Genomic DNA, 72,089 nt, shown 5'->3' with positions numbered 1-72,089 from the left:
TAACAATCAGATTTATTCTCTTTCCTTTGGAGTAGTTGGTAGAGAAACAAATGCCTCAATATAGTGATTCTTAGAGAAATGGAAAGGTGTACTAGGAGAGATGCCTAATCTAGGCTTCGCGATAGTTTGGAAAACATGCTTCTCCAAGGGTATTTCATCGATTTTTCCCTCCGCATTCCACGACCTTTGTGTCCAACATTTGACTCAAAATTTGAATGATAAATATAAGAATGGTAGGGTAACTACTTTGTTTTACAATGCATTAAATACATATTGTGAATAAACGCTCCTAGAAACGTGGAGAAGTATTCTTGCATTTTCTAATGCTTTAGAAAAATATTTAAAAGATATTGGAATAGCATGGTGGTCTCGTGTTCACTGCTCAAGAAGATGATATAACACGATGACAACAAATATAGTAGAGTCGATGAATTCTATACTGAAAGAACCTAGAGATTTGCCTATTGCTTCACTCTTTGAACATGTGAGAGCTTTGCTACAACGTTGGTTTTGGGAGCGTCAAGAAGAAGGCATTAAAGTGACGTCTACATTGACTAAATGAGTAAAAGTTCTATAAAAGAAACAAGAACGAGCTTTGACAATGAAGGTCAACCCAATTGACTGTAACCAATTCCATGTCAAAGAATTAGATAAGGAGGAGGTCGTAAATCTTCATACTTAAGAGTACACTTGCAACACGGTATCGCAATATAAATGTTTATAGTTTATGTGCTAATTATTACACTAATGAATGTTTGTTGGCAACATATGCAGAGGTCGTCTACCCAGTTAGAAATCAATTAGATTCGAAAACAAGTGAAGACTATGAGCATATGACTGTCTTACCTTCGAAAGTAGTTAAAAAAGGGTGTCGACCAAAGACAAAGAGCATTCTAAGTGTCAGTAAAGCTCCCGAATTGCGTAAGTGTGGTCAATTTAAAGAAATAAGTCACAACAGATTAACGTATACCAATCAAATTTCATACACCGAGAATTCGAGCATAAAAGATTAGTCACTAAATCAAGCCCTCCAAGTAGGAGAGAGTTCTTTTGTAGTTAGATTTATGGGTCCCTACGACCCTTTAGTTTTTTTTCGTTCTTGTTTTTCTTCCTTGGTGTGTAGTCACCAAATACAAGTGTGAAAGATTAATGAAACTTTTTCTGATATATTTGCACAAAGGGAGTTTTAGTTTCTTTGGTAAAATAAAAGTAAGATATAGATACACACACCACTTCAATACGTGACATTATTTTTTGTCTCATAGTTTGGAAAAATGTTTACCAAAGCCGTCGTAATCAGGAGGTGAAATGTCTTATTTTCCAATCCATCGTAATTAGGTTTGATCAAGTAAGTCAACTTTGGTTAATTGAAATATTTCGTTTTTCAGCATTATTAGTTAGCTTTGCATTGTATCATATATGTTATGTATTATACTATTAAATTCCTACCAATGTTCCAACAACAAACTTCCATCCATGTTCTTTACATGATCAAGGAGGCTATTCTCCTTATCATTAAGGAGAATTCTGAATGCTTCAATGAATAAAATCCTTATAGGTGTATGTAGTATTGACTGTTTCTTTTTAATAGTCCAGAGGGAATTGAAAATCTTTGTTCAGACATTGAAGTGGATCTCACTGATGTAAGGATCTCGATGCTTTCTTGGTAAGTTGTACTTGGAATTATTGAAAGCACTTCTTCTCCTTTTTTTATTTTGGTTTATATGACCTCATTATCTGGGAACTAATGGATTGCACATACCAGGAAAAGGAAATCTAAAAAACAAGGATACTTTAACTTGGTAAGAATATTTTGTCACACCCCCTCCCGGACTACCTGCTAGCTTAGACCGAAAGGCGGCGTGAAGTCGACCAACAACGCTTTTCTCTACCGATATCTGTCGACTCTACTGAATTCATTAACGTGATAAACTTGCTAATCTAGTATATAAACTATTATACATCCAACACAACACAGTGAAACCTAGACTAATCATATACATACATGAAGTGTAGCCCGAAAATAATTGATTTCGCAAGTAAACTTGGAGACACCTTAACCAAAACATAACCAACAAAAGTTTACACAACCGTAGCTCCTAAAGCTTATACAAACTGTAGAGTATCTATATCATACACATATATATACATCATAACACAACATACTCTATGCACAACTCTAACCACATATTAGCAATCGATATCGGAGCTCCAGCAGACTCAGACAGTCTAACAGGCACCGGAACTCGTTCTCTAACTGGAAAGTGGGTAAAACATTTTGGAAGGGTAAGCTATGAAGCCCAGTGAGTGACATACTTTAAAATTGTAATTTAGAACTCATGATAATCATTGAAAACTTATAAATCTAACAAACAAAGCATTAATTGTAAATATTTTTCAGAAAATGGCTCATTCAAACATTCAATACGTATATCTATAAAATCTAGCAAGACATTTCCTATTTATAAACTATTTAACTAACATGACTTCATTACGTCATGTAGGACACGCCCAGTACAACCAACGTTTACTAGTTCTACAATGTAGTGGGGTCTGTCCAGCACTCCTATCGTCTTTGTCGTAGTGGGACTCGCTCAGCACTCACGACAGCATCGTTGTCATGGATTACACTCAACGTCAACAATGAAACGTAACCTGTGTCCACACGGTATCCTCTAACCTCAAGCTTAAGATCTTAGTCATGTAGTCAATGGAAATATCATAAAGCACATGAAAACATTAAAACATGTATGCTTATCTTAACCTTGCATAAACTCAAACTTACTTAGCTGGTTCGTGGAAAAACCAAAAATCTTGAAATAATTCTTGCTTAAACTATGCTTTGCTTAAACAAATACCATTTCAACTACTTTTTAGAACTCATTAATTACGTGCTAACATGTTGATTCCATTATGAAATCTAAGCTCGAAACTCATATCCAAAAGCTAAACATAGAAATCATATATTATTTATAAATTCGTACTCAAGCACGTTAAACATTTAGTTATAAGAAACATTTTTTTTAAAAAAGAATCATTTTCAAAACTTGTTTTTGTCACTCACAATCTTAGACTAGTTTCCCGGTGTGTAAATCCGACCTATTTTCTCTTGACCTGTCAAACAACCAAAATCGAGTATTAGAAATCTAAATATTATGATGTTCAAATGTTATGCTTGATATGGCTCACTAAAGATGATGCTTATGAAGTCTAACTTTAACAAATAAAACCATATTCCACACATTTCTAAAAAATTTTCAGATTCGAAGCATGAAATTCAAATGCTCATAACTCTTCCAATACTTAACCAAAATGAGAGTTCTTTATGTCAAACTCTTCATTTTGAGGTTCTTTATAACTTACCTCAAGACATATAAATCTAATTCTCTGTGTATAATCTTAGACATCCCTCGAAACAGAACAACTCAAACAATTGCGTATACCATAACTCCTTTAACTTGTCCCTATAATTTAACTTATTTCCAGTCATTTTTGGTTCATGATTTCTTCATGAAAGTTGTAGTAAATTAAATAAGCTTTCTAACCATACTAAATAGAGATCCTAACCTCACCAGTACATCTTAAAATACCAAAAAAACCAAAGATCTCCTGATTTCACGTGAAAACAACCTGCCATGTCTTCTCTGTCAAAATTCACCCAATGAACATTAGAATTTGCTCAAGCTTTCTATATAAATTTGTTCAAAAATGAATTTGCTTTCAGTAAATTTAAACCTCACCTCTTAATTTCTTTTTATAGCTCGAAATCAATAAATAACCAGAGATATGCTTAATGAACTATAGAGAAGTTTGTCTTGCAAACTCCTTGTCTTCTTCGACATACATCTTTTGAACTTCTTCTTCTTCCTTTCTCAGCCTTCTACCCTTTGAAACCCCTCTAAAATTTGGTGAAAAAATGATGAAAAAAATGGTGAAGAAGGAAATGAGGGAAGCTTGGCGGTGGAGGAAAAGAGAAGAAGAAAAAGAAAAATGGAAATTTTCTTCCTTTATCTCCTTTCTTTTCTATTTTTTTTTATAAGAATCATTAAATATATAAAAAAGAATTATATACTTAATTTCCAATTTCATTTATTCCTCTAATATATAAAAAAAATCCAAATAAAATATCGAGTTTACATATTTACTCTATTGTGGACCTAGGATCATTGTAAATGATACAATGGATCTTCTTTCCAGTATTACTTGAACCTTTGTTGTCCCAAACAATTTTTTTTTGTTGATATTATGTCCTTTTATTTACCATAGTATGCATCACATCCTATAATACCTCTCTTTCATTTTCTAACTAGTATAGTAATCCATGAAGAGTATATTTTATCTTATCAAAGTGTTGAGTCTTTATTACCTCCTTTAGAGTGGGTTTCTAACCCCATTCTCGTGTAATTTTATAACATCATGCAAATTGTTTTTCATTAAAAAAAAAACATTGAATTTATTTGTGCTCAGCACCATCTTATGAGGAAAATCTTGTCATTTATATACTCAGCTTCAATTTAGAAATTTTGGTTGCTAAGAATATCTACGAATTGTTTATGTATTTTATGTTACTCATCTATTTTTCTCGTCTTTAATTTCTTCATGTCCACTTCCCATCTTATTACAAGATGAAGCATTTATTCCCTCCTTGGTAAATTCATTTGGTGGAACATTAACCTGGTACATATTTGATAGGATGAATGGCAAACAGGCCTCAAATACCTGAGGGGTGACATTGTTAGTAAATTAAAGAAGGCACTACTAGATCTTGAGAAAGAGGTATCATACTTGTCTTGTTGAAACTTTGAAAGTAAATTATTTAGTGTATTGCATAATTTTGTGCACAATGTTTTTAGTTATCAATTTCTAATATTTTGAGAAGGTAATAGGAGGACATCAAACTTTGCGGACTTCTACTCTTATGCATTCCGATATTGTTAACATGTAAATAAATAATGTTTAGTGTATTTTTTTTTTTTATCTTGAAACTTGCTTCATTTTCTAATACCCTATATTACAATTTGATCCTTGCGTTCTCTTTGTTCCGTTGATATTTTTTCTAGAGAAGCAAAAGAGTATTGACATGGAGAGTATATGCGAGTCACTTGATCTGGGGTCTCAGTTTCATTCCCAAGTCAATGCATTTGTTGAATACTTAAAGGTGAACACCACCTCATTTCTTTATCTTTTAGTTGCCACATTTATCCACGTACATGGTTTGTTTGACAATACCTAAACCGTTGTTAACTCCAGCACTGCTTAGCAGTACTTCTGGGTCTTCAATAGTAGCACTACCACTGCTTCAGCTGTTAACTCCTTTTTTTTAAGGATGATTTCTTTAATAGGAATTCAGATAGTTTTTATTTTGTATGCCAGTGAAAATTTAAATTTTCTGTAAAAAAAATGCCTTTTTGTGAGAAGAATATTTGAATTTAGATGAAGTTGGTAGAATGCAATGTGTCCACAAGTATCATGTAGCATCCATTCAACAATGGTTGAGGTTGAAGAACTAGTGTCCCATTTGTAAATCATCAGCAGTAGCTTCTCACTCTTTCAGATGATATAAAACCAAATCAAATTTTATTATCAAATAGTTTTCATTTTCTAAAGAATTAGGATTCAGTACAAATTAAATATGTTTACATCTCTCTATTCACCAACAAACGCAAGCAGCTGATCTCAACTCTCTTTATTGATTTGAATGAAAATTGTACATAAATTGTTTGAAAATCCATGATTTTATCATTTGTGTGAATTAATTCAATTAAAGTAGCCGATTAATAAATCATTGGAATCATAATAATAGACAAAAGTTCATAAACCAAACTGCAGAAAAAGAGTGCACCCACTACTACAAAACTAGGTTTACTTGACGCTTTTATAATTGATATACTTGACATTTTTAATTAAAACTGTCAAGTAACATAAAAAAGCGTCAAAAATAAGAAAAAGTGACAAAATCCATATATATATATTTTTTTATTTTAAATACTTGACAGATTAAAAGCGTCAAGATTTATTTTAATTACTTGACATTTAAAAAATGTCAAGTAATATATATTTTTCAAAAAGTTTTCCCTCTTTTAATTTAACTTTCCCAAAATTTTCCTCTTCCCCCAAATTTTTGTAAAAAAGCCCTAACTTTCCCCCGCCTCCCTTATTTCTCTTCACGAAGACAACAACAACCAATCACAAGCCAACGTTTCTCTCTTCCATCTGCTTGCAAGCCACTGTTCGTCTCTTTCGTTTGCTCGCAAGCCATCGCAGTTCACAAGTTCGTCGTGCACCGTTTCTACTCGCAATAAATTTGTCCGCTACTGTTCACAAGTTTGCCACAAGCTGCCGCCGCTCAAGCGAAGTTGCGTTCATCCGCCGCTTTCCAGTGAAGTTGTGCTCTTCTGCCGTTCAAGTCGTCATCGTCTGTTCGTCTGCTTGTAACGTTTTCCACCAGTTCAATTGACAGTCCAATCTGCCGTCGCCGTTTCTGCCCTTTTTCGTAATAGGTTTGGTGATGGTGCCACCGCAATACGCTGCCCCATCGCCAAAATGACAGTCAAGTTTCTTGGAGGGATGTATGCCAAAAAGCTTCTTCTTTCTCCCTCTTTAATTAATTGTTTTAGTTTTGCTTGCATATACCAAAACTAAAAGAAAAAACAAATCGAAGTGACGAGAATGCCTATGAAGTTTGAACTACATCTTTCATACTAATATAATTATATCTTAGAAACTTATCTCATTTTTTACTTGCTTTCTGTTGTCTGCGGGGTTTACTAAATTATCTTCACATCTTTCCAATTTTTAGATTGTGTATTTGATTCTATGGGCTTATGATGATATAGTACATACATGGAGTTGCTGCTCATGGAGTTAACTGCATAAATCGGCCAAGTCCAATTCTTCAGGACGTCGGTTTCTTCCTTCTCCTTGTCAGTATCAATCTTTCTCACCCTTACCTTTCCCATCTTTTATTTCATTATATTATTGTTGTTTAAGTTTGTGAATTTTAATGTGTAGGAGTTAGGTCCAAACAAAGCTTACTACAACGAGACTCTTTTCACATTCATATTTCTATTCTTTGTTGCGGTAAGTGATATCTTGATGGTGTCGTCTTTCAATTGTTATTCTAATTTTTTTCTACCATCCTGCATTTCATACGTTGCACAATCTAATGATAATGATTTATATGCACGTTATAGCGAGCATATATACGTATTTTCTTAATGAAGAGATAATATGCTTGAAGAACTAACTTCATACATTAAGATGACTTAATTCTTGATTTCTTGTGCAATCTAATGTTGAAACCCTTCCTCTTTTCTACGTGCAGGAAAACACTTATTAAGGGCATGTTATGAAAGAATCTAGAGCATAGACCAAACGTTAGCTTTTTCACATATTTACATTTTACAGGCTTTAAGATTTTTCATGTTAGGCATAGAGCTAGGTAAAACAATTTCTTCATATGGTAGAAGTTTAGACTATTGTAATTAAGTATGTAGTGACCCACTATATGTATGGTTTAATGATATATGCAATTTTTTAAAATATTAGTTCTTTGACGGAAAGTTTGTGTTGATTATATTATTCAGTTAATATGCATAGTTTAACGACTTTGTATAATCTCAAAGGCTCTACTTATATGTGTGCAAATGGACTTCAAAATAGGTGTGCAATATAATTATATGGATATTTTAAATTGTACTATTTTTCATTTGAAAGAAAAAAAAAGTCTTGACATAGAAAATATGTCAAGAATTGTTTATTCTCGACGCTTAAAAATTGTCAAAAGAAAAAACTTTGTTATTCTTGACACCAGATTACTTGACACATAAAAATTGTCAAGTATAATTATATACTTGATGCTTTGTACCTGTCAAGTATACTTATACTTGACGCATAAAAACTGTCAAGTAAACCTCTCTTATTCTTGACACTGGATTACTTGACACATTAAAAAGTGTCAAGTAAACCAATACTTGACAGATAAAAAGTGTCAAGTAAAGCCAGTTTTGTAGTAGTGACCCATCGGAACAAGCTCATTATATAGGGGCTCCTACCAATCAAATTCAAACATTATAATCTCCCAAATTAGGCACATTTTGGAATGAACGATCTCCATTTCCTAAATGGGCATTGATTGCAAAAACAGAACACTTGGAGCATGTACAAAGGCTACACAATTAGAAGCACATTAATATCCAAGACAATATTTTACGACCTGCATAGGTAGGCAAATATTGATATTAAAATTCCAATAAATTCTTAGATTCTAAACTGTAAAAACAGTAAAACTCCTATGTGTGAGATAAAACATAAGTCCATAAGAGGGTTACTAAACATGCATAAAAACACTCCAAACGACCTAGGAAGGATAACAATTTGATTTCGCAATGCATAGTGAAAGTTTGGAATGTGCGAGATGTGTGCTAGATAAAATATTAAGTGCAGAAGAGGATTACTACATGGATAAAGACACTCCAAATGACCTAAGAGGGGTAGCAATTTGGTTTTGAAATGAATAGTAAAAGTTTGGAATGTGCAAGATGGGTGCGAGATGAGTGCGAGATGTGTGTGAGATAAAACATAAGTGCATAAGAGTCTTACTAAACATGCATAAAAACGCTCCAAATGAATTAGGAGAGGTAGCAATTTGATTTCAAAACCCATAGTGAAAGTATGGAATGTGCGAGATGTGTGCGAGATAAAACATAAATGAATAAGAGACTTACTAAACATGCATAAAACTACTCCAAAGGACTTAAGAGGGGTAGAAATTTGATTTTGAAATGCATAGTGAAATTTTGTAATGTGTGAGATGTGTACGAGATAAAACATAAGTGCCAAAGAGACTTACTAAACATGCATAAAAACACCCCAAATGACCTATGAGGGGTAGCAATTTAATTTCATAATGCAAAGTGAAAGTTTCGAATGTGTAAGATGTGTGTGAGATAAAACATAAAGGCCTATGAGACTTACTAAATATGCATAAAACATGTGCAAAGCCTCCTAAAACACCTAAACTATTACATATTAAATCTACAACAATCCCACATTAATCTACAACAATTCCACGTTAACCTAGACAAAAATAACTAAACTGTTCCATATTCTAAGATAAGAATAAGTACACAACAACATAAATAATCTACACTTAATCCAAATAAGTAAACAAAGATATATATAATTGATTTCAACAAACAAAGAAAACTGACTTTTATGTTTTTTGTTATCTTTCTTAAACTTGTCAATTAGGATAAAAATTTCCACACTAACTAAGCTACACCAAATTGCTTGCACTCTTAGACAAATATTGTAACACCTTGAACAATTCCCAAGCATATATAAATGTTGCATTGTTCTTTAATGTATGTAATATTTTGAAGGAAATAGATGCTTTGAGGTTGTCCTTAAAAAGCATGTCAGAGAGTGCAGATTTCAAAGTTATTTTCTTCTGGAAATCTATATGAATGATCATATATCATCTTCAAATCTAATAATAACAGTGAACCGAAAAGAATCTTTCTCACTCGAGCAAATACTAAGAACTTGTAACAAAGCTTTTCTACTAATAGAGCTGCCTAACATCTCCTTAAGAAGCTTTAAAATAATAGAAGCTCTAAAATGATCCATAAGCTTATAGGATAAACTGGTAGTGAAATTTATAAGTAGTGTAAAACTACTGAAACATGATGCTGAGGCAGTTTAGGCAAATGTTGAATCACATATAATCTAAAGTACAACTTCACATCTTCCACCTTTACTAAAGAAATTGATCCTACTCAATGCTACCTAGATTCAATTTACAAAAGCTCGCTTTAACCCAACAGTAGAGCGTTTTCAAACAGGCTAAGAAACACCCAACAACTATTACAAATTTATATATACAATGGTAAAAAAAAGTACTTACAAGAGGAAATCACCTATCAAGATTTAGTGAAGAAAAAGTCGCGAGGAGAGGTTTTGACTACCACAAGAAAGCTCCAACGTCCCAACAAAAATTGAAAATGATGAATACGACATTGAAACTACAATGAATACGACACCAAAACTGCCATAAGATTGATTTTCGGTCCCAACAAAAATTGCAATGGAGAGGCGTCCATAGGAGGATGGAAACAGCACCAAAGTAGAGGAGAAGAAATCAAAGTGAAAGCGGAAAAGTTAAAAGAATTCACTTTGTGCAATGAGAAGAACAAAGGGAATGGGGGGGGGGGGGGTTAATGTTTTGTTTTGTTTTAGGTTAAAGAGAAGGAAAGGAAAGGAAAATTAATTAAGGGCAATTACATTTCACCCTCAATTTTTCCTAAAATTCAATCTTTTCAAATTTAATCCTAAAAATCTTTTATCCCTCCAAATTTGGCCTATTTTTGGCAATTTTCCAAGTTCTTTTTTCCAAGTTATTGTTTAAAGACATATTTTATGATAAATGTTCATTGAACTAATTTCTTGAACTATCCAATGTTTGTATTATTTATTGTCATGTTATGAAAGCAAAGAAAATGTTTCAATGTTTTTCAATATGTTTTATTTTAGCCCTAATATTCCATGAGATCTATTGTATACATGTGGTTAATTCCATACTGATGGTAGGGCTGACGAGCCTATAGTTTATAGGCCATCAGGAAGGGTATTATGCCTTAAAGGAAGAGGATTATAGTAAAAGTTGTTTCCTATTGACTGTTCAATCTTAGGACGAAGAGGTTTAATACTGCGTATGGCTACGGATCATTGTCTTCCAAAAGCTATGCAAAAGGTCAATGTTTCGAGTATCATGTTATGAAATGACTGTTTATTGATAAATGTTATTCAAGCTTCAGTTTATTTATGTTAAACTATTTATGAAAACATGTTTTATAAAATTGTTGCTCACTAAGTCTTTTGACCTACTCTTTCAAAATGTTTTTCCTCTTTCTAGGTACAGATGGTGAGTTTGCATGCTAAACATACTACTGCCAGGCCAACTAGTCTTCTGACATGAAAGAAAATGATTTGTTGGAAATGTTGATATGTTTTGTAAAAATATTTCTTACTTAACCTTTTATTTATAAACGTTATTTTCTTTTGGGTTACACTACCGTTTTAAAGATTTTATCAAGTGAAAGACTTCCACTGGCAAATGTTTTATGTTTTCATGTCAAGGGTCAGCTGAAATTGTTCCAAAGGTGGATGGTTTCAGTTGACGTCAAACCACTTTTTGGGTTGATGTAGGTGATCCGGGAGGGGGTGTGACATCTTCGACATGTTCTCAACTAGTTTCTTGCTCATGAAGGTTCTTCCACTTCACTAGGTACTTGGGATCCTTCTTGTGGGTCTTTAGTTCTTTCTCACTTGCTTGACCAAGATTTCTTCAACATCTTTATCTTCTTGCCGACTGAGGTCGATGTTTGGTCGAACTATGACATTGCACTACATGTTGTCACTACTAGAAAAAATGGTCTTTCTTGACGGTTGTATTTTTAATTTCTTGACGGTTTTTGAAAAAAACGTCAAGAAAGGGGTGATTTAAAAGAAAAACCGTCAATAAATTTTAAGAAAAGCAGAGGGTAGTCAATTTTCAGCTTTCTTGACAGTTTTGAAACGTCAAGTAATATGCAATTTTTTCTTGACGTTTTAAAACCGTCAAGTTTTATATTCTAAATTCTTGACGTTTTTAAAACGTCAAGAATTTTTATGAATTTGATATTCTTGACGTTTTTTTAAACGTCAAATAATATATACTTATCCTTGACGTTTTAAAACTGTCAAGAAATATCGATTAAATTCTTGACGTTTTAAAACGTCAAGAATTTTTATGAAAAAAGCAGAGGGGATTCATTTTCAAATTTCTTGATGTTTCTTGATGTTTTAAAAATGTCAAGAAGTACTAAATAATTAAAAAATCCTAATTTTTTTAAAAAATAAACCTAATTTTCCCCTTTTCTTTTTACTTTTTCCCTTTCCCTCCACACAACCCCAATTTTGCCCTTCCTCCCGACGACATCTTCTCGCAACTCATCCATCCCAAACGCCGCCGAATGCTGCGGTTGCTACCTGGTAAGTTTTATTCGAACGTCTGTCGAACGCATATCGAACGATTGTCAAACGCCTGCCGAATGCCACTGGTTTTGAATGTCGCTATTGCTACCATCTGAATGCCAAAGGCCGCTCCCCTACTCGTCGAACGCCGCTTCCCTGCTCGCTAAACGCTGCTCCCCTACTAGCTCCCTTGCTCGTCCAACGCCGAACAACGATTAGGTATTTTTTAATCATCTTTTCCGTGACAAATAAATGATATTTTGGCCTTAACTTCGATATTCATTGGTTGTGTTAATCTGAAGCATAATGAACATGACAAAATTGAGTGTTGGGTTCTGCTTTCAGTTTGTGGTTGATGATGGTTAGAGAATTCTTGCAGTAGTACACTATTGATATTTTCTCATGAATTGTGATATCAATTTTTCCATTTAAATTCATCTCTTGGTCTGAGGAAGAATGTCATATTCTTTGTAATAACCAAAACATTGTAGGTTGTTGTTAATGTTGATGTTCTCTGTATGCTCTTAACTGTTTGATGAAATGCCTGAAATAAAGTTAGAGTTGAAGTCTGACACATTTGTGTGAAGAGAGTCATTTTTTGTAGTAGTTGATCCTTATTTTCTTTATTTGTTTCGTTGGGGGGAAATTTGTGATGGGGACTTGAAGAAACCTAATGTTGTGTAGGAATTTATTTTCTTTATTTGGTTAGTTGGTGGAAATTTAGTCTTATTAAGCGAATGTTTGTTTAATCTCCATATTTTGTTTTCTCCTTTAATTATCTCAACAAGATTTTTTTAACTAATTTAATTTCCTTTATTTGTCAAAAGATTTACAATTATGGATAAATCATGGATGCACAAAAGTAGATTATCCAAAGAATATGAGTTGGGTATGGAAAATTTCATCAAATTTGGATTTTCGAATACAAGTACCTCCTACATTCGTTGTCCTTGTTTGAAATGTGGGAATTGTGAAAAGCATAGTAGAAAGAATGTTAGAGATCATTTATATGTTAATGGTATTGATGAAAGTTATAAAATTTGGTTTTGGCATGGTGAAGAACTTCCTAACTCATCTTTCTATGGAGAATCTTCAAAGTTTGACACACATACATGTGAAGAGAATGATGGTGGAAGTGTAAAAGAAATGATTGAAGTTGCTCACGAGGAGTATTCAAAAGACCCAAATGGATTTGAGAAGTTGCTTGTTAATGCTGAAAAACCATTGTACGAAGGATGTAAAAAGTACACCAAGTTGTCTACTCTAGTTAAATTGTATAATTTAAAAGTTAGATATAGATGGAATGATAACAGTTTTTCAGAATTACTTAAAACTTTGAAGGAAATTCTGCCAACTACCAATGAACTCCCAAATTCATTGTACGAAGCAAAGAAAACATTAGGTGCATTAGGAATAGAATATGAAAAGATTCATGCATGTCCTAATAATTGTTGTCTCTATAGGAAAGAATTTGCTAATGCAACTGAATGTCCTGAATGTGGTCAATCGAGGTGGAAAAACGTTAAGGATAGAAATGAAAAGAGAAAGAAAATTCCCTCAAAAGTGATATGGTACTTCTCACCCATTCCACGATTCAAAAGGCTATTTAGAAGTATTGAATGTGCTGAAAACCTGACTTGGCATGCTAGTGAAAGAATTGAGGATGGTAAGTTACTACATCCAACGGACTCTCCAGCATGGAAGTTAGTAGACTTTAAATGGCCAGACTTTGGTTATGAACATAGAAATCTTCGTTTAGCATTGTCAGCCGATGGAGTAAATCCTCATGGTGACATGAGTTCTAAATACAGTTGTTGGCCGATAATGATGGTTATTTATAATCTTCCACCATGGTTGTGTATGAAAAGAAAGTACATGATGCTATCAATGCTAATTTCAGGGCCAAAACAACCGGGGGATGATGTAGGCACATACTTAGCACCACTAATTGAAGACTTAAAACTTTTATGGGAAAATGGTGTTCAATGTTATGATGCTTATCGAGAAGAAGTATTCAACTTAAGGTCAGTTTTGTTGTGGACAATCAATGATTTTCCTGCATATGGTAACCTCAGTGGATGTTGTGTTAAAGGGTATAAGGCATGCCATTTGTGGAGATAATACAAATTCTATAAGGTTACGACATGGGAAGAAAATAGCATACCTACGACATCGAAGATTTCTAGCATGCGATCATCCGTACCGACGACAAAAAAAGTCATTCAACGGTAAAAAAGAACTTGGTACAATTCCAAAACCACTTTCTGGGGAGGATGTGTACTTAAAATTAAAAGATCTTGAATTTCCTAAAGAAAAGAAGATCCATAAGAACCTATAGATGAACAGAAGCGAAAAGATTTGTTGGAATAGGTTATCTTCCTTTTTTGAGTTGCCATACTGGAAAGATCTTCATGTTAGACATTGTTTAGATGTGATGCACATCGAAAAAAATGTTTGCATGATTATCTTAGGTACGCTTCTGGATATTCCTGGTAAAAGTAAGGATGGGTTGAATGCTAGACGTGATTTAGTTGATCTAAAACTTCGATCGGAGCTTACCCCTATTAGTAGTGAGAAGAAAATATCCATTCCTCTTGTGTGTTATACTCTTACAAATGAAGAAAAATGATGTGTTTTGAAGACTTTGTCAAGAATAAAGGTTTCAGAAGGTTACTCTTCCAATATTAGAAACCTTGTGTCAATGACAGATATAAAACTTAATAGTTTAAAATCTCATGATTGTCATGTGCTCATACAACAGTTGTTTCCCATTGCGATAAGATTGGTTCTACCAAAACATGTTCGTTATGCTATAACTAGGTTGTGCATCTTTATGAATTTTGTATGCAACAAGGCGTTAGATGCGCAACAATTAGACAAGTTGGAAGAAGATATTGTGGTAACATTGTGTTTATTTGAAAAGTATTTCCCCCTTTATTCTTCACAATCATGATTAATCTCACAGTACACATAATTAGGGAAGTCAAACTTTGTGGCCCAATATATCCTCGATGGATGTATCCCTTTGAAAGATTCATGAAAGTCATCAAAAACTCTGTGAGGAATAGATATCGTCCAGAAGGTTGTATTGCTGAAAGTTATTTAATAGAAGAAGCTATTAAATTTTTTTCTGATTTCTTATATGGAGTAGATCCCGTTGGGCTTGGGACTCGCAAGTCACATGTCACACCCCATTCTAAATTTTCCCTTCTAACCTAGATCGTGGTGTGAATCTACTCCTTAAATGCATTCCTTTCATATGTAGGATTAGTAAAACCTTTTTCAAGAAATTCAAAAAAAAAATTCGGCAGAGTCTCCCCTGTGAAACGGATTAACCACACCTGAAAAAATAGAAGAAAGACACACTTCTATGCTTTTCAAAAACTCAATATCATCGAGTGTGTCTCACCACACACTCATTCAGACAATTCCAGAATCTCGTTCAGAATTTATATTCAACTACGAACTAGTTACATAAGAATTACAATCTAATAAAAGACCTCTTAAACTCAAATTCTCATCGTGACTCTCGCTTCTTCTAATCACCCAATAATATAATACTACACATAAATATATACATACAACAAGAATGAGAAACTACAATCAATGACAGAAAAGCACAACCAATGCTTGGTCCTTGATCGTTACCTGGAGGGGAGAAAACATTGAAAACGTGAGTTGAAACTCAGTGAGTGGCAATTTTGTTTATTTTTCTTAAAAACTTATAAAACATATATGTAACGGTTTAGTTATAAAATCAACACCAAAATGATAATTTAAACATTAGAATCATATATTACCATAAACCATAAGTAATGCCAACAAACCTGTATCCAAACCAACCATGGCAAGACATCTAAATATACGGCCAAAGATAGCTCGTACATGACTAAAAAAAATCATGCGGCCAAAACTAGCTCACGCATATTTAGTACCTGCCATGATAACAACCTCCATCCAATCCGATCCAACCAATCCAACCCAACCATGATAGTATACTAAGCATACGGCCCAAGGATAGCTCACACGTGCTCCATATCCACAAAGAAACAAGCGGCCAAACGGAGCTCACGCATACTTAGCACCTACCACGGTAACAACATACCGCTCCTATGTGCACATAGAGCCACCGACCATGGGTTAAGCTAGGCCCGAAGCCATATCACAATTCTCCATCCATGTCCTCACCTAGGCTCAGGTTCTCGGATCTCTGGTCATGACGTCTTTCAGCCTCAGAATCCCCTGACAACCGTGGGTGGCGCTACGGAAACACATTCATAAAGACACATTTCATAAAGACATTTTAAGAATATCACATATTACATGTTTAATAACCAAACATGGTCAAGGACACATATTACATGTTTAATAACCAAACATGGTCAAGGACACATTTCATAAAGACATTTTAAATCCTTAGCGACTAAAACATGTTTTAAGAATAACCTTTCATTCAAAATATCCATGTTAATAACATAACAAGTATTCTTAAATCAGTTGCTGTATAAATTGTGATTAATAGGTTCGAGTTTAAACATGCTTTCTGAATATAAGAGTTCATAGAAAATAGAAAGATGTATTTGAAAACATTTCTAGCACATGGTTCATAAAGTAATTATATTCGAAGTTCTCACAATCCGGTCATATCATAGAACATATATAGATTTATAAGGAAATACTTGAAAATAAGCCACTCACTATCAATTACTCGATTCCTCGAAATTTTATGCTTTCCACACTTCAATTTAGCCCAAGTTGTACCAGAACGCCCAAATTTGAGCTTACGAACTGTTGGACAACGGTTTGAACTCCTTTAAAATCCAAATCCAAAAACTTAGATCCAACGATACGGAGTTGAAAAGAACGAAATTAGCAATGATGCAACTTGCCGAATGACAACGAACGATGGATAGGTACTGCACAACTCAGTTACAAAGAAACACAACGAGGACACTCGAATAGATTGTGTCAATTCGAACTAATTGCTTCAAAATGCCATGGTTTAAGGCGCGCGGCGTGGGTGGTCGTCTTCCGGCGGTTAGAGCGGCGCAACGATAGTGGCGTTGTGTCGGCATGGAGAAGCAAATGAAGGATGGGGCGGCGGAAGAGATTTCGAAAAGGAAGGGGGAAGCCGTTGGTCTCTCTCTCTTTCTAGAAGGATGAAGAAGACGAAGAAGAAGAAGGAGGAGGAGAAGAAGAAGAAAAAAATATCTCCTCTTTTCTTTTCTCTCTCTCTTTCTTTTTTTTCATAAAAGCTTAATAATAATAAGGGAATGACCAAAATGCCCATCTCTTCAAACTTAAACTTCCTTTTTACCCTCATTCGTTCTTTTCAACACCTATACAAAACAATTTAAGTTTTGAAACTCCATAAATGTAGCTTTAAAATTTCATTATCACACGAATAAATCTTAAGGAGATATTAAATAAATAGATAAAGTAGAAGAGAACGAAATGGGGCTTACATCACAAGACCATTTAGACACTTCAAACATTGGTAGATCGTTGTCCATGGGAGTTCCATTCAAACCTGAATAAGAACTTATACGTCAAGCTCATCGATATGTGTTGGAAAATACAATTGATGTTCAACCATATATGAAGTAAGTTTATTCATTGCTTTCTTCATTGTTTCATTGACTTTTATATAATTAATCTAACTATATTACAATGTTTAAATGATGACTACAAAGAAAACATATGAAGGCTTTACAACTATAATATCAGAATAAGTCTAAAAATCAGAAATTCCTTCAAGAGGAATATAATCGAACATTTATACATTGGCTACGAGAAGAGGTATAGTGTTGAATCTTGTAATTTAGTTATACATGTTATGTGTTGAACTTGAAATAAGAATTCTTGTGGTAGGTATCAACTGAGCTTGAAGTTGGAAATAGTGGAGTTTCAGATAACTTAAGGTGGATTGCTTATGGCCCTCATCCTTTTGTTATTACATATAGTGGTTATGCAGTAAATGGATGTCTCTACCACACAAAATCTTGTGAGAAGGATCGAAGTGTACAAAACAGTGGAGTTAGCCTAGTTGCAAAAACAATGCAAGTGTCTAGTTCTAAAGATAAAAATCCCGTCACTGGAGATATGTCATTCTAAGGAGTGATACAAGAGATATGGGAACTCAATTATAATACGTTTAATGTTCTGGTGTTTAAATGCGATTGGGTTCAAAATAGTGGTGGTGTTTGGATCGATGAACTTGGTTATATTTTAGTTGATTTAAATAGAGTAGTACACAAGTCAGACTCATTTATACTAGCAAGCCAAGTAAAGCAAGTGTTTTATGTTGAGGATCCAAGTGATGTTAGATGGTCAGTTGTACTCACTCCACCACAAAGAGACTTTGAAGATAGATATAATGACGACGAACTTGGTGATACAATACTTCGGTGTGAAGGAATACCCAATGATATGCCAGATGTCGATTTAAACAATGATTGGATGACAATATCTCAATGTACGTAAGATCAGATTATGAAGGCACATGGATACCTACATAATATTATAATGGTGTGTTGTCACAATTTCAAACAACTAGACCATAAGTTTATTATGTTCATTTATCTTATTTCATTATTTATTGTTTAAAATTTGTATATCATGCTAATTGTTTCTTCATTTTGATTGACAGCCTTCGCATAATATAACACAGACGATCTTAATGAAGAACTTGGCGTTGGTGAGTTGAATGCAACAGTTGAAGAGATTGATACTAGAAATGAAACCCTAAAAGAGTTGAAGCGACAACGAGAACCTACTATTATGTTTGATGTAACTCGCATTAGAAGTTTGGGAGACAAGAAGGTGGTGAGGTACAATGAAGACGAAACACGTATTTGTGAGAATGGAGCCAAGTTAAAGTCTTTCATAGGGTCTGCAACCCATTATCATGTCCCTGTCACATATACGTCTTGGAAAAGTGTGCCTATAGAACTGAAAGATAAGATATTCACTACAGTTGAGGTATATATAACTTTAATGTGCTTATTATATTGATAATTTTCTTGCTGTATGAACACTTGATTAAGTACTTTTAATTATTTAGGCTGCATTTGTCATTGATCCAAGATCTAGGAAAAACATTCTCCAAACTACAGGTATTTTGTTTGGTCAGTTTAAGAACTGGCTAACAACGAAATACATCATGCCACATAAAGATGAACCACAATTGCTTCAAGTTCAACCTGAAAAATATTCCTTCATTGAGCAAAATCACTGGGAAGAGTTTTTAAGGTCAAGGTTATCCTAGACCTTTCAGGTATGAATAACTTTTATACATGAAAATCATTCGGAAGAATATTTGCTACTTTCTCATTAACAAATACATTTGGATATAGGAAAAAAGACAATTACAACAAGATAGACGATCGAAGAACAAATACAATCATAGAATCTAAAGGAAACGGTATGCCAATCTTAAGGAGTAAATGGTAAGATGTTTAGATGTTTAAGGAGGAAACTCCCATTTTTGTAGTTTGTTCTTTCTTTGTTGCCGAAGAAACCTTATAGAATTTGTTTTAGACCATCTCATAAGGGATTAGATTTTTGGGATGTCTGTTTAATATTATTTTCTTCTTGTTTGGTTTGATATCTGGTGTAAGCTCCTATTTGCTTGCGTGGTGGGGGGGGGGGGTGGTTGTTTGTTTATTATAAGGCTTTGTCATTTGGGGGGGGTCTCGTAAGGCTTTGTATAGTTTATGGAGTTTCATAAAAAGTTGTAAGTTTGTTTCTTGTAAGGCTTTGTCATTTACGCGCGGGGGGGGGGGGGGGGGGGGAGGGTTGTTTGTTTCTTGTAAGGCTTTGTACAGTTTATGGACTTGCATAAAAAGTTGTAAGTTTGCTTTATACCTAAAATGGAATACAAGCTAATATGTTTACCACTTGAACTCCATGTTCTCGAATGAAGAAGGAGGGGTTCAAATGAAGTTTATGTTGATCGAGCTAAAATGTGGAAGAAAGCTCGAGTTAACAAATAAGGACAGTACGACAACGATGACATTCAGCAAGTCGTCCATAAAATAGTAAGTCGTTACATGTAAATCACAGTACATTTCAATTATCCATTACATAAGCAATCATTTCTATAACTTACATTAATTTTGCTATCTTTTTAGGATGAGATATCAATGAACACAGATTCATCGTCTGTGAATAGATACTATTCAACCCAAGCATTGGGTACAAAAGAGCATAATGGTCGTGTGCGTGGGGTTGGTGGATACGTTACTCCGACAGCGTACTTTCATTCAGTTAAGAAAACATCAAAAGATGAAGCGAACATTCTAGTTGAGAATGAAGAACTCCGTAGGCGAGTTAGTGAATTAGAGGCACAAATTCGCTCAAACTTGTCTACACCATTGTCTGCACATGGGAGTTGTTCAAGGCCAATAATGTTAGAGGGGATTGAAGAGAAGGGTAAGAGAATAGAAGTGGAATCGTTGGACAAACCAAAAGAGAATTAAAAGAAAGGGAAAGAGGTGATAAAGATGAATGAACCAGAGTTGGTCGTCTTGAAGGTATGTAATCCATTATTAAACTGGAATGTCTAATATTGTACGTCTTACTGAATGTGGATGTTCTTGAATTAGGAGAGGGACTTAATAAAAAGGCCTACAAAAAAAGTTGTATGTGAATCGACATCAACTTTGCCAATAGCGTTGAAGTCGATTCTCAGATATGCTAGAAGGTAATGGAGAAAAATTCCAGCATCACTTTTTCACTACCAGCTGATCTTTTTGGCATTAGTCGAAAGAGTTCTGTGCTTCGAGAGAATATCATTGATCTTTGTAACATGAACGAAGTCAAAACGTTTACATTGGTGGCCTATATGATGTAAGTCAATTTCATTCCTTTGCATCTAAATTTATGTATCTCCTTTACGAGTTTATATATTTTGTAGGTACTTGTATTCATCTGTTCTTGGTTCGAAAGAAAATGTGCAGTATGTCTTCGTAGATCTGTCTCTAATCTCTTCTGGAAACACACAAAAATCTCGAATTCGAAACTTGTTTAGTAGATTGATGGTGTCAAAAGCAAACCAAGTAGTTCTTGCTCCTTTTAATCTCGGGTAAGTTCAGTTAGGGTATCAGTTGCATTGACAATAAAATAGTACTTACATTTTTGTATATTAGCGGTCATTGGGCACTGCTTGCCATAAATGCGTATGAGGATACAATGTTTTACCTTGACTCGCTAAGGACGACATCAAAAGCAACTACAAGATATGTAACTGACATGTAAGTTTAATCTTCTATACCATGTAGTGCTGTTAATTCTAATGCATGTACAATATTTAAGATATGTGCAATCTTATCTTGGCAAAATAGAGCAATAGCGATATTTCACTTGCAAAATAACATTAATAAAAGCAGGAAACAAACTTTATGGCGAACAGTAAAGGTAAATATAAATATTTAAATTCATTGTATTTTATAGATTACTAGCAATTAAGATTAGTCTGTTATTCTAATTTGTTGTTTTTATAGTATCTACTACAAGTCGGGAGCACTGCGTGTGGATACTATGTCATGAAGTATATGAGAGAAATTGTAAATAGGGGAAGCATTGTCATCTCGGATTCGGTATGTTATATATCAATACTAATTCATTTATTTTCCATGTCTACAGATTGATACACAAAAACCATACTCACAGGCCGAGTTAGATGAGGTGCAGTTTGAGTTGGTTGAGTTTTTGGGTTCGTACATATGATCTAGGACTTATTTGTCATCTCTAAAACAGAAAACTTTATTTTTTGTTGCTGATTTTTTGAAATGTTCATACGGAGGGGGAGGGGGAGGGAGAGGAGAGGGGGTGTAACGACTTGAACTTTTAAATTAAGTTAAGGTCATTACTCAAAAGATAAACATCAAAAGACACTTTTTTGAAAAGAGGATAACTAAAATCTTTATAAAATTAATATCAAGACGTTCACAAAAAAACATAAGATTTTCAAAATTAACAAAAATAATTTGAAAACGTGACCCGCGGGTTCTAACAATTTTAAAGAACTAAAAACAAATAAATAGGATAAAATATTTAAGTAAAATTGTTAAAATTTAAAAATACTGAAAGACATATAAATGAGGGCGGAAGCTAAACTGTGTCCCTATATGGCATGCCACGGATCCCTCGCTGTCGCTCGCCAACTTCTTAAGTTCTTTACCTTAGCCTGAAATATTAAACATAGGAAAGAGTGGGTATATAAATATACTCAGTAAGGGACCCACTACTAGTCCCGCTAGGTGATCTGTTAACTTTCCGTTAGAAACATAATCATAACGTTGTGTGTCCAATGGAGCACACCTGAGTGAGTGAGACCGTACAAACACTTCTAAATCGTGCGAGTGATCCCGTAGGAATGCCCTTAGTCGTGCGAGTGATCGTAGATACACACTCCATAAACATATATGTTATAGGTACACCCCTAATCATGCGAGTGGTCCCATCGGAACACCCCTAGTCGTGCGAGTGATCTCGTATACATAATATAACTGTCCCTTAACTGTGCATGTAATTAATAGGTACACCCTAAATCGTGTGAGTGATCCGTAGGAACAGGCCTAGTCGTGCGAGTGACTCCATAGATATGACCACAATATATGTGGGGTAAAAAGCTTAATAGACAAAGTTAACAGACACACCACAATCCAAAGCATGTAACATCATCATAAACATCATAACATGACATGAATATTAATCATAACGTCCTTATTCATGTGATTAATATATCATGTATCATAAACATCATAAACATACCAGTCATCATTGTCAATCATAATATCAGTCATCATCGTCAATCATAATATCAATCATCATCTATAGCATCGCATTATGTATCTTAGCTACCATCAATTCATAATCGTAAACACGTGCAGTCTCTTAAATTCAGTTTGAAGGTCTTGTAGGAGAATCTCTTACCTGGAGATTAGCTAAAAATATTTCTTTGCTGATAGTAATTTCCCAATTAAAGCAGATTCTAAACAGTAAGGAAAAAATCAATAACTTAATTAATAAAATTTACAAATGGCTAGTATCTAAAATCTTCCAATTTAACTTATCCAAAATTTAAGGTTGAAGCCAATTCAACCTTGATTGGGAAAATCCAAGATTAAATCTAAAAATTTAACCAACTGAACCTTTAAAGAAACCTCAATAAGATCAAAAATTAAATTAACAATTTATTAATTTAATTACCTTGGCTTACCAAACTTAATCAAATGGAGGTTAAAAAATTGTCTAAACCTTGATGAGAAAATTCATCAATTCTTCAAGTTTTGCCAAAAGGACCAATCATAACTAAAATTTGTGAAGGAATGGCGGCAGAAGGTTATCTTAGTGAAGAAGAATAGGAACCTTTCTCTTTTTTCTTTTTCTTTTCAACTTAAGCATTCAAATGCTATTTATAAACCCATATAATAACAATAATATTTATTATTATTATTATTATTTCTTTTTCATTTTCGGATATATATATATATATATATATATATATATATATATATATATATATATATATATATATAATATAATATCAAAAATATACATATATCTTTATTCCCATTATCTTTTCCCAAAATAATTAATTATCTTCTACAATAATTAATGATTATTTATCTTCCTCTAAAATAATTAATTATTATTTATCTTCCTCGAAAATAAATATCTTTTATAAATAATTATATTTACCCAAAATATAATTATTTTCTTTTTTCTCCCTTAAAAATATATTTTCTCTAAAATCAAATTATCTTTTCCTTAAATAATTATATTTCAACAAATATAATTATCTTTTCCTTTCCCATAATAATTATATATATATTTCCAAATATACATATAATTATCAAATCTTCAACAAAATTTCCACTCTACAAATTAATTAAATAACATCCATAATTATTTAACTTAACTTCAACAACACTAAAAAATTCACAACTTTACTTAATCCTCTGAACCTACCATTTAAACAAAATTTCAACAAACAACACATGCCAAAACCTCTAAATTAATTAAATATTCATCCAACAAATATTTAATTAATTTCAATTCCCACAAAATCAAATACTTTTATTAAATGAATTAAAAATAACCCCCAATAAATTAAATCTAATTAAACAAAACTAAGATAATTAACTCCAAAATTATTTTATTTTTCAGGGCGTTACAGGGGCGTTGTTGATATACTTTTGAGACTTTGTTGAGGTTTAGAGTTTTGATGAATTGTTGATAGGTGAACTGTTCATATGTAAGGGGTTGCCATTATGAAACTTTATGTATTGGGGATGATATACTTTTGGGCTTGGTTAGTTAATTAGATGATGTTTAGTTGAATTCTTGGAAATCTGCTGAAATTGTTTATATATATATATTGGTTTTGTAAATGATATATGAATATGATGCAAAGTTTTGGAAATGATATGAAGGGATGATCTTTAGTTGTCATTTGATGTATATTTGTCGTTTATATGTAGTTGAATTCTTGGACCAATGGGAGCATAATACAGGAACAATAATATAATTAATAAATTACAATTAAAAAATGAAAAATTTCTTGATGATTCTGAAATGTCATGAACAATAAATTTCTTGACGGTTCGCAAATGTCATAAACAACAAAATTCTTGATGGTTCCAAAATGTCATTAAAAAGCATACTCTTTACGGTTCCCCAAATGTCATGAAAAAGAATACTCTTGACGGGTACAAAATGTCATAAACAATCACTTTCTTGACGGTTATTAAATGTCATGAAAAATGCACTCTTGACGGTTTTAAAATGTCATGAATATTCATATTGTTGACGATTTTTGTCATTCAGAGTCACATTCTTGATGGTTCTAAACTGTCATTAAAACTTATACTCTTGAAGGTTCTAAACTGTCATGAAAAATTGAATACTTGACGGTTATAAACTGTCAACGTTAACAATTCTTGACTTTTTTATAACTGTCAAGAAAATTGTCTTTCTTGACAATGGATTCAATGACAGTTTTAAAACCATCAAGAATAATCATTCTTGACAGTTTAAAACCGTCAAGAGAGTTAGTTTCTGTAGTAGTGTGTCGGGATCTTGATGGTAGGGATTTAAGTTTCTCTCATGAATTACTGGATGAATTTTCATCCATGTGGTTAACGTCACTCTATAAGATGTATTCCTCACCTTTTTGAGCACTTCCACTGGTTCCTCGTATTTTCTGACGAGTTGTTGGTCTTTGAGTCCTCGAAACCAAATCTGTTTTGGTCCCAACTTGATAAGGACCTAATCTCTCGCCCGAAACTGAAAGGGGGGCAGCACTTCTTATCTGCCCACTTCTTCATCTGCTTCGAGGCCTTCTCTAAGTAGGCCCAAGCGATGTCTGTTGTATGTTTCCATTACTTCTTCAAGTTGTGAGCATGGGGATTCTTCCCTACATAGGGATGATCAAAAAGGTGCGACAATACAGTTTGCTTGCCACAAAAAATCTCAAATAGGGTTCTCCCAGCTGATGAACTCATCAAGCATTGAAACAAAATTACGCCACATCTAGCAGCTAAACTATAAATTTGATATTTTCTTTGGATTCTTTGCTATTGTCATTTATTATAGGAAGTTGAATTTAAGTTTTTGAAGAAAAATGGCAAAGCTAGTTATGTGAATCATTTTGGAATTTATTATATAAATGAAAAACAAAAAGATAAGAAAGGAAAGGAAAAATGGAAATAATTATTATATTATTTTTATATATTTGTTAAGTAAATTAAAAAGGAAAGAAATGAAATAATGTTTGTTTCTTTTAAAGAGAATTAAGAAAGAGGAAGAGAAGGACAAAGGACTTTGAGTTCTTTCGGTGCAATTTTTTTTTTTGCCTTGATTCTTTTCCACCGCTTGTGCTTTTCTCCTTCCATTTTCCATCTCTTTGATTAACAAATTTAGAGCTGTGTTGAGGGAGGGTTTGAGCAGATTGGAAGCAGAGATTCTGCAGTTTGGACGTTGAAGAAGATAAAGAAACTACAAACTCATGTCTTTTCTCTTGACAAATTGAAATCACATAGTCATTTTCTAGTTTTTTAGTCGATTTGAACTACTCGGAAGGAATTAAAAGATGATTTTTTTTTAAGTTTAATAAATTTCTAACAAGTTTTGTGAAGGAAACTTGAGAAAATTATGATGTTAGATTAATGATTTGCGAGGAGGCAATCAAGTCAAAGTTTGGTGTGTGAATTTGTGAAGTCTCTAGTGTTTTTGGCTTTTTGAATTATACATAGTGAGTTAGAAGCTTTATTAGGTATGGTTGAGAATGTTATTAAATTTCCTACAAGTTTTATGAAGAACTCGTGAGCAAACAATGACTGAACGTAAGTTTAATTTCAGAAGCAAATCAGGGGTTATCAAAAGACTTTAATTTAGACTACTTGTGTTTTGGGTGAGTTCTATAATAATCCATTGGGAATCATGTTTTCTTTCCTTAAAGTAAGTTGTAGAAGATTTCAAAATGAGAGTTTGATATAAAGTAAATTAATTTTGGTCAAGTATTGAGGAAGTTATGATTGTTTGAAGTTAAGTTATTGAATTTTGAAAACTATGGGGAAAATTGTTAAGTTATTGAATTTTGAAAATTATAGGGAAAATTGTGTTCTTTTATGTCTAATGTTAAGAATTGATGATGTCATTTTTTGTGCGTCATCTTAAGTTTAGTATGAAAAGAAAAAACTATTTAAGATTTTGATGCTCGATTTTGGTTTGTTTGACAGGTGATAGTAGAAGTAGCCTTTTAGATAGAATAATGTGACCAAAATGCATAAGAAATGTGTCAAAACGCGTAGCTTATGTTTTAAATTCATAAATATTTGGAAATACACTTTACGTAAGCTTTCATACCTGTTTCACTCTATTTTTAGTGTCTAAACGCAGGATTAAGAACAAAAGAAGAAGCTAGCAAAGTGTAGAGGAACTCGCGCGAAGACTAGGCAAGAAGGCCATATTAGTAGGCAAGAAGCGATTCGCTAAAACACAAAAGTGCTAGATGAAGTTAATGTGACTTAATATAAAAATAGCTTTCGGCACTGACATGTTTAAAAGATTAGATTTTCCATCTAAATCTCCCTATATAAAGGACTCCATCACCTTCAAGAAAAGTGTTCGGGTCTGAATGGACCTAAGGGCTGGCTGTGTGGAAAGTCAAATATTTATTCGGTCTAATCAAGCCTAAATGAGCTAAACCCTAGAGAGTGGTGGGAAGGAGTAGCATTTCCACCATCTATAAAGTCTTTGTTTATCTTCTCTGGTTAGTCAACGAGTGAGAGCTTGAAGTTGAGTGAAGATCTCATTCCCATCTTCTTTTGAACTTGTATTATCATTTTTGTTGTTTTCATTTTTTTTATATTTCAGTGTAATGTATTCATTCATATTATATAGTGGCTGAAGGCCTTTATTCTTTAATACATTACTTATTTATACTCGTTTTAATCTTCCATCTCTTTACTGTTCATCCATCTTTGTGTAATTTGTAGTTTAAGTCTTATGATAAGCTCTTGATAAGAAGGTTAAGCTTATATTCCTTATTACGTTAGATGAGCTATTTTCATCACTTGGCCAGTATATATCGCTAACTACCCGAGAGGGCAAGTAGCAAGGATATGGGTAACGCATGTAAGAAGGAGTTTGAAGATAAACTCCACCTTGACGAGATGACTTCCATCATTTGTATCCTGAAAGGAGAACAAGTGTAGACATTACGTACCGAGAAGTTGTCACCCTTAAATGCAAAGCTCTACCAATCTTGTAAGTGAAGCGTTCTAGATATAACTTGCTTAATGCAACTTGGTCATTTGGATCCCAAGAGGTGACAATGTTGTTGGATTGTATGTCCTAAAACTTATAGTTTTGTAGTTTAAATTATATTCTATTCAATAAGATGGTTATTGAGGACTTTTTAGTGAAAACGAAATACTATAACCTTGAATCCAATAAACTAAGGTCATGAGGCTATCTAGTGCAGACTTGAACTTTATGTAGAGACATAGATTTGGATCAAGTTCTAGTATATAGCCTAAATAGTATATTGTATATGAATAATGTCGGGTGCCTTATTTTGAGGTCACTATGGTTACGGCCCGCTCTATAGTTAGTACAAATGATGTTGTCCTAAATCGTTCATGTAAAGACATGAGAGTGAAGACATCCTATTTAAAGAGTTTACATAAGTCTGGAACCATGAAGTAGTCACATTTAAGTTATGACATTGTTGACTATATAAAACTGACTATTTCAATTATGATTGCCTAGGTAACTTAATCTTAATCCTGAGCTAACTATGAACTTTTGTTCACACGGAATTATTCTTAGATCTGCATAGGTGAGGGAAGCTCAACAACACTGGTCCAATAAGCCTCTCATTTCAGGAGTAAGATCGGGTGGATGACTTGGGACATAGGGTGCAAGACGACATTCACTTCTACCCACTTTAGGGTTAGTAAATAGGTTGTTCCCTTAAGGATTGAATCCAAGTCATGAACAAGGAGCCCTACCCTCTCAAAGGCCTAAGAGGAATTCAGTTTATAGGTTGGACCTTAAACCAATTGTTCCATAGTGGATCAGTGAGACTTAAGGAACAAGATGTAATCTTGGTGGTAAAACGGTATTTTGACACCACCTAGATTACAACAACCCTGTGAAGGATGAACTTACCGATGATGGTTATATTAGATGGACAAAAATATATCTATAGTGAGGGGAGTGCAACTACGGGACTTTAGTGGAATGACCTATTAGTTAACCAATGTTGATTAGTTGGGTATAAAAGGGTTTAGCCAGTTAATCTTTAATCATTAGAGTCCATGATTTATAGGTCCATTACGTTCCCCTGCTAGCTTATGTGGAATTAACTTAGAGCAATATGATGAAATAATTCAAATTGTTCGAATTAGGTAAAGAGAGAAAAATCGACAAATATATGTGATATATCTGTTAGTTACCAATTTTAGATAGAGCCTTATGTTTAAATGATATTTAAATATTAGCAATATGAATACAGATTCATATTCAAAAGCTTAGAATTGATAAAAATGGTCAAACTTTGACCGACTTTATATTCAAATGTGATTTAAATTTCAGAAAAATGCATGCAAATTCATGCTCGGGAGGTCAGAATTAGTCAAGACAAACAAAACGGTAAAAAGTCAAAATGTTGACTTTGACTTGAATGGTCAAATTATCATATTGCCCTTGGACTAAAGTTAATGGAAAAATCTAACATTTTGTTGGATAATCCCACTAACACTTAGTGAGACAGGTGGCTACATGTGATGTAAACATCTAGCCACTAAGTTCTACAACACAATTCTAATAAACTAATTATATACATTTTTGCAAGTAATTAGTCTATTTAAATGGTATTTTTTATTATGAAGGAATTTTTTTACCAATTTGATAATTTTGAATTACAAAATTAAACCTAAAAAACTATATTTCTCTTTATCTCAACCCTTAAACTCTCCCTCAAATTTTTATCTTTTTTTCAAATTCCTTCACCTAATCGGGTCCCACAACACAGTTCTAAGTCTGGAGAATAGCGAGTTAACTTTAGTGGTAGTCCCTGTTCGAGTTTGTGAGGTGATTATCGAGGAATCAGAAAGCTACAAAGATATGTATTTTTCTTAACCCTAATTTGTTTTAATTAGGGTTTTTTAAGCATGTTAACTTCAAAATTAGTTTAGATACATTTAGAGTGAAATTGCACATGTATTGTTTTCCATCACATGGTATCAGAGTATGCATGGTTTTACTCAATTGCGCATATGGTGGGTGTTAATTTAGTAGATAAATTGTGTGGTTGAACTAAAATGGATTAGTGGTTTTAGCAAATAAATTAAGTTTTTTTCCCTTTTAATTATTGTAGTTTACCTGATGCCATCTGACTCGCGTGTGGTTGAAGCATTTTTGTATGGATTGGGTCAGTTCACTTGATTCTTGGGTCCGTTCAAGATGTTTTAAGCTGTTTCAAGTTGGTTGATGGGTTTTTGGCCGGTTTGAAGTGTTCGGGAGCTCTAATGTACACTACAAGAATTGGGGCCAATTTCGACGCACAAAAACATTGGAAGAAGTGTAAATCTTGTTGAAAATTAAGTTCTCGATGCTGAAGAAGACATTAGAAAGACAGTCAGAAGGAATGCCTTGGGAAGTAGATTCCCGATGTATCACCAACAAGACGTTGGGAGTAAACCATCCCTGACTTCAACATGTTCAACATCAGCTCTACGTCAGAAATTACTATCCACGACGTCCATATGTCAGACGTCAGCCATACTACCATCCCCAATGCAACGTTTACACCATATTCTCGACGTATGTGGTGCGTCGAGAAATATTTTAAATATATACATATTTTTTATTTTTTTCTAAAATGTTTTTTGTTCAATTATAATTTTTGTATTCGTTTTTTATTCAATTACACAAAATTCACAATAAATTGGTAAATTTTGAAATACAATATCAAATTGAACAAAAATTTAAACTGAATTATGTAATGGAAAATAGTAAATGTTCATAATACAAAAAAAGTTAATCTTTTTTAACAAAAGTTTATAATACAAATAAAAATTAGTAAACGTTCCAAAATAAAAATGCACAGAAATCCGTACAAAATAATACAAAAATTTGTACTAACTAAATCGTACGTCATTCTACACTACAAGGTGTACAATTATACAAAAGTGCCTAAGTTTAGTACATATTCATATCATTATGGAATAATGTCATTTCAAGAACTTAAGAATAATGGAAACATATGTACGTACCACAAAGCTAAGGATCATGTGGTGGTTCTTACTGTGCCTGAGTCCTATCTTATATGAGCTTCTGCATTCGTTCTACTTCTGAAGCTAATGCATCTTACTTTCTTATCTGTTCTTTAATTGCTCGCTTAGCTTCATCAAGCTCACCCCGTAATTGGATTTTGACCGTTGATTGCAAACACGAGGTCGTGGCACTGCTTGCACTGGCTGTCTTGCGGGCCTTAGACTTGGGTCCCCAACTAAGGCTTTTTTAGTAGCCTGATCGTCTATCCAACACCGTCTCGCAGATCTCATTCCCAAAGAGTGGCTTAGTACCCTTTAGGGTAGGCTAGGACTGGAGTTCCAGCATTTGATTATGCAATAAATTTAAAAACTAAGTTAGTAAGTCAAAAATATATTAAAGAGGACAAATAAGGGCATAAGTATTGCTTGGATAACTTACATGTGCATCGTCTACAGCCTGCGACATGAATGTCCCATCTCAAACGTGTTTTTGCCGAAACAAATCCACACGATCGACTGACTCCCCTTTTTGCTCAATGAGCTCATGCTATCGTTGTAGAAACGACTTTTCCCCTTTGCTGTGATTGTAAGGTTGCTTCTATCTAGCAGCTTTATTGGTTCGTGATTCCTCCTACATAAAAAAAATATATTGTTTATTTCTTATACATATTAAAAGTTGAAATCATAATTGACCATTACAAAACATTTAGTTGCTCACCTGGAATGCATGCCTTATGTAATGATCACAGAGATAGTGCCAATCCTTACTACGTCCCACCAATATGTGTGGTGGGTTGGCACGTGCCTCCTCAGGGTCTCTGTACTTTTTGAGGTGCTTGTGACTCTTTAAAGGTACTGAGCATTTGATGCTCAACGAATCTATTCATTCGTTGTCGCTTGTTCCGCTTTCATGTGACAATTGTTCATCCCTATCGTTTATGAAGTCGCCAGTGATATGATGCACAACCAGTCTTTCAACGATTGTGGGATCAACGTCAATCCTACATAGAGTGTCATCCTCCATGTGTTCATTCCACTTCGAGCAAGTTTCATATATGCTTGTTCTGGACCACTTGCACAACTTTCCAATTACTACAATTTTTTGGGTCATATAGGTAAAATACTTGTTGTGCCTGCATCACAAGAATTATCAGTTCCTCGACGAACAAAAAATGGGATGTGTTGATAGCTTTGTACCCTAATTCCACATGTGTTCTTTGACTTTTGTTGACATCTGTGTCATATCACCAACACTTAAGTAGTCAAACACTTCTTCCCATTGGATATAGAACGTATAACACTTCGTCCAAAATAACGTAGAAATTCTTGTCGTCACTTCAATTTACAACGCTTTCACCAATTACCATCACTCTACTATTTTGTGTAGTGCACTGAGAATCACGTTCTGATGTGTGAAATCTCAGCCCACCCATGATACATCCATTATAACAATGAACATCAAATGATGGTCCTATCGCAAGTGAGAAGAAATCATAAGATAGATTTTCAGACTCTCGCAATTCTATAACCTGAAATCAATTTGACAAATGATTATACACATTTACGTGCATAAATACATTAGTGCATACATTTCATACGTGAATGCTATATAGTTGTGCTCGAAACCATTCAGGGAATCCTCGTTGATGTCTTTTGTACAAATCGGTAGCATTTTGAACCTATCAACGTATTAGGCTCAAATGTTTCCTGACGGGGATGATTATGAATTTAATTTGTGTAACGACAATGTACAACAAATACTCAACAACTATATCTAAGAAATACCAAGATAAGAAATGCTTACTTCCGATACTCTGATGTTTCGTCTACATTATTGAGGATGTACTAATGGAAGAGGTGTTTCTCTTCCTGTGATAGAGTATAAAGACTTGACGCACCTAATGATCGTACTTTCTGCTTGAAATTTCAAACTCATCAATCACCTCGTCCTCTGGAATGGTATCATCATTTCGCTCATCTCTTGTGAATCGAGTTTCAATACCACTTAGGTAACACGAAGAAAAGGTGCTCGATTCATTCATCACATATGCTTCTGCAATATACCCCTTGGGACGTACTTTGTTCTGAACATATTGTTTCAAAGTGCATAGACTTCTTTCAATGGTTTACATCCAACTGTTAGAAACTGGACTAGTAACCTTGGTTATGGTAAGTGAATGGTAAGGTGTACAATAAGCTGAACAAGGCAGGTGGAAATATTATTTCCAACTTCTAAAGTATGATTAGGATGACTACTAGCAATTTGTCTAAATTACTTACTCTTATGGTTCTGACGCACAAGTCACGAAAACAATTACATTGTTCAATAATAGTAGTGTATACATTTTTCGAATACCAATAGGTAGCAGTCGATGTAATAAAACATGACAATCGTGCATTTTGAGACTTGATATTTTCCACTCTATTTCATTCACACATCGTGATATATTGAAAACAAATCCATTCAAAAACTTAACTGATTTTTAGAAACTTACAAAACTCAATTCGCTCGTTGCTAGCCAACGTGTAGCTCACATGTGGCTTGACCAATCAATTACCAACTTCTATAAGGTGTAAATCCTTTCTTCTCTTCAGATCTTGTAGGTCCAACCGAGCATTCATGGTATCCTTGGTTTTTCTTTCGGTATTCAATAACGTACCAACCAAATTGTCATAAATATTTTTCTATATGTGCATTACATCAAGTTTGTGATGTAATAGTAATCTTGATCAGTAAGGAAGTTCAAAAAAAAAATTTCTTTTTGTCTAATTAAGAGCTCTCTTTCTTTTCTTATCCTTTACTAAAGGATGTTTACCCATAACTGGAAATTCCAACTGATCTAGTTGTTCTAAGACTCCATGCCCATTCATCACCACTAGAAGAGAACTACGCTCTACCTTTCCATGGTGTAGCCTACTTCTACGCCACACGTGGATCTTTGGAAGATAGCGTCAATGTCCCATGAAGGATATTCTACCTTGTATCCCGAACGACGATTTATCATCCATGCAGATGGGACATGCTTGATACCTCTTTGTACTCCACCCTGATAGGTCACCATAAGCCAGGAAGTCATTAATCGTCCACAACAAGGCTGCATGTAAGTTTCAAGGTTAAGTTTTATAATGAAATTTATATACGAACACATTATTAACTTTCTGAAAAGTAGTTGAAACAATATCATTTTAAGTAAGTATTGTTTAAAGATTTTCAGTTTTCCACGAACAAGCTAAGTAAGCTTGAGTTTAATGAATGATAAAGATAAGCCGGCACGTTTTATTGTTTTCATATGACTTTATGAGATTTCTATTAACTACATGACTAAGATGTTGAGCATAAGGTTGTATGGTACTATGTGCACACAGGTTATATTTCGTTGTTGATGTTGAGTGTCCTCTATGACAATAATGTTGTCGTGAACGCTGGCCAATTCTCACTATGAAAAAGACGATGGGAGTGCTAAGCGGGCCCTACTACATCGTAGAGTTAGTAAACATTGGTTGTATTGGGCATGCCTTACACAATGTAGAGTTGTCATGTTAGTTAAAATGTTTAATGTACTTGATGTATCTTGTACGATTTCAATGACGTACTTGTTGAGTATTTGAGAGAGTTATTATTATTATATGTTTACGTTTAAAGCTTTGATTAAACAGTTTATATGTGTAAGGTTTGTCATGTGCTTCAATTTCCAGATTTTCAGTTTTAAATTTAGTCACTTACTGGGCTTTATAACTTACCCTTTCAAAATGTTTTCTCACTTTTCAAGTAGAGATCGAGTTATCGGTGCTTGATAAGTTGCCTTAGTCTAATGCAAGCTCCTAGATGGATTGATAGTACGTGGATGGAGTTGTACATTGAGTCTATTTTCTTATGTTGTATATGTCTTTGTAAGATTTAGACACTCTAGAGTTTGTGTAAGCTCTACGTGTTGTGGTTGTGTAAACCTTAGTTAGATATCTTTTTGGTTATGATGTCTCCATCAGGTTTATTTGCAAAGTGAGTTATTTCAAGGCTATGCTTTATGTATGTCTATAGGTTGTCTAGGTTCTACTGTATTATGTTGCATGTAAAGTATTTTATATATAAAATTAACATGTTTAGCAAGTATAAGAGTTCAGTAGAGTCGACAGGTATCGTTAGAGGAGAGTGATGTCAGTAGGTAGACATCACACCATCTTTCAGAATAAGCTAATAGGTATTTCAGGAGGAGGTGTGTCACTCCCCACCCAAAGTTGGGGTGATTCCTCCAACCGAGTTGTAAGTGTTGAAGTATAGGTCATGCTTCACGTACGAGAAAAACTCGGAGTTAAGTAGGCATGCGTAGGTGTTATGAGGATCACCATATCCCACATATCCTATTTCATCCGCCTGCTTCACCACCTAAAACAAGCTACTCGCGGCATGAACTTGCGATAAAGCCATCGATTGCAGCAAGTTGTTCATTGTGACCATCTGTCCTTGTAGTGCCACCACTGCATTTCTATCCAATCTGTCTTCATTCTTTCTTCACTATTTTTGGCCATAGAGTCCAACATTGATTTGATTTGGTTGTAGGAGCTTTTCAACATTTCCCTTACAAAATAGCATCAGCAGTTTATTGTTTTCCTTTGCTGAGCCTAAAATAAAACACCTCCATCAAAACGCATTCGACAATGCCATTGATGGGGCAAGACTTCACCATGCGTTTAAACTTGCTTCACGCGTCATGCAGATTCTCACTATCCTTTTATTTGTAAAGTATTAATCCCTTCTTCTCCTAGCATTCTTATAGGGTAGGAAGAATTTCTTCATAAATCTCTCCATTAGATCTTCTTAAGTTGTCATTTCTCCATATTCTAGAGAGTTTGCTCATCTTTTTGCCTCATCCCTCACTGTTAACAGGAAGAGGGCGAATAACAATTCTTCCTTAGAAATGCAAGGCATGTGAAAATGAAGCACAAATAGAGTAGAAGTTGAGAATATGCTCGTTTGGATCTTTGTCGGGGTAACCGCCGAATTGTTCAGCGTTTAGAATCATTTGTGACATGAAAGGCTTAATTTTGAAGACTTAGTTCTTGCTAAACACAGGGTAAGCCATTCCCAGATTGAAGTCATAAAGACTTGGTGAAGCATAAGACTAAAATGGTGTGTCTAAATCCTAGGTCATGTAGGCAGGATTGTTATTTTCTTGGATATGTAGGAATATTCAATAACCAGGCGTGGAAATGTAGGAATATTTAACCAATTAAATGTAAAACAAGAGAGATTAACATGTCGAGTCGATACAAAGCATTTATTAACTTTAGAATTAAGAAGAGCAACCTCTCAGTCCTTTCTCCATACTTGCTTGCCTTTCGAGATCCAAATACTTCAAGTTAAGCTATGTTTTGTATCTAATCTATTTGTTTGAATCATAAGTAATTTGTCCTTTATTAAGACGAGCAACATTTTCGATACTTTCACCACAAACATTGTGCATTTCGGTAATGTATGCAAAGGACAAATTCGGCGACAAGATTGTATTGCTACAACCTCGCCTCTTGTTCCTTGTTGTTTTGTTTAATGTAATGCCAAAAGCTTGCTTGTTTTTCTTATGCAATAAGTATTACAAAATTACTTCGTGGATGTGTCAAGATTTTAATAATGCGAGTAAACTGACATTTAAGTTAGAGTTATGCGATAAAAGATGGAATGATTATACTATTCGTACTATTTACATAAAAGACGGAATGATTATGGAATTTGCATTGTCACACCCCCTCCTGAACTACCAACTAGCTTAGCCTAGAAGATGGCGTGAAGTCGATTGACATCATTCTCCTCTAACAATACATGCTGACTCTGTTGAACCCTTGAACCTGATAAACATGCTAATCTTCTATACAAAATACTACATGCAACACAACATAGCAGATCCTAGATAACCCATAGACACACATGAAGTGCAGCTCTAAAACTCACTTTTGGAAAATAAACATGATAGAGACATCATAACAAAAAAAACATATCCAACGAGGGTTAACCACAACTCCTTAAGCTTACACAAACTGTAAATTATCTAATTCGTACAAGACATATACAACATAAAAAAACAAACTCAATGTACAACTCCAACCACGCATTGCAATCGATCTAGGAGTTTTCAATAGACTAAGGTAGTCTATCATGCACCGAAAGCTCAATCTCTACCTAGAAAGTGGAAAAACATTTTGAAAGGGTAAGCTATAAAGGCTAGTGAGTGACTAAATTTAAAATTGTAAATTTGGAAATCAGAGCACATGATAAACCTTAAACATATAAATCTATTTAATCAAAGCGTTAAATGTAAATGTGTAATAATAACAGCCTTCTCAATTACTCAACAAGTACATCACTGAAATCTAGCAAGGCAGATCAAATATATTAAATATTTTAACTAACATGACAAATCTACATTATGTAGGGCATGTCCCGTACAACCAACATTTACTAGCTCTACGATGTAGTAAGATCCATCCAACATGCCCATCATCTTTGTTGTAGTGGAGTCCATTCAGCCCTCACGACAACATTGTTGTCATAGAGTACACTCAACGTCAACAACATAATCTAACATGTGTGCACATGGTATCATACAACCTCGAACTCAACATTTCAATCATGTAGTTAACAAAATCTCAGAAAGTCATATAAAAACATTAAAACATGTTTGTTTATCTTTATCTTTCTTAAAACTCAAGCTTACTCAACTTGTTCGTGGAAAACTAAAAATCTAAAAACAATACTTGCTCAAAATGATATTGTTTCAACTACTTTTCAGAAAATTAGTAATAGCATGCTCATATATCAATTTCATTATAAAACATAAGATTGAAACTTACACTTGAAACCATTCATAGAAATCATGTATTATTCATAACTCAAATTCAAGTATAGAAAACATTTAATCATAAATAACAGTTTAGAAATCACTTTCGAAATCTATTTTTTCACTCACAACCTTAGGCTAGTTCCCTGGTATGTAGACTCGGCCTATTTTCTATTGGCCTGTCAGACAAACCAAAATCGAGCATCAGAAACTTAAATTGTCTTGTCTTTTTACACTAAAATTAAGATGATGCACAAAAGATAAACTCATCAATTATAAACTTTAGAAATAAAAGAACATGTCACATTTTTCCAAGAATTTTCCATATTCTATAACCGAACTTCAAACACTCATAACTTCCTCAATAATTGACCAATATTAATGTACTTTATATCAAACTCTTCATTTTGAAACCCTTTACAACATAATTGAAGGAATATAAATGAAATTCCCAACTGATTGTTAGAAAGATAGCCTGAAACACAGGTAATCCAAATTTGTGTCTTCTGCTAACCTCTCATTTGCCTCTGAAATTAAACCTACTTGTAATCATATTTGTCTCACGATTTCTTTTGAAAGTTTTAGGAAATTTAACAAACTTTCCAACCATACTAAACAAAGCTTCTAACTCAACCGGTATAATCTAAAATACTTAGAATACTCATCTTTATGAGTTCGAATACAAATCAATGACTTGACTTCCTCTTCAAAAATTATTAATTTAACATTAGAATTTGCTCAAGCTTCCTTCATAAAACTTGTTAGAAAATGAACAAAATTTCAAAAAAAATAAATAAATCTCACCTTTAAATTTCTTTTGCATAGTTCAAACTGACTCAAAAACCAGAGATTGTCTATGAACACCAAGCTTCTGCCATGGCTGCCTCTTCCTTTAAGTTTTTCTGCATCTCCTTCACCTCAATTCACAACCCTTTCCCTTCTTCTTCCTCAGGTTCTACCTCAAGTTCCCTCTAAAATTTTGGTGAAAAAGGATGAAGAAATGGCTTGGGTGGTAGAGAACCTTTAGAAGGAAGAAGTACACTGATTTCCTTCTCTTTCTCTTTTCTTTTATTCTCTTCGATTACATAATTTTATTTCTTTCCTTTTTAATCTACTTAACAAATATATATGCATTTATATCTTTCCATTTTCTTTTTCCTTTCTTTTCTTTATTTTTTCTTTAAATAAATTCCAAAATTATTAAAACAACTTGAACCAAAAGCTTTGTCATTTCTCTTCAACCACTAAACAACTTAAGTTCAACTTCCTATAACATATGACAACAACAAATAATATTCTAAGAAAATTCTCGGGTTTACATGCACTAACTTGCATTAAGAAAGATGGAGAAAAGTCTCTGCATTGTAGGCAACTTAAGCCATATGAGATGCATCTTGATGTGATATAGATAGTTTAATCATCTTATATTTAAGGAGAGCAATCTCTTGGTGCCTAAATACCACACTTGTTTTCTTTTCGGGACACAAATGGTAAAGATAAATCAAGCGATATATATCTAGGTTTCCTTACTTATAAACATGGCATTTCCTCTATATTTAAGGCAAGCAACCTCTCCGCACCTAAACACCACACTTGTTCTTCTTTCAGGACACAAATTACTAGAGGCAAAATGCTAGAATGAAGTTTTTTTCCAAACTTCCTCCTGCACATCTCTCTCGAGCACTTTGCGACCAACGCTTGATTCCTTCTCTCAAAGATAACCAAGCAATAGAGTTAATCTGAGGCTAAACACAATGATTCTTATAATTAAAAACTTTTATGAAACACATAATCACATACTTAAACTACTTAAAACACTTCAACAAGATGATGAACAATTAAGAAATGAAAGAATTGATGGAAAAAACAACAGAGAGCATGCAACAGCGGAAGAAAAAGGTCATGCTTTACTCTATGTGCATCTAAATGATTTAGGCATTAACATGCAACTACTAAACGATAGATCTAAACGAAGAATGGAGAAGGGAAACGATGAGCTTACCTTTGTAGTTCTTAACTTCTTCTCCCTTGATGATCACGGGTAAAGAACAACCACTATGTTGACCTACTAATCTCAGGACCAAGAACCGAGTTGTGGGACTCATTTTTATGAAGGATATCTTAGAGAGATGGAAGGAAGGTGTATCGTTTAGAGATTTTTATTAGAATCATCATCCTCCTTTCATTATGAAATGAGAAGTTTATATATAAAAATTACATGCAAAATGCATGCAATTTTATTTCATATAATCTCAACACCTAATTAATCCATTAATTATTAATGGATTAGTGTCTTCTAATTCACTATAAGCTGCCACATTTCCTACTAACATTTAGTTAAAAAAGAAATTAGTCAAAGGGCAAATTTGGTCATTTGACCAATTAAGTCAAAGTCAAACTTTAACTTTTCTTAGTCAAAAGTCAACTTTTTGACTTTTTGCTATTTTACTCATCTTGACTAATTATAACCTCCCAAGTATGAATCCGCATTCACTTTTCTAAAATTCAAATCATATTTGAATATAAATTCCGGTCCAAGTTTTGTTTTTCAAAGTCAAAAGTCAACATGTTGACTTTTACAATTTTGACCATTTCAAAACTTTCCAAGCTTCTACATATGAATCTATATTCATATTTATTAAATCATATTTAAACACAAAGCTTAAAGTTTATATCTACCGACTTATATCTTATATATTTGTCGGTTTCTCTATCTTTTCCTAATTCGAACAATTCAAGTTACTTCAACATATTGTTCTTAGTTTAATCCATATGAGCTAGTAGAGGAACCTAATGGACCTATAGATCATGGGCTCCAACGATTTAAGATTGATTGGCTAAACTCTTTTAGACCAAGCTTAATCAACATTCGTTAACTAAAGAGTCATTCCACTAAAGACTCTTAGTTGCACTCCCCTCACTATAGATATATTTCTGTCCACCTGATATAACCATGATGAGTAAGTTGATCCTTCACAGGTTATTCGTAATCTTGGCTGGGTCAAAATACCATTGTACCCCCGAGATTACATCTTGCTCCTTAAGACCCACTGATCCACTATTGAACAATTGGTTTACGGTCCAACCTATAAACCTAAGTCCTTCTCGGGCCAATGAGAAGGTGGGGCCTCTTGTTCAAGATTTAGATTCAGTCCTTAAGGGAACAACCTATCTACTATCCTAGAAGTAGGTAGGAGTGAATTCCATCTTGCACCCTATGTCCCTAGCTATCCATTTGGTCTTATCCCTGAAATGGGAGGCTTATTGGGCCAGCGATGATGAGCTGCCCTCACCTATGCAGATCTAAGGATACTACCTAATGAACAGAAGTTCATAGTTAGCTCAGGATTAAGATCAAGTTACCTAGATCATCATAATTGAAATAGTCAGTTTATAGTTTACGATATTATAACTAAAAGTGACTATTTCGGGGTTCCAGTCTTATGCAAACCATTTACATAAGACGCCCCCACTCCCATTAGACATAAACAATTTAGGATTACATTGTTTGTACTAATTACGGAGCAGGCCGCATCCATAGTGTTTTTCCAGAATAAGGCGCCCAACTTTATTCACACACTATAGACTCTTTAGGTTATTAACTCGAACTTAATCCATGTCTATGTCTCTACATAAAATTCAAGTGTATTAACAAACTTAGTAAAATAGTGTCGAGACCTTAATTTATTAGTTTTAAGATTATAGCATTCAATAATAAACTTTATTGAATCAAATTACAAAGTACGAGTTTTAGGACATAAATTCCAACAAACTCCCAATTGGATTAAAACTCCCAGTAAGATATACAAAGTTAGAATTTTAACAATGAGAGAAGAATATATATGAGTACAATAAACATATATATTAAACTAGGGCATATTCCCAATAAGTCTCCTACTTGTCGTAGTTTACATACAATATAGACCTAAACCATGTAGGTGGCTCTCAAACACTTTAGTCGTGAGAGCTTTTATAAACGGATCAGCCATGTTTTGCTTGGAGGAGATTTTTGTTATTGTAACATCTCCTTGAAGTACGATTTTCCTGATAAGATGGTACTTTCGTTCAATGTGCTTTCCTCGTTTATGACTTCTAGGTTCTCGTGAATTTGCAACTGCACCACTGTTATCACAGTATAAGGTGATTGGAAGATTCATATTTGGAACAACTTTCAAATCTGTTAAGAACTTTTTAAGCCATACTGCTTCCTTTGCTGCTTCACAGGCTGCTACATATTTAGCTTCCATAGTGGAGTCAACAATACAGGATTGTTTTATGCTTCTCCATATTACTGCTCCTCCATTTAGAGTGAAAACTGATCTCGATGTAGACTTTCTAGCATCTTTATCAAATTGAAAATCAGAGACTATGTATCCAGTAAGGATCAGACCCTTAGAACCATACACAAGTATGCATCTTTCGCTCTTCTAAGATATTTTAGAATATTCTTAACGACTGTCCAATGATCACGTCCAGGATTGGACTGGTATCTACTAACCATCCCTACTGAATAGTAAATGTAAGGTCTAGTACATAACATTGCATACATCAGACTCTCAATAGCAGAAGCGTAAGGAATGTTACTCATATCCTCAACTTCTTGAGGTGTCTTTGGACATTGTTCTTTTGATAAATGAATTCCATATATGTACAACAACATACCCTTTTTGGAATTTTGCATCTTATATCTTGACAACATTTTGTCTATATAAGATGTTTGAGACATGGCTAGTGTTTTGTTCTTTCAGTTCCGAACTATTTGGATACCAAGAACGTATTGAGCATTTCTTAAATCTTTCATTTGGAATTGCGTAGCTAGCCATTTCTTAATATCAGTTAGATGACCTCGAACCTTGTATTCCAGGATCTAAATGCTTGTTTTAATCCATATATGGATTTTTGAAGCTTACAAACCTTTTGTTCTTGATCCTTTTGTATAAACTCCTCTGGTTGGACCATATAGATACTCTCCTCAAGATTTCCGTTAAAAAAGGTTGTCTTGACATCCATCTGCCAAATTTCATAATCATAAAAAGTGGCAATGGATAAGAGTATTCTAATGGACTTTAGCATGGCAACAAGAGAGAGTTTCTTGATAATCCACTCCCTCCTTTTGTGTATAACATTTTGCCACTAGTCGAGCTTTGAAAGTATGTACTTTACAAGCTTGATCTCGTTTTCTCTTGTAGATCCATTTACAACCAATAGGTTTTACACCATTTGGTTGATCTATTAGAGTCCAAACAGAATTGGAATACATAGATTCCATTTCGAGGTCCATGGCTTTGATCCATTGGTCACAGTCCACATCATTCATCGTCTATTTATAGGTCAATGGATCCTCTATCCCATCATCAGGTATGACGATTTGAGCTTCACTTAAACCCAAATAGCGATCAGGCTGTCGTACAACCCTTCCACTACGTCGAGGTTCTCCCAACTCTTGAGAAGGATGTGTTTGACCAATATTCCTAGTTTTATCAACTACTTTAGTAGATGAACTAGGTCTATCTGTAGTATTCTTGGAAATTTCTTCTAATACTAGTTTACTGCAAGTTTGATGATTTCTTATGTGGTCTTCCTTTAAGAATGTAGCATTTGTCGATACAAATACTTTATTTTCTTGAGGGTCATAAAAAAAACCACCTCTAGATTCTTTTAGATAACCTAAAAATAGGCCTAATTTTGAATGACGTCCTAACTTTTTAGGGTTTTGCACAAACACGTATACTGGACATCCTAAAATCCTAAAGTGACGTAAACTACCTTGACGCCCTTTCCATAGCTCATAAGGTGTTCCAGAAACACTTTTAGAAGGAACGTTGTTTAAAATATAGATAGTTGTTTCTAAAGCATATCACCAAAAAGAATCCGACAACTGAACAAAACTCATCATAGAGCGAACCATGTCCAACAAAGTTCAGTTTCTTCTTTTTGATACACCATTCTACTGAGGCGTACTAGGTACAGAGAGTTGTGATTGGATTCCATGTTCTATCAAATAGTCTTGGAATTGCATGTTCATATATTCTCCACATCGATCTGATCGAAGGGTCTTTATTGTTTTACCCGATTCATTTTCAACTTCAGCCTTATATTTTTTAAACTTTTCAAAAGAATCAGACTTGTTCTGAATTAAGTAAACATGACCCTACCTTGAATAATCATCAATAAAACTAATGAAATATTCATATCCTCCCCGAGCTTTGACATTTATTGGTCCACAAAGGTTCGAATGTACGAGCTCTAAAGGTGTTTTGGCTCTAAGACCTTTTCCAGTAAAAGATCTTTTGGTCATTTTTCCTTCAAGACAAGAATCACATGGAGGTAAAGAGTTATCTTCTAACTGACTTAGAAGTCCACTCTTAACCAATCTCCCAATCCTATTAAGATTTATATGGTCAAATCTTTAGTGCCATAAGAAGGCATTAGGAAAAACTTTTTGTCTTTTATTCTGAGTTTCAGCTGTTCTAAACATTTCAGTATTTAAGACAAAATTTGCTCGTGTTGGTCTTAACTTATATAAGTTATTTTCAAGTATAGCAGAACAAACATGAATACCTTTTCGAAAAATGAATGCTTCATTAATTTTAAAAGATATTATGTACATATGTTCTAGCATACAAGAGATAGATATTAAATTTCTCTTCATCTGAGGGGCATACAAGACATTCTTGAGTATGATATATTTATCATTAAAAAACAACTTCAAGTCTCCCACTGCTTTAGTTGAGACCATTTCTCCAGTTCCAACTTTGAGAGTGATCTCGCCTTCAGAAAGCATTTTCCAAGAACTAATTTCCTGAAATGAGAAGCAAATATGATTAGTGGCTCCTGAATCTAATATCTAGGTAGAATTTTCATTTTTCTCTAAACATGTTTCAAGGACAATTAAATCATATTTACCTTGTGCTTCTTTCTCTGCTTTTTCCTGAGCAAGGTATTTTGGGCAGTTTATCAACCAATGCCCATTTTCACTACAGTGGTAACACTTACCTTTTTCTGTAGTCTTCTTAACCTTATTTTGTTTGGGAGTCTTCCCCTTTTCCTTCTTTTCTATCTTACGATTAGGTTTTAAGAGTCCAGCTTTAGATTTAGAGGACGATCCTCTTGAGAATTTCCTTTTTGGAGTAGCAACATTTGCTTCTACTTTTTTTCCCTTACCATTGGTAAGATTTTGGAAATGCTGGAGCTCGTTTAGAAGGGTTGTCAGATTAAACTCTATCTTGTTCGGGGACGCATTTGTTTGAAATGGTATGAAGCTCTTCGGAAGAGACTCTAAGATAAAGCTAACCTGATTAGCCTCATCGATGGCACCACCATTTACTTCAGCAATATTGAAGTGCATTATCATGTCCAGGACATGTTCTCTAACAGAGGTCCCTTCCTTCATTCACTTAGTGTAAATGTATTTAATTGCCTTGTATCTTAGGGACCATTTTGGTTGCCCAACATGCATTGTCATGCATTCCTTGGCTCTTTTTTTAAGTTCGAAAAATGGATGGTGAGCTTTTCTCTCTAATCTCTCTCTAAGCTCTCACTCAGAAGTTGATTGGAAGAAGAGGTGGAGGAAGAGGACTTCTACAGATGGATAAGGATTCTAAAATTTTCCTTCCACTGGCGTCCTTAAGAGAGACCCCTTTTTATTCTTGTTCATGGGAAAGTTTGAGGTATTTGTAGGCATATTTGGACGGAAAATTAATTACGCTCTGCTGCTCACCCATCCTTATCCTCTACAAAGCATGAAAAGTAGTCGTTTCACGTCACATCAGCTCCAACTACCACTCTTGTCTTTTAGCGAATCATTTCGCTGAATGATGTGTGGACATCTCACCTTATGAATCACCAAGCAGGTCTTATCGCTACTCGGTTAGCTAAACTTAGATCATCACACGTCAAGTGATGACAGTCAATACTTTGTCTTGTCTCTCAAATAAGACAAAATATTGATGGTTGTATTCAACTAAACAAGACTTATAATGCATTCAGCCAGATCTCTAATGTTAGTAACACCCTACATTATGAAAACTATCAATTAAATGTACAGTGAATAAGTGAACAAAGAGATATAGGCGGATGATAAAAGAAATGCATCAATATTATAAATAAAACTTTAGGCCTCTCGGCCATAAAGTCAATGTTACAAATCAATGCCTTAGTATGAGTTCTCATACTCATTCATTCTGATTTTTGCCTTTTTACAATGGGGCGAAATGGTTAAGGATCTCTCTCTCAGTTTTAGACTCTCACCTAAAACAAAGAAAAGGGTGGAAGAATGAGCTTGCTCTTCGTATTTTTACCAAATTTCCCACACAGACAATGAAAAAGACGTATCTATATATAGGCAAGGCATGATGTGACAGGACGTGACCACCTAGACATCCTATGTGAGTCTCTCCACGAGATGATACACAGAACGCCTAGTAAGTGATATTAAATGCCACTTATAAGCTTAAGCGGTGAATGTGAACTCAAAGGAATTAAGAATACTTCATTAATATTTTAAATAACAGAGTACATTCAGTACTTAGAACACGATTTCTTTCAAAAGAACTATATACAACTCAAAACAACATTTAGACTCCTCTTGCCTAGCCCCTATATACTACGAGAGCTGACAAAAGCCACTACCAAAATGATGCATTCAACGAATGACACAGTAGGTGTTCAAGACTACAAGCTCAACGCTGAATGTCTCTTGCTACCTGGAGGGGGGAGGGGGAGAATTTTAAAACAAAACATTTGAAAGGTTAGACGAAAATGCCTAGTGAGTGGGGTCTTTTATCAACTCCTTTGATAAAATTATAAAGTTTACCTTAATGCGTTATAATCATTTCTTCAAAACATGCGGCATAAATAATATACAATTCAATTAATAAGATATTAAATTTAAATCAAATCATTTCAATGTGTTAAAAGCAATTCGCAGCATCTCTATTTTATCAACAATTTTCATAAATCATAATTCATATAGAAATCATTTTCTTTTCAATTATTTCATTGTAAATCATATCGCATGGTATGCATCTCCTATATAACATAATCACCTCGTATAATTATTTAGCAGGTTTAATTACATCTTTGTACTATTTTCCCAGCTGAAATGTTTACCACACTCTTTTGCCAAGTTGCAACTATGTAGAGTAATCTCAATGCATTTAGAAAGTTTCATCAATTTCATTATGCATAAGACATCTCCCAATGTTAGATCATACACTAAGTAATGGGTATCCATATTAAATCATACAGCAAGTATGAGGCATCCTACTCAAGATCACGCAACATGAATAGGACACTCTATTCCAAAACACACGACATAAATAGAGCATCTTATCCTAGATCACACAACAAGGATAAGGCATCTCATTGCATAGGGTACAAAAGATCATCTCATTTCATCATTTCAATTTTGATCAAATCTTATGCATTTCTCAATTACATATTATCTCATCTCCTCACTCTAGTTCATAATAAGTTCAATTTATTTATAAATCATATACATTTTAACAATTGTGAAGCATAAGAGAAATCATGTTGTTTGTGGTCTGAACAGAATTATAGTGAGGATTTAAACATATTTTAGAAATCCTTTTTATTTTGGAAAGCATTTTATAAAAGGAACCATTCATAAATCACAATCAACTACTTAGTCACGGGTTCCCTTGCACTTCCTTACAATGCTTGCCAAATTCAAGCTCATTTTGGATCTCTAAAAGCCTTGGAAATTTTTTCAATTTTTTCTCAAGCTTATGGTAGAAGCAGCTTCAAAATGACCAACTTTTCCCTTATTTAGAAACCTTTCTAGTGAAGTTTCCTCTTTAGCCGCCTACCAAGTCCAAAATCCTAGCTTGTGGACTCAGCCAAAATTTCTTCCTTTACTTTTTAACCATTTTTCTTGGCTTTCCTTCTTTTCATTTACTATGACACATTTAAAATAACACTTCTTAAACTTACTTTTCCAACTTAACTTTACTTAAAACTAACCTTTCAAATTCCGTGAAAAATCCAAATTTCATAGGGTTCGGGGTTTACACCTAGACATCCGGAAGTCGCACCACCGAGCACTACCAGAGTGCCTACTTGTCCGCATGGCACTCAATATCAAAATGCATACCCACAACAAAGCTCACTCGACTTACTTGCAAAGGTCTCAATGTTTCATATCATCTAGCCTTGACACACATACGTCGTGTCGCCTACCTTCTTGCATGGCCCTTGCCTATGCGCCTTGCCGTACGCAAGGGCAGCTCGCTAGCACACTCTCTCTCCTCGTGTTAGGACTAGAATAGACCAAACAATTACTAACTAATTTTACCCTTATGCATGCATATACTCATTATTTTTGTATTTTTGTACAAATTATAAAAATAGACTTTGATACGAGAACGACACAACAAAAGTCGCTTAAAACGCTGCTCAAACGAAGAAGAAGGGCCATTCAAAGACCAATGACAAAATCGTAAATAAGATAAAGTTTTCGAAATTTTGCATCAAAACGTGTGTGCTCCACCTCAACGTCATCGGTTTGGTCCGCACGACCACAAAAAATTTCTTTCGTCAATTCAACCCCAGCGCGCTAGTTCAAATCCCCAACCGTGGAAAACAGTTTTGTTTCCATGTAAAATAAGTGGGAATTTGTAAAAAAAACATGCAACTTTTCGAAATCCTCCATCTTTTCCACCAATTTTATGTCTGCGTGTGTCCTTCAGGTTGCAGAGTTCGACCCAAAGACAGTCATTTCAATTTTTCTCTTTAAATAGCCCTTTTTCCCTTTCATATCTATTCATATCAATTTCATCCATTATTACATCTTCACTTCAATTTTGTACAAATTCTCTCTCAATTCAATAAATTCTCAATTTCTTCTCAATATTCTATCACTTCAAATTTGTACAAATTCTTTCTCAATTCAATAAAATCTCAATTTCTTCTCAATATTCTATCATTTTTCTTACTAAAATTTTGTTGAATTTCTCATGGATCTTCAAGGCTAAAATAAGAAAAAAGGTATTGGGTTTAATTTTTCAATTCCATGAGCCATTGCTTAATTCTTGATTTTGATGCATGATTCTTAGAATTTCTTGCATAATGAACTCTTGTTATTAATCTTAATCAAATCAATTGCATGAATTCCTCTATAATTCTTAGTTGTGCAATACATATTCCTGAGAAATTGAAGTTATCAATTGTCGTATAATTCTTTCATTTGTATTGAATGCTTGCAATAGTTGATATTGAAATCGTTGTATCATGAATCTTGAAATAGGTTACTGGCAATCACTCTTTTAAGTCTTGGTTCAAAACCCCAGATCTTAATGCAATTCACCAAATTGTGTGGAAGATACAAGGTTGAAAGCATAAGTACTATGAATTAGAATTGGTCTATTGATCATTAAATTGGTGTAATTAATTCTAGAGTTAAATAAAGCTTTCGACTCCAAGAATTTATTGACCAAGAACCTTGAATGATAAAGATCAGTCGCAATCACCCTTTATTTTTCCAATTCAATGAATGGAATGAGAAATTAAATACCCAATACCCTTGTCTTTTAGTTCTTTAAATTTGTTGATATTAATTCTCGAAGTGCAATCTTTTTCCATCAGTTTACTTTCTTCTATGTTACACAAACCTCGACTTCTACTTCTATAATTCATTTTTTATGTTTTTGAAATTAATAATCATTTCTTTTTGCTATGTCTAGATTCCATTTCTTGTCACTAGTTCTCCTAGGTTCTCCTAGGTTCGACCCCAACTTACCCTTTACTTTGGTAATTCTATTAAAGTTGGGTTTACAAATAACTTGAATGGTTTGCTTTGGTAGGTATAGCCCTTCACTTTTCTCAATTGCAATGATCTTGCTTTTCTAATTTTATACACATTGTTGTACCAATTTCAATTCCTGCATACCACTTGCATTGTTTGACATCTTTACGACCCTACCCTAACAAACTCATTTTTTAAATAGCCAAACTTACCAAATTAAACGCCTTGCATGCCTTGTCCTTGGAGGTTATTTGGACAATCTTGGGCGCTAGCCTAACCTCAAAACGCCTAGTTTAAAACACTCAGCCAAATTTTCACCTTTCTAACCTCTCTTTAGCCGCCTCTTACCAACACTACAACAAAAATCCTTCAAGACTATCTTGGCTTCAATGACACACAAATCATGTCACTTGATTAACCAAAATCTTACTAAGGTTTCCTTCCATCTTTTCTTCAACTCAACATAACTTCAACTTTAACTTCTCCCTCAAACCTTAGGAGTTCTTAGGTCTAAGGTTTATAGGCACCCTACGAAGAACAAATTGAAGTTGTGGATCATATTCTAAGGTATTCAAAACTACTCCAGGTAATTAAAGGTTTGTTGTTTAGGAAAAACTAACAAAAAGATGTATTGAGGCTTATATCGATTATGATTAAGCAAGATTAATTACTAACAAATAAAGAAATAAGCATAGCTAATAACCCAGTACAAAGGATGTAGAGATTTGACAGGCATTTTATAAATAAGAAACTTGATAATGGCAGTATCTGTATTCCATACATTTTGTTCGATCAACAAATTGTTGATCTTATCACCAAAGGATTACTCAATCAAAACTTTGACTCTTGTATTAGCAAGTTGTAATTGACACCTACACTCCAACTTGAGGGAGAGTATTAGAAATAAGAGGTCAGTTAACTGTTTATAATCAACTTGAAGGTATTTTTGTTATTTATTGTACCCTAGATTTTTGTTATTATTGTACCCTAGTTTTATTTCTTTATTTGTTAGGACTTATCGTAGTCTATATATATTCCTCCCCTTTGTACATTTTGGATATCGTAATTTTTTTCTCCCTGTACTAGAGTCTTCCACATATACCTTGTTGTCTTCTTTCTTCTTTTGAATAACTTTCACGAGGTCAAACAAATCACTCATCAATTATAAAACTAACGTTCTTGTCTACTTTTTAGACAGGAATAACAAGATTAATTATGAACTCTTCTTTAAGCCTAATCATTTCCATGTCAACTATATCTTGTCAAGGAATTTTCTACTCCAAATTTAATTTTCCAACTTAACGAAATTCAAACTAAAAAATAAACAACTAATCTATGATCAAAAGATTATAAGCATTACACAAGTAAAAACATGCACAAATCATGCAACGAAACCCAAATCCCAACATTTCTTTTTCTCCAACGTCCACCCCACTGCTTCAAAGAAAAATCAGAAAGATGGAATTTCATTAGCCGAGTTCCCTTTTCTTCTCTTTTTTGTTTTAAGGAGAAGAATGATTCTTACTTGGTAAATCAACTAATCTTTCGGAATACATCATGAGGCCACTGATTCAATCATCAGTATGATGCATACTACCTTTAACACTGAAAGTGAGAAAGTCAACGAGATAAGAAAATAAGAAACAAGTTAAGATAACCAGTTTAATAAACTATTCCTTGTTAAATTTGATTTATCTCATCGCAACTTTTTACCCGTATTAAAAATTTCTGCAAGCCTTCTTTTTTTACTCATAATTCCATAGATTTTTTTTTTCAATTTCCTAATTTGTATTCTTTTGGAGGTTGATTTCATCCTTTTTCATAGAAATCTATTTAACAAAATTTCTAGGTCGGTGATCGTCATGGATTAAACTCATGACCTTACGATCATTATTTGAGACTGTCTCCTTTTTTACCACTAAACCAAAAACCCAAGATGGTTAATAGCACAACTCATTCTCACTATGAACAATAACCAAATGCAAGAAGCAAAAGCTTCAAAAGCAGATTTTTTTTTTAACTTAATACAAAAAGAAAACAAGAAGACCTGCAAATGGAGATATTAATGATTGCTTCAACCAGTAACCCTCGTCCCCTACAAGACATTAATAACCACAGATTTCCTCCTCTCGTTGCGAAAATGCAGCAACAATAAACACTGAATTTAGATAGGCTAACAAAAAACATCATTTTTCAAAGAAAAAAAAAACATAACCAAGATGGCAACAATTACTGCAAAAATTAGAGAGCAACAAGAAGAATCAGAAATCTAAAACAAAAATCTAATTACCTGTCTTGTTTAGGCAACCTGAGATTTCCACTGAAAGTAGTTGGAAGTGTTGAGTTTGAATGATATGAAGTTGTGCATTGTTGGAAATTCTGTTTTGTGAGGGCTACACCTTGTTTGGCCATGAGAATTACTGTGAAGCAGTGATTGAGATGCTAGCAGAACCAAGTTTCAATTTCTTCAACTTTTGTACAAATTGTGCTATAATACCACTGAAAGTAATGATTTTCATTCAAATATCCCAAAATAATACATAATGTCTATGTATATATACTGCATATATGTACTACATACTTAAAAAACATACGGATAATCCTTGAATAAATGCACCTTGGCTTTAATACTCAATCATCTGATGATTGCTCCCAGTAAATTTGACCTATCATCCCTTGCATCTTTTGCTGTTACAAAATTAACTAAATATTCTATCAAATTTTGAAATACTGAGCGGGTTTTTATTTTTTTATTTGGGTATTAATAGAAGAAATTATAGAATAGATTTAGTTTCAGAAGAAAGTAAAAAAAAAAAAAAAAAATGAGCAAGAACAAAGTATACCATCTTACAATTCAACCTGTTTTACATACCGTCTCTAGATTCGTCAACTTTTTGTCATGAATTTCAGCTCCACATCATAAAGGAATTTACCCATTACTGTGACCAAAAAACCATGCCGATGAACTTATTTGTTGCAATTGGATCTTCGGAATCTGAATGGCCTCATTAGTATTGCATCTTTGGTTTTCTATCAACTCTACCCAATCAAATCATATGGGATGGATCCAACTTCAGCTCCAGCTCATAAGATGAGATTATAAACTAGAACTAAAACATCATCTGTAGCAACATATAGCAGAAAGTTCTTATCCAAATTCAAATCAACAATCTAATACTATATTGCATCTAACTTGAAAGAGAAGATATAGATTCTCTCATTGACAAGAATCATTAGGGCAAAACAGTGTCTTCGTTGGCAGCAAAGATCAGCTGTGTGCGAAGGTATGTTTCCAACCAAAGTTCCAAACAGCTGTTCTTCCTTGTTTTCCAACAGAGTTGTGGGGTTAAGTTGCATTACAACTCAATAAAGGCTCTTAGGGCCTTAAGTAATATGCAAATAAAATAAGCAAATCAAACTAAATATCAGCTTTAACTTGAACAAGAAAGTGGCCTACTTAAGCTTGATTGAATTTCAAGAATTCAAGCGAGTTAACATAGAATGTGTTGTCTGTTAGCCAGAAGAAGGCACCAACATTTATATTAACCCAGTAACAACTTAGCACTAACCTAAAACTAAACTTATAGGAAGACATCAGGCTTATAGAACATGATTGAAAAACAAAATGTAAGGATATTACAGTAGATACACTGTAGGTAGAGGTACAGTGGAAAACGTTCCGAGTCCTCAAACTTTCAAAAGCTGCATTTTGTTGGAAAATGCTAAAGCAATCCAATCAGGTTGGGCGGCGGACCATTGCAACTGGTTAATTTCACATGCAGCAGAATACATGGACATTGGATCAATGCCATTGGGGCCTGCAACCATAGGCAGCTCCCAAATGAGCGCCTGCTTGTCATCCCCTGCGGAACAAATATGCCTGCAGCTCCGAGGCGCCCAGGCAATAGCATTGACACTGGAATGATGCCTCTCCAGTTCAGCAACCGGCACACTTGGTGAGCGAATGTCCAAAATAACAATTTTGTTGCTATCCATCAGAATTGTGGCCATGTACCGCAGGTCCTGTTTGTTCCAAGCCAGTCTGAGCAAAGGGGTATCGGGTTGAGGGCTTTCGTATATAATGGTAGAGTGCTCCTTATCTCTCATGTCGAAAATTCTTACCGACCCATCCGCGGAAACAGAGGCAAAAACCCGGGCTTCCCCCCAAGCAATGTCATAGACCTCTTTGTCGTGAGCTATGAACTGGGTTTCCACCACACTCTTCTCAATGTCCCAAATAGTACAAGTGGTGTCAATACTGGAGGTTCCAATTCTCTTAAGCTCAACTTCATTCCAGTCGAAGGAAGTTAATGGGGCACAGAATTCACTGGTTTTGCTGTTGTTGAGGAGGGAGAGGGGTTCGATGGAAGAATCTCCGACTTTCCAGAGGCGTAGAGAGTCGCCAGAGGAGGCCAAGAGAGAGGAGAGGGGACTGGGATTAAACATGAGCTTGGTGGGTGGGTACGGGTGCTCAAAGGAGAGGGAAGGATTAGTTTTAATTGAGACAGAATCTGGATCAAAAGACACAATGTCGACGCGGTTGTTGTACTCTTCGACGAAGCTGCCAAGCGCTATGCGACTGGAGAAATTAAGTGAGTGTGCATGAGGGGAAGAAATGGCCATGGCGTAGAGAGGATGCGGAGAATCGTAGGTCGCCAAGAATTCGGATCTGGAGGCTGCGTTTTCCATGATTCCAAAAGCGAAGAACGATGGAACAGACTGAGAGAGAGGCAGTGAAGGACGAATTGATGATCGGTTCACGGTGGCGAGATGGTGATGTCTAACGATCGCTTTACTCAGAAAAATAAAACGAAATGGAAAAAATTGGGGAACTCGGGAAGGATGAAGAATGGAAAAGTAGGAGGCAGGCGGTGCGAAGTCATAAGGAAAATTCCCCAAACTTACCCAAAATTCCGCGTGTCTAAACTCCAAACAGTGAGTTGTGGCCTCCATTATGAGATTTGGCCCATATTTTAAATTGTAAAGAATAATGGTTTCACGATGACATCAATTGTGACACATCCCCTCCCAAACTATCTTCTCCTAGTTAAAGAGATGGCGTGAAGTCAACCGATAGTGTCCCTTTCTAACAATATTGATAAGTTCTAGAAATAAGTTATTATAATCTTTTAGGTAAACTAATGAAGTCGCAACGCAAGAAAGAGAAAGAAAATGTATAGCTAAATAGATAAAATAAGTCAATTACACATTAGAAGTCGCAAAAGAGTTTTATGCCTCTTTATCACGGTTTTCATGTCTTAATACAGTTCCTTAGGTGAAAAAGAGAATCGTTGCACATCCCCTCCCGGATCACCTACTCTCGACCTGAGAGACGGCATGAAGTCAATCTACATCGTTCATTTTCTGAACAACACCAGTTGACTCTGACATTGAATCTTTCTGAAATGCTAAACGGCTTTGAATAAATTAAAAATTCATGGAGCAGACTAACATAATAAACATACATTAAACCATCTTCATTACATAACCTCAAATAAGCTAAGGCTAAATGCCATCATTTACAAAAAACACGCTAAGCAACAGAAGATAAACATCTTAACTTACTTAACCCTATACAGAACTTATGTACAATACATGAGTGAGTCCAAGTACTGACCAACGGCAACAAAATTATTAACAACTATGCACAACAAACTGGAGATAACGGTCAAGTTCTCGGATCATGATCTCCTCCTTGAGAGTGGAAAACATTTGGAAAGGATAAACTAAATAGCCCAGTGAGTGACGATATTGTAAAACATACTTTTAAATAAATACACTTTAGTCTTTTTCATAAATCATTTATAAAGCTTAACATAAGTATAAAATCTTAAAAACTTCTTTATGGAAAACTCCTTCTATCTTTCAAATACTCTTTTATCTCTGTATACTTTTTACCCAAGAAACTCGGTCACGATAGTTACTATCTCGATCTACTATGCCTAATTTAATAATCTCGGTCAAGATAGTAGAGCTCTGTTGGTCATACTATCCTACCAGATCTCAGTAGAAGCTGGCTAAGTGGCCAGCAAAGCCCCATACCCCAAATTGTGCACATTGACTGTCGAGAACTCGGTATATAGAATATCATGGTTTTCTTACTTAAAACCATTTCCATCAAACTCATGCTTTTCAAGCAACTCTCTAGACTAGTAAACAATTCTATTTTATAAACTCAAATTTGATCTTAAATTATTGTTTGCAAAACTCATCAATAAACTTATCAATATGTACATGCTTTGCTAAATATTTTTAAACACATGCTTTGAAAACATTTCTAAACAATCATACTTAATTACTTTTTACAAATATGCTTGTAATCAAGATAATCACTACAAGAAGTGGGGCCACTCACGATGCATAAAAACATCGAAAGACATGTAAATCACGTCGGAAATTAAGTTTTTGATGCCGAAAGAGACATTGAGAATAGTGTCAAAAGAAATGCGTCAGGAGACAAATTCTCGACGCGTCACCAACACGACATCAGGAATATATGTCTCCCAACGACAGTATTTTCGAATTTATCCTTGCATCGAAAACAATCCATCCCCGACATCCATATGTCTGACGTCAGCCATGCATAAAAAATAACCATCCCTAAGATATATACTATATTTCTGACATATATCAAATTGTTTAAATATATTTTTTTTATTTTTTTCTTAAATGTTTTTTATTCAATTATAATATTCGTATTCGTTTTTGATTATAGTACGATTTATGCGATATTAAATTACAGAAAATTTACAATAAATTAGTGAACGTCGAAATAATATATCAAATTGAACAAAAATTTAAATATAATTACGAAATCAGAAATAGTATTTGTTTATAATACACAATGTTAAAAAACGAAGTTCATAATACAAATAAAAAATAGTAAATATTCCTAAAAAATGTACACAGAAATCCTTACAAAATAACGTACGTCACTTGATGAGCCTCGTGAAGCTAACATATCTTGCTTTCTTGTCTGCTCTTCAATCGCTCGTTTAGCTTTATCAAGCTCAACTCGTAATTGGAGCTCTATCATTGATTGCGTCGAGGTTGTGGCACTACTTGCACTGGTCGTCTTGCAAACCTTGGGCTTAGGTCCCCAACTAAGACCTTTTGAGTAGCTCGATCGTCTACCCAACACAGTCTCGCATATCTCGTCCCTAGAGAGTTGTTGAGAACCCTTCGGGATAGGTTGAGACTTGAGTTTTAGCATTTGATTCTGCAACAAATATAGAAATTAAGTTAGTAACTCACAAATAAATTAAAGAGGACAAATAAGGGCAAAAGTATTACTTTGATAACTTACATGCGCATCCTCCGCAACCTACGATAGGAAAGTCCCATCTTGAACGTGTGTTTGTCGAAACAACTCCACACGATCGATCGACTCTCCTCTTTACTCAACGAGCTCGTGCTATCGTTGTAGAAACAACTTCGACTCGCTGCTACGATTGTAAGGTTGCTTCTGTTTAGCAGCTTTGTTGGTTCGTGATTGCTCCTGCATGAAAAAAATTATATTGTTTATTTTGTATACATATTAAAAGTTGAAAACATAATTAACCATTACAAATCGTTAAGTTGCTCGCATGGAATGCATGACTCGTGTAATGATCATAGAGGTAGTGTCAATCCTCATTATGTCCCACCAATATCTGGGGTGGTTGGCACGTGCCTCCTTAGGGTCGTACTTTTTGAAGTGTCTATGACAGTCACCCCAAAACTCTTTAAAGGTACTGAGCATTTGATGCTCAACGAAACTATTCAATGCTTGATCATTAAAATCAAACACGAAAAATCGCTACACATTATAAAAAACAACACACATTAGCTTGGTTAACTTAAATATATTTCAAATAAAAACATAAATATATAGTGGACGTACCTGTAGGTCGCCTTTGACGACCTTGATGTATTCTCTACCTACGTTTGCCCACTTAAGGCAGCGGATTGGAAATGTCTTTTGCACACACACACCTACTACAAGACTGAAGCGAACAATGTGTGGATAACAACAAGTTAATGTGAGAAAAAAGTTCAAATAATCGTGAGTTAAAACGTACCATTAGACTCACTCGAATTATCGTATGTCGACGATGACCCTTCTGTAAGGTTATCTAGATCCTCGACGAACTCAAGGAATATCGCATTTGTCTTGTCTAAACTGCTCGGGAATGACAACATAGTGCATGTAGCATAGAAAACAAACATTCAATAAGCAAATAGGAACACATAATTAGATTCAAAATATAAACTAAATAAATATGTGGGTACTTAGTTCGTCACTATCATTCCCTGTCGCTTATTTGGCTTTGATGTGAATATTGTTCATCCCCATCGACTATGAAGTCATTAGTGACATGACACACAACCGATTTTTCAACAATTGTGGGATCAATGTCAGTCCTGCACAAAGTGTCATCCTCGATGTGTTCATCCACTTGATGGCCAATAACGATTTCTAGTACATTCAGTTGCTCATTCTCAACATCATCCATTTCGGGCATGTCCCATATACGCTTATTCTTGACCACTTGGACAACTTTCCAATTACTACCATTTTTGGGTCATCTAGGTAAAATACTTGTTGTGCATGCGTCATAAGAATTACTGGTTCCTCGGTGAATAAAAAACGAGACGTGTTGATAGCTTTGTACCCTAATTCCATATGTGTTCTTTGACTTTTGTTGACATCCGTGTCATACCACTGATTCTTAAATAGTCAAACATTTATTTTCATCAAATATTGAACGTGCAACACTTCATCCATAACACCATAGAAATTATTATCGTCACTTCCATTTGCATTGCTTTCATCAATTACCATCACTCCAGTATTTTGTGTAGTGCGTCGAGAATCACGTTCTGACGTGTGAAATCTCAGTCCACCCACAATGCATCTATTATAACAACGAACGTCGAATGATGGTCCCATCGTAAGTAAGAAGAAATCGTAAGATAGAATTTCAGTGTCATGCAATTCTATAACCTAAAATCAATGTAACAATGATTATATACATTCACGTGCAAATACGTTAGTGCATACATGTCATACGTGCATACTATATACCAGACTTCGAGACCATTCAGGAATCCTCTGATGTCTTTTGTACAGATTAGTAGCATTTTGAGCCTGTCGACATATAAGCCTTAAATGTTTTCTGACGGGGATGATTATAAGTTTAATTGTTGTAACAACAATGTATAACAAATACTCAACAACTATACCTAAGAAATACGAAGATAAGAAATGATTACTTGCAATACTCCAATATTTCGTTTACATTATTGAGAATGTACCAATGGAACAGGAGTTTCTCTTCCTATCATAGAGTACGAAGACTTGACGCACCTAATGGTCATACTTCCTGGTTGAAAATTTCGAACTTACCAATCACCTCGTCCTCTGGAATGGTATCATCATTTCGCTCATCTCTAGTAAATCGAGTCTAAGTACCACTTAGGTACCGTGAACAAAAGGTGTTTGATTCATTCATCACATACGCTTCTGCAATAGACCCCTTGGGACGTACTTTGTTTCGAACATACTGTTTCAAAGTGCATAGACTTCTTTCAATGGGACACATCCAACTGTAAGAAACTAGACCAATAACCTTGATTTCATATGGTAAGTGAATGACAAGGTGTACTATAACGCTGAAGAAGACAAGTGGAAATATTCTTTCCAACTTACAAAGTATGATTATGATATCTGCTTGTAATCTGTCCAAATCACTTACTCTTATGGTATTGGCGCACAAGTCACGAAAAATTACATAGTTCGATAATAGCGGTATACAAATTTTTCGATAAGAATGCTTGAATACCAATAGGTAGCAGTCGATGTAATAAAACATGACAATCGTGCATTTTGAGACCTAATATTTTCTCCTATATTTCATTCACACATCATGATATATTGGAAACAAATCATTTGGGAAACTTAACTGATTTCAGGAACTTGTAAAACTCAACTCGCTTGCTGCTAGTCAACGTGTAGCTCGCATATGGCTTGACCAATCGGTTACCAACTTCTATAAGGTGTAAATCTTTTCTTATCTTCAGATGTTGTAGGTCCTACTGAGCATTCATAGTATCCTTAGTTTTCCCTTTGATATTCAACAATGGTACCAACCACAAACATTATTCTCAATATGCATTACGTTAAATTTGTGACGTAACAGTAGTCTCGACCAATAAGGAAGTTTGAAACAATACTTCTCTTTGTCCAATTAAGAGCTTTATTTCTTTTCTTATCCTTTACTGAAGGATGTTTACTCATAACTAGAAATTCCAACTGATCTAGTTGTTCTAAGATTTCATGCTCATTCATCAACACTGGAGAAGCCCTATGCTATACCTTTCCATCGTGTAGCCTACTTCTACGCCACACGTGGTTTTATGAAAGATAGCATCAATGTCCTATGAAGGATATTCTATCTCATGTCTCGAACGACGATCTATCACCTATGCATTTGGGACATGCCTAATACCCTTTGTACTCTACCCTGATAGGTCACCATACGTTGAAAAGTCATTAATTGTCCACAACAAGGATGCATGTAGTTAAAAGAACTAACTTGTAAGAGAGTCATACGTACACACCCCAAAATTACATAACTCTTTAAGTTCCTCAATCATGGTGGCAAATTGTAAGGAAGTAACATAACAAGCCTCATACTGTACGAGGTACTCATATGACCAAAGGGATTAAACCCATCTGAAGCTAACCCCAAACGCACGTTCCGTGGATCAGAAGTAAAATTAGGAAATTCACAATTGAAGTGCTTTCATACCTTTGCATCAATTGGATGTCTCAACACATCATCTATTTCAACACGTTTATCTCTATGTCATTTCATGTCAGCGGACCCTTCATGTGAGACAAATAATCATTGTAATCTCGGTACCAAAGGAGAGTGATGCAGTACCTTATGCAAAAAAATTTCCCTCTGTTATAATTAACCTTGTATCGAGCCTCGCCATATGTAGGACAATGTTGCAAACCAGCAAACTCTTTCCAGTACGATACACAGTCGTACTTGCATGTGTGAATAGTCTTGTATACCAAGCCCAAGTCACGAAGTTTTCATTTAGCTTCATAAAATTATGAACTAAGGATAGTACTACTACATATTGGAAACGTTGCTCTTAAGATTTCTAACAACATGTCAAAGGACTTTTTACTCCAATCGTTTAGAACCTTCACGTGCATCAACTTAACCAAAAAATTTAAGGAGGAAATTTCAAAAAAACTAGGGTACAACTCATTACGTGCTTCATTCAATAAGTCCTTAAATATGTTTGTTGTATCTTCATCTATATCTACCCCAATATTTCTCAGTATTTCATCCTCCAAACGATCTTCCTCTGTTTCCTTTTCCTATTCAATCGAGGCTTGTAAACCATTCAGCATACCAAACATATCATCTTCTTCATGAAAGTGGCTACTACTAGTTCTTTCATCAAAAGGATTACTATTAGTTCCTTCATCAAAGGTTTTTGTACATCTAAAACTAACTGACTCTCCATGATACACCCACTCTGTGTAGTAGGGGGATATTTCAATAATAAGTAGATGTCGTTCCACACCCTCTAATGAGTTCCAATTTGAGTTCATACATCTCTTCTATGGACTCCATATTCTTCCATAGGCATCAACATGAAACTTGGCAACTTCTAAAAATTGGGCCTCTCCCTTTCTATACTCAAGGAAAAACTTATTCCTAAGTTTCATCCAACCCTTGTCCATCGTTAAAGTCCCTAAAACATAAATAGGTTTTATTGGAAGCATATTCCTCCTCTTACATCCTAAACTTACTCCCCTCAATATACAATCTTCTAAAATTTTCACTAAAACTAACTTTAAACTACAAAGGCTACAATTACTGTAGGATAGCCACCACAACCTAATTAACCACAAACAACTTCAATCTTCCCATCCTACTCACCCCTTCCAACAACATTACCTTACAAGCTACCCTACTACCCATCCCCTTCAAATATTCAATTAAACCCACCCTACACCCTTGAAAAGTTCAATTCACCAATCCCCCAATCAAAATTCCAATTGAACCTCCCCCCTTCAAAATTTCAATTCAACCCCTCTCTAATTCTTAACTCATTCCATTCTATTCAATTAACTCTAAACCCCCTTCCCTCTCAAATTTTCAAAATCTCAACAAAAGTTTAAATTCCCCACCCAATTTCTCAAATAACCTCAAATTTTCAACCCACATTCCACAACTAATTCAATATTCAATCTTAAACTAACTTCAAAAAACAAAACTATAAACTAACTAACCTAACCTAATTTCTAACCTAAACTAACTTCAAAACTAACAAAAAATGGGTTTAAACTTACTCAAAATGGAAGAATGGTGGTGCAGCAACGAGGCAGATGGCGACGAGGGGAAGCTTGGGCGCGATGGAGAATCGTTCGGAGTTGTCCTTCTTCTCTTCTCTTCTTTCCTTCGTTTCAGTTCTGTCTTTCATAGAATTGAAACAAAATATATAGAACTTCCGATGCACCACGAAGACGTCGGAAGTTCCACCAAATACTCAACGCCATTAGTGAAAATCAAGAATAGTTTAAAACATTCCCGACGAATTATTAATGGTGTCGGAAATAGTTATAACCATTCTTGACGCCATGCATGAACGTCCAGAATCTTGCTCTAACATAATTGATGTTTGAGTTTTTCTCGATGTCCCATGCAAGCGATCGGAAACTATGTTACCCATTTCCAATGTCGAACAAGAACTATCGATAATAGGTGTCCCCATTTTTGATGTCATGCATGGGACATCAGAAAACGTTATATATTTATTTTAATCGTGAACTATTCTTTACTCCCTAATCCCAGACGTCAGGAATGACTTCTTTTTTCCTAACATCCTTCGTGAAATGCCGGGATAAGGTAATATTAAAATAATATTTTTTTCGTATCCCGACTATGTAAAATGGCGTCGGGAACATGTGTCTACCCCAACGTTCCCTCTTTTGGCATCGTTTTATGCATCAGAAGCCTTCCAATTTCTTGTAGTGAATGCTCAACACAACTTAATAATTATTTCAAAGCATACTTAAATAATAACATGTAATACTTAGAATCGTCATTAAAAATCATTTTGTCACTCACTGATGGTAACTTAGACCCTCGGCTTGTAAACTTTTCCAATCTCCTCTTGATTTGAAATAATGAGAAATAATCCCATTTAATTTCCTTAAATCATAAAAATATCAAAACTTCTCTTAAATTTTCCAAAACCACCAAAAACAGTCCAAAATCACATCTTGACATATGATAGCGCACATGGCTGCACGGTAGGGGTTGACACATGCATGCCTCATTTCATCGTGTGCCTTGCATCTCCGTGGCCCTTCCTCATGCACAAGACTTGTCTTTGCGCGCAGGCCGTGCTGCGTAGCTCCTTGGGCATGGTCCTAGCATAGGCCTCCCCACATACTACTAACCTCTTTGAACTAACTTTTATGTTCATCTCACCTAGCAACCCCTAACGCTTGTCAACCACCAACATTGCTGAGATCACCATTTTTCTACAATAAATTTAACTTCACTTTAGAGCTTAATATCTTAAAAGTCATAACTCAAAGAAAAAATATTTCTATCTATAAAGTTGCTGGAAAATGCCTTACCTTTTTTACCTCAAAAGTTTAGCCAAAAACTCCACAAATTGTATTCTGTAGACTCCTTGGAGTGAAGACTGCTCAGTTTCCTTCTGAAATGACCTTTCTCCCTTCTTTCAACTTAAACTTAACCTTCCTCTCTTTGAATTTAGCCAGCAGACCCAGCTTAGAAAATAGACCCAATTTTAGATCTTTAGGGATAAATTTTGGCAAAAACATACGAGTAAATTGGGAAAAAATTCCAATCTAAAGTGACCTATTTATACTGAACATTGCATGAAAAGTTCTTGACACCTCCTACTTGCTGAAACTTAACTTGAGCATGCACATGACACCTATGAGGCACTTCACCGACTCCACCTCTTCATCATCTCACTTAACCAAAATGCCAAAGTTCCAAACAACAAGCCAAATGCCTTGCTAACCTCACTTGGAATGTAAACCCGATATTTTTTTATTATATTTTATTTTTTTAATATGAAAGGAATAAAAGAAAAATGGAAATTAAGTGTGTGCGTATATATATATGTATAATTAATGATTTTTATTGAATAAAATAAAGAGAAAAGAAAAGAGAAACTAAGGTGGAAGTGCATTCGGTGCATTATTTATAAAAGGAACCCCACCACAAAGCTTCTTTCAATCAATTCTTCACCATTTTCTTCACCATTTCTGCACCAAATTTTAGAGGGGTTTTAAAGGGGTAGAAGACTGAGAAAGGAAGAAAAAGAAGTTCAAAAAGTGTAAGTTAAAGAAGACGAGGAGTTTGCAAGACCAACTTCTTTATAGTTCACTAAGCACATTTTTTATTTTTTTATTGATTCTGAGCTACAAGAATAAGAGGTGAGGTTTAAATTTACTGAAAGCTAATTCATTTTTAAACAAATTTATGAAGAAAGCTTGAGCAAATTCTTATGTTCATTGGGTGAATTTTGATAGAGAAGACAGGGCAGATTGTTTTCACGCGAAATCAGGAAATCTCTGGATTTTTTAGTATTTCAGGGTGTATCGGTGGAGTTAGGATCTCTATTTGGTATGGTTTGAAAGCTTATTCAATTTACTATAACTTTCATGAAAGAAATCGTGAACCAAAAACAACTGAAAATAAGTTAAATTATAGAAACAAGTTAAAGGGGTTGTTGTGTATGCGATTGTTGGAGCGGTTCTGTTTCGAGGGACGTCTGAGATTATATACAGGGAATCAGATTTATATGTCTTGAGGTAAGTTTTAGAAGACCTCAAAATGAAGTTTTGACATAAATAACTCTCACTTTGGTTAAGTATTGGAAGAGGTATGATCATTTGAATGTCATGCTGCGAATCTGGAAAATTCTGAGAAACGTGTGAAGTATGGTTTATTTTTTTAAAAAAGATAGACTTCTTTAGCATTATCCTTAGTGAGCCATGTGAAGCATAACATTTGAAGATCATAATGTTTAGGTTTCTAATACTCGGTCTAGTTATTTGATAGGCCAAGAGGAAATAGGTTAGATTTACACACAAGGAAAACTAGTCTAAGACTGTGAGTGACAAAACCAGTTTTGAAAATATTTTTCTCTAATTATTATTTATGATTGAATGCTCTACACGTTTAATTACAAAGCTATGAAAATCATTTGAATTTCATAATTATTTTCAAGTATAAATTTCGAGACTAGATTTCTTAATGAAAATTTATGCTAGCACGTGATTATCGAATGTCTGGAAAGTATTTGAACCATTGTGTTTCAAACAAAGCATGAGTTACCAAGTTTTGTTTTAAGAACTAAAAATTTTCACGAACAATTAAAGTAAGCTTAAGCTTTACAAAAGATAAAAATAGCATGCATGTTTTAATGTTTTCGTATGATTTTCTAATGTTTCCATTAACTACATGACTGAGTTGTTTGAGCTCGAGGCTATATGGTACCGTGTGCACACAGGTTAGATTCTGTTGTTGACATTGAGTGTACTCCGTAACAATGATGTTGTCGTGAGTGCTGGGTGGGCCCCACTACGACAAGGATAATAGGAGTGTTGGCGGGCCCCACTACATCGTAGAGCTTGTAAACGTTGGTTGTACTGGCGTGCCCTACATCACATAAATTTGTCATGTTAGTTAAAATATTTTGATATAGTTGATATGTCTTGCTAGATTACAATGACCTACATATTGAGTATTTGAGAAAGTTATTCTTACTATTATACGTTAATATTTACGACTTGTATAAACAGATTTATATGTGTAGGCTTTCACGTGCTCTTACCTTTAAATTTATAGTTTTAAACTGAGTCACTCACTGAGCTTTATAGCTTATCCTTCCAAAATGTTTTACCCACTTTCCAGGTAGAGATCGAGTTTTCGGTGCCTGATAGACTGCCTTAGTTTGCTGAAACTCCGATATTGATTGCTAGTACGTGGTTAAAGTTGTTTATAGAGTCTGTTGTGTTATGATGTATATACCTGTGTATGATATAGATTGTAACGGCCCAACTCCTTATACTGAGTCGAAGCCATTACTAATTTAAAAGATAAATAAGTTTGTAAAGTTCAGAAAAATAAAATAAAACAAAAACCTCAAAATTTTCATTTAAAAGCATGGACAAATGTGATTAGAGACAAATATAAAAATGAGATCCTAACTCGGGCCTTATCTAAATTTTAAAGAGATAAAATGACAAATAAAGAATAAACTAAAATGCAAACGTTAAGGTCTGAACTATGACGTGAAGCTGAAGCATAAGATCCCTATGGCTCGCCACGGTCACTTCTGGTCGCTCGCCAGCTTGCCCTTGCCCTTACCTCTACCTCTGCCTGAAAAAAAAAGAAATGGAAAGAGTGAGTATAAAATACTCAGTAAGGGACCCACTACTAGTCCCATTAGATACCTGTTAACTTCTTATTAGAGTCCTGAAGAGTGGTACCCCTAAACTGGCACGTCCCCGAACACGTGCAATCTGTGATCCCGTAGGAACAAGCTGGTCCTTGGTGAACCCAAGGGAACACCTAAGACGATCGGGCGGTGAGTGGTCCTGTCGGATCACTCACATCATGTCTATGTCAATGTCAATGTCAGACTGGTAATCCCGTCGGAATACGCAGTCATAAGCGTGAGCGACCCCGTCGGATCTCTCCATCATGTCTGTGTCAAAATAGTGGTGATCCCGAAGGACACCCACGTGGGTACGACTCTAATAAGAAGCTAACATACACCCTACCCATAGCATGTACACAACATCTCATCAATCACATCATAACCTATCATAACATGTCATAATTACGTCACATCATGCCTAACATATCAAACCATGATATATCATATCACGTCATCCTCAACCACAAAACTATGTCATTAGGACGAAGGCGATAGCGTCGACGTGCTATTCACGCTACCCATAAAGTTAACCAGTAGACACAATTTCAATATCAGACTCTCCCTCAATAACCTCGAGTTATATACTTAGCTATTAATCGTGCGTAACCATATACTCATACATGCAGTCTCTTTAATTTAATTCGAAGGTTTAGTAGGAGAATCTCTTACCTGGAGATTTTTGCCAAACAAAGTACTTCCTAGCTAACAGTAAAAATTCTCCAATTAACTTGATCCAAGGTTACTCAAATGGAGGTTGAAAAATCCTCTTATCCTTGATGGAAAAATTCATCACTTTAAATCCTCAAGCTTCCAAAAAGACCAATCTTAACTACAACTGGTGAGGCGGCAACAGCAGAGGGTTATCTTAGAAAAGAAGATGAAGAACCTTTTTCTTTTTCCTTTACTTTCTAACTTAAGCATTCCAATTCTATTTATAGACCCAAATAATAACAATAATATTTATTATTATTATTTCCTTTTCCTTTTAGGATATATATATATAGATACTAAATATATACATATATCTTTATTTCCATTATCTCTCAATAAATGCCTTAAATGCACAAAGTCTTATGTATTTATAATCATTAATAATAATAATAATTCTTTATTATTATTATTTTTCTCTCACCAAAATCTACAATAAACGTATATATTTATTTAAACCATTATTCTCTCTTATAAATAAATATATATCTTTTTCGTCCAATCAAATCAACCATCTCTCTCCTCATGGATTATCTTCTTTTCCAAACAAATATAATTATATTCCATCATATAATTAACTTCACTTTTCCAAATTATTAATTAAATATATATATCCATATATATATATACTCAATTAAATCTAATTCCACAAAAACTAACATTTCCCTCCAACAACTCAAATTAACTTAAATCCTCTATTATTTTAATCAATCAAATATTTGCCAATAAATCACTTATAACTTCCAACATGAATTATCTTAACCCAACCATAACAACAACTTCACTCCAGAATCAATATTTACCTTTTTGCAGAATAATTAATTATTGTTCTTCAACAATAATTAATTATTATCTATCTTTATCTAAAATAATTAATTATCTTCCACAATAATTAATTATTATTTATCTTTCTCCCAAAATAATTATTTATCTTCCACAATAATTAATTATTATTTATCTTTCTCCGAAATAATTAATTATCTTCCACAATAATTAATTATTATTTATCTTTCTCCAAAAGTACAATTATCTTTTCCTTAAATAATTATATTTCAAAAAATATAATTATATTTTCCTTTAACATAATAATTATATATATATATATTTCCACATATACATATAATTATCAAATCTCCAACAAACTTTCTACTCTACAATTTAATTAAATAACATTCATAATTATTTAATTAAATTCAACTTCAACAACACTAAAAATCCACAACTTTACTTAATTCTCTTAACCTACCTTTTAGTCAAAAACTCAACAAACACCACATGCCAAAACCTCTAATTAATTAAATATTCATCCAACAAATATTTAATTAATTTAAATTCTCACATAAATCAAATAATTCTCTCAAATGAATTCAAAATAACGACCAATAAATTTAATCTAATTAAATAAAATTAAGATAATTAACTCCAAAATTATCTTAATTTTTGGGGCGTTACATAGATACTCTACGGCTTGTGTAAGTTTTAGGAGTTGTGATTGTGTAAACTTTTGTTGGTTATATTTTGGTTAAGGTTTCTCCAGGTTTACTTATGGAATCAGTTATTTCTGAGCTACACACTTCATGTATGTATATTATTAGTCTAGGTTTCGCAGTGTTGTGTTGCATGTATAATAGTTTATATACTAGATTAGCAAGTTTATCACGTTAATGAATTCAATAGAGTCGACAAATATCAGTAGAGAAAAGCGTTGTCGGTCGGCTTCATGCCATCTTTCGGTCTAAGCTAGCAGGTAGTCCGAATGGGGGTGTGGCATGGCATGGTTGCTAACCTTATCTCGCAAGGTCATGTCCTCCACGCCTAACCTCTCAATGCCACACTAACTTCCAAGCAAGCTTTCTCGCTAAGCCTAGACGCCCTAACTAACCTCTAAGGACATGTCTTCTAGCGTAGTCCAAAAATGCCTAGCACACTTAGAGGTGTTCCCATCCTTCTCGACCACACACACAAACCATACCTGCCTACCAAGCCCAAAACGCCTACTTCAAGGACTTAGCCAAATTTTCCTCTTTTCAACCTAACCTCCTTAACTCTTAAACCATTCCTTCTTAGCTTTCCTTCTTTCTTCCTACCATGACACACTTACAATTACACTTTTCAAGCCTACTTTCTCATTTTAACTTCATTTAAAGAGACCCTTTCAAACTTTTTGAAAAGTCCATGTTTCTTAGGGTTTAGGGTTTACAATAGTACTAGTCAAGCAACAAACATCAGGCAAGGAAACACCCGATCACCAGGCAATCTGAAGAATGAAGCTAGGTGATTCACATCGCTAAAAGATAAAATGGTTGGTGCAAATGCCAAAAAAGGATGAAGGGAATGTCTATAGCACTGGGTAGCTTTATCAGAGAATTAATGAAGTTCAGACAATGTTAAGTCCTATCAGCCCTCGCCAATAAATAGAAGATCGTCTCTTCAAGAACAACTGTGCTAAAATATTAGAGTAAACCCCATATGTTAGAAAAAACTTAAGTCCATTTAAGTGATTAGAAGGTTAAGTGTTGCATGGAGTTAAGGTTAAAAAGTATCATAAAAGGTGTATCATGGTTATTGGAAAAGAGGGAAAATTTTGGCTAAATATCAAGGACTTACAGGCAAGGTGTTTAAAGATTAGTTGAGGGTGCCTAGGCAGCCAAAAGAAGGAAAAAAATCTCTAAATGAGTGTCATTAGTCATTTAGAACTTCTATAGGAGGCCAAGGATTGTTGGTTGTGTGCATTAGGTAAGAAGAACCTTTAAATGGGTATCATGGGTGGTTAAACGTGAGAGTGTGCTTGGCTAGATGAGAAAGGCTTGTCACTTAGAGGTTATTTAGAGTGATGAGAGGTTAGGTAAAGTACTTTGCAGGTAACCTCTACATGCTTAAGTTAAATTTTGGCAAGTAGATGGTGTCTCAATAAAGTTCAGATGGATATTTCTCTCGATGCACTCATGCGTATTGGCTAAAAATACTTTCAAAAGATCACAAATTGAGTCTAATTTCAAGGCTACGGCAGTTGGATGAAATTGAATAAGAGAGGGTTGAGTTTGAGTTGAAGAAAGGAAGAAAGGTTAGATTTTACAGTAATCAAAATAAGGTGGACTTCTAGAAGGCTATAGAGCACATCACTTAGAATTTAGAGCTGAAATTTGAAAGTAAGCAATTTAAGATGATTTTTAGAAACTTTGTATGAAGAAGTTTCCTTTAAAAAGTTACAAATTTTTAGTTATGATTTTCCAAAATGGGGTTATGTTTCTGGTTGAAAAATGAGTTTCTGGGCAAGGTGGAGGCTAGCCGAGTGATGGGTTATGCTAGGCGAGATAGGCGTGTGTGTTATATTGTTAGAGGTTAGTGCACATTGAAGCTGGTGTTGGACGTATAAGCTGAATGCAAGGTAAGCAACTCGCAAGGCGCGCGTGGCCAAGGAGGCAGATGGTAAGCCTTGCGCACAAGGGGGCCAAGAGAGACCTAGGCGTGCGTGGCAAGGTGAGGAATGCAGTGTGCCTGTGAATGAGGTTAACACATGATGGTTTTTTGAATTTCTAAGTACACTTTTGATATTTTCATGGTTAAGTAAAATTAAATGGATTATTTTACCATTATTTCAGGTCAAGAATAGATGGGGAAATCTATAGACCAAGGACTTAAGCTTGTATCTGTGAGTGAAAAATGAATTTATCAAAGTAATTCCAAGCATGTTCTGAAGCTACTGTTTATGATTATTTTGAAGTAAATGTTTAAGTGATTTATGAATAGTTTTTCAAGCATGTTATTGTTTAAAAGTATTTATTCAAGAATATTGTTTACTGAGGAATATTTAAGTTTTACTTGAAAATGAGTTTATCAAGGTATTATGAGATTTAAATGCTCTTTATGCAAAGAAGATTCTTTAAAGAAGTTTAAAGGTTTATGGTTTATGAATGTTTTCTCGGGACCAAGATATCCCAAAACAGCCCTTAACAGGGTAGAACAAGGGGTGCCAAGGATAGGTAATGACACTTAACTATAGGAACGAGTTAAGGATGCCTACCTCATAGGAACAGGGATTGGGGATGCCCATCTCTGATATTTATGGACGAGTTAGTATCGAGTAATGTCTACCATCTCATAGGAGTAGATACTTGGGTTTTGAGCAGAAAAAACAAGGATTTAAGTTACTTTTTGCTAAATGCTTTGAAGCTCAAGCTTTCATGTTATTGTATATCGTTTACTGTTTCAAAGGATTTATGAATTATTGTTTCTGTAAAGTTTATGAAAAGTTATTTAGAAAAACTATCACTCACTAGGTTCGTTTAGCTTACACTCTTCAAAATGTTTTCCCACTTTCCAGGTAAAGACCATGTCCTTAGAATCTAAATCGCTCCTATCTATCTGCTAAAGGATTTTGTTTAAATATCGTATGTGTCTAGTTGTTTTGTACTTATGTTAAGTTGGTCCTTTGTGGTATCAGGTTTAGGTTTAGGAAGGTTGGTTTTGGATTATGTTTCTATGTAAAAAGTTAAGTCTGTCTGTACAAAACTTATATAAAAGTCTATTTTATGAGAAGGAGTTCACTCAATTTTGTTTAAAAATTATGTGTTTTTGCTTCCACTAGTTTACTGTTTATGGGTTTAAGTTAAGGGTCAGCTGGTGTTATTCTTGAAAGGGGCTATATCGGTTGACTTCACGTCACATCTTCGGCCAAGCAAGGAGGTGCTCAGGGTGAGGTGTAACAATTGGAGAGCAAGCTCATTTTATCTTTCATTTTCCTTCTATGTTTTAGGTGAGAGATTAGAATATAGTTGAGAGAAATTTCCCCTTCGATTCCCCTTAGTGTATTAGACAAAAAACAGAGCCAATAAGTATGAGAAATCATACTTAGAGGCTTGACGCATTTCCTTGTACTTCTATTTGTAATTTTTCATATTGTATTCGTAATTTGAAAACCATGGCTGAAAGGCCTAAATTTTTAATTTTAAATGCAATTTCCTTCTATTTCCCTCCTATTTCTTTATCTATTTACATGAGGACAAGCATGGTAGTTGGAGTTAACGTGACTTGACAAAAACTGTAACCGACGCTGACATGATCAAAAGAATAAAAGTTTCCTACTGAAAGTAGCCTTTAAAAGGACTTCATGACTACCATGTAAAAAAAAAAGGTTTGAATGGACCAAAATCGAGAGAGCTCCATTGGAGCTGATGGAAAGGACTAGCCTTTCCACCGTCTGTAAAGAACTTTCATCCTCTTCTTCAGTCAATCTTGTAAGTGAGAGCTTCGAGAGAGACTAGAAAAAGAGTCCATTGTATTCTTTCCCCTAACTTAAAGCCAATGAATGCTTAGACATTCTACGGCTCGACACATTTCTTACTTTCCATTTTTGTATTTCATTATAATGTATGAGTTTATATTGTACAATGGCCGAATGCCTACATTCTTTAATACATTGCAGGTTTATTTCTTTTCAATCCATCATGTCTTTACTTTTCATCTGTCAAAGTGTTA

General features: G+C 34.4%; 1 protein-coding gene across 1 annotated transcript; it reads right to left on the bottom strand.

Moving 5' to 3' along the window:
• Positions 1 to 52,836: 52,836 nt before the first annotated feature.
• Positions 52,837 to 54,377, bottom strand: LOC103495746 (protein TRANSPARENT TESTA GLABRA 1). The gene has a single exon (XM_008457393.3). It carries the CDS (start codon positions 54,351 to 54,353, stop codon positions 53,088 to 53,090), a length of 1,266 nt encoding a protein of 421 aa, XP_008455615.2. The 5' UTR covers positions 54,354 to 54,377; the 3' UTR covers positions 52,837 to 53,087.
• Between the last annotated feature and the right edge of the window lie 17,712 nt (positions 54,378 to 72,089).

Source organism: Cucumis melo, chromosome 7 (genome assembly GCF_025177605.1).
Source record: "Cucumis melo cultivar AY chromosome 7, USDA_Cmelo_AY_1.0, whole genome shotgun sequence".
In the NCBI taxonomy this organism is placed as follows: domain Eukaryota; kingdom Viridiplantae; phylum Streptophyta; class Magnoliopsida; order Cucurbitales; family Cucurbitaceae; genus Cucumis; species Cucumis melo.
The sequence above is the reverse complement of the archived record's forward strand: the minus strand, read 5'-3'. Positions and strand labels throughout refer to the sequence as shown.

Bases quoted from the DNA above. Each gene is read 5' to 3' on its own strand.
- LOC103495746 (XM_008457393.3), bottom strand. From the start codon at position 54,353: ATGGAGGCCACAACTCACTGTTTGGAGTTTAGACACGCGGAATTTTGG.